Raw genomic sequence first — 60,948 nt, 5'->3', positions numbered from 1 at the left:
ATGATGCAAGACTGTCATTGCATTAGTCACTCTGTCCTCCAGGCTCTCAGACTTTTCACAGATGCCTCTGTTCCTGCTCTGCACAGCGCACTGTGACTGTGCACAGGACCTTCTCTACCCCTCCCACTCCTCAACTGGCCCTGGACTTGGAGGTCTAAAGGACACTGGCATTAACATCTGTCTTTCTGTTTTCAACCCAGTCTGGCATAGGGTAGACCCTCCAGGGTGCTTGTCATATTGAATTCCATGATGGAAGATAAATGGATAGTTTTCCAGATTCTATATATGAAATCACTATATACCACATGTCTTAATCAGTTTTTGTGCTTCTTAACAAACAACCCCTAAAACTCAATGGCTTAATCACAGCAAACACAGACTTCTTGCTCATGTTATATGTGGCTGCAGCTCCCTGTGTCTTCTCATTCACCAGGGCGCACGGGCTGAGGGGTGTGATCTGGAATGGGCCTTCCCGTGGCTGAGCAAGAGGCTCTGCTTGGATGAGGCAGATGTCACTTCTGCTCACATGCCAGCAGCAGAGCCAGTGGTGGAGGGCGTGGGGTGTGTGGCCTGCAGGGCACACTGCAAGTCACACCACAAGGGCAGGTGTGTAATCACACAGGGGAAGAAGTGGAAAGTTGTGACAAAACACAATCATCCACACCACAGTGTAAAAAAACAGCCAGTTGTTTTTAAATCTTTTATCAACATAGTTAGAGCATTGACTTATTTTCCAAATCATAGTTTTTAAAAACAGTATTTGCATTTCATCACCATCAAATTAAAATTTTATGCATTCATTAGGATAATACAAATATATGAAGGTGAAAGTTCTGCTCTGTTCCCACTTCTTTCTGAAACCTTCTTTAGCCGTGTGGCCTGAAAGTAGAGCCACAGTCCAGCTTGGGAGTCTAGTTCCCAAGTTGCCTGGTTCTAGAAGCCCAGTGTTTCTTGCTTGCATCAGATCAAAAACATACTGGGCAACATAAGAACACTCTTAACTTGGCTCGACTAAGAGGAAAGTCTTTGCTTACTTCAGGGAGCTTCTCCAACTTCTGTTCTTTACAAATAGGGTTTAAAAGCTTTGATTAGAAGCCAACTTGATTTAGGAGTTCCCGCTGGCTAAACAGGGAACAATGTGAGCATCAACAAGGACATCTGTGAAGCACTGAAACACTCGAATGTGATTAAACGCATGACTTCATAATGATACAAAACAAAACACAAAAGGCTTTTGGCAACAAGCCTGAGAGAATGGAGACCCAGCTGAGATGACAGCAATGGAGCGTGTACTGTGATTCGAATGACATCATTACTTAGATGCTGCATCCCCATAGGTTAATGTGCCCACAGATCACACACTTCCAACTCCTGCCAATCGACAACTATTGGGTTGACCCAGCCGTCTCCCAAACATACCACCTGCTCCAAATTCTTCAGCTCAAAGCTAGAATTATCTCTGTGACTAATACAGCATTTTCACGCTTGACATGACAGTAACTCAAACTAACACTTTACCACATTTACAAGTTGCAGTTTTCAGCTTTAATTTTATTTTTGCTGTTTAAAAAAGTCTGAACTCTATGCCTGTATCCAAAAATGAGGAACTAGAAGGTAGTTTGGAAAATACTGTTTTCCAACCCAGCTGGAGCCTCTCTCCTCTCAGCCTTCCTGCCTGGTAACGTAGACACCAAGATTCACATTGTGAATCACACATCTGTGAGGCCAGATGTGTGATTTCCAAAGCAGAGGTCTGTTATTTCTGTCTCTAGGCTCCTTCTCTGCCCTGAAGACTGGCTTCAGGGGCTCTGCCATTTGACTTTCCTTTTCCACGACCATCAAGGAGTCCTTGTGTAGTTTCTTTCACATTCTTTCCTGATCTCACTCCTGGACCTCCACACACTGGTTTTTGGAGTAGGGCAATCCTACAGCCAAGAGCTATGTGATAAAGGCTGTGGGGAAACAGACAGGGGCAAGGGGAGCAGCAAGGCAGGGCACAGCAACCACAAAACAAACCAGCTCAGATCCAGACAGGAAGCTTTACTGGGTTCTGATGCAGCCTTCCTGGCTCTCCACTTAGTTAATTCTGGAAATAGCTCTGCAGTGGTTCCACACGATCCCTGTGCTTTGCTCCTGGTGAAGGAACTCATCATTCTCCATCACCTTCTCATAATCACTACCTCCTGGAGAAATCAATCAAGAGTATATATATATATATATATATTCACACACACATACATCTATTAGCATATCATAGATGATGCATCTTATATAAACAAAAATTTTCTGAATTTTTAGACAGGGGGATGTGGCCTAAGAAGCATCTGAACAATGGAGCATGATATTTCATAGATTTCAAATGTAGGGTGAATTGTTGCCATAGATAAACTGTAATAAAGCAAAAATGTGTCATGCACTTATGCAAAAGAGAATCATCAGACTCCACCAAAACTCCCAGGTTATCGCAGTTCCCAAACTCTCCATGACCTGGTGAAACCTTCGAGGTTAAATATACGTGGCAGATGGGGCTAAGGACCAGTATCATCTCCTGGCTGAGTGAGTGAGCCTTTTGCTCACCTTTGTCTTTGTCCAGGCTCAGTGATGCTTATGTCTCCCTCCTTCTCCTATCAGCCCTGACCCCACTATCCCTCACTCCCATTCATCTGTGCCTGTCACATTCTCCTCCTCACCTCCAGCTGGCCCTTGATTTCAATACATTGATAGAATCAGAGAGTGAAGAAATGATGAAGCCTAGAAAAAGAGGATTAGCACAAGGTAATGAGGCATTTTCCGGGAGCTGAGGTGAGCTTTCTGGAGACTCAAAGTCTCTACCCACAGTTTTCTGGAGTATTCCCTGAGCACATGTTGGATACGCATTGAGTAACATAGTCTGTCTTAGTACACACAGCCCTGAGGTTCCTGGGCACCTGCTTTACAGGTTTCTACTGTTCAAAAACCCTTGAAGTTTGTTGTTATATACAGATTGTTATCTCTCTTCATAAACAACAATCAAATTGCTCCTCATTTTATAAACCAACCGAGACTTCCTGCTCCCCAGTGGAAGGTGTGTTTGTTGAAGTCACTCCATCCACCGTCTCTCTGTAGAAAACTGGACATTGTTTGCAGAAGCGCTTGGTGATGTACTTTCGGAAGAACACCGAGAGATACCTTCTGAACTTCTCGCCGACGAATGCGTAGATGATGGGGTTGATGCAGCAGTGCGTCATCCCAAGAGTCTCCGTCACCTGCGTGGCTTGGTCCAGTTGTCTGGTGCTTTCACAGTTACTCAGGCCGAAGAATTCCTGGAAGGTGCTCAGGAGAATGACAATATTATAGGGAGTCCAGAAGAGAAAGTAAACAATCATGATGGTGAAGATGAGCCTCACAGCTCTGTGCCTCTTCTTCTCGTTTCGACACCGAAGCAGGGTTTTCAGGATTCCCGAGTAGCAGATGACCATGACGAGCAGCGGCAGGACCAACCCCAAAATGTTCCTCATTATTGTGTGGAAATTATTCCATCCTCGTGGAAAATAAGGGCCACAGATATAAACAGAATCTTCTTCCTGGCATTTAGTAAAGATGATTCCTGGGATAGAAGCAAACACAGCCACCAACCAGGTGATCACACTTGTCACCACCCCAAAGGTGACCGTCCTGGCTTTTAAAGCAAACACAGCATGGACGATTGCCAGGTATCTATCGATTGTCAGGAGGATGATGAAGAAGATTCCGCCAAAATAACCAATGTGATACAGCCCTGTGAATAATTTGCACATTGCATTCCCAAAGACCCACTCATTTGCAGCAGAGTGAGCCCACAGGGGGAGAGTAATAAGAAAAAGCAGATCAGAGATGGCCAGGTTGAGCAGGTAGATGTCAGTCAAGCTCTTCAGCTTTTTGCAGTTTATTAAGATGAGGACGACCAGCATGTTGCCCACAAAACCAAAGGTGAACACCAGCGAGTAGAGCGGAGGCAGCAGTTGGGCCCCGATTTGCTTCACGTCAAATTTATGACAGGGAGCACCATAATCATAATCAAAAAAGGTGGTGACTTCTTCACCGCTCTCGTTGGTATTTCTGATAAATCGAGAATGAGATGTGGACAGCATGTTGTGGATGTACTGGGGAAATGTGTCCTTGTTCAATCCACTTTCTCTGTTATGTAAACAAAGAACAAAATGATGACCACACAACACAAACACCACAATCCATGATCTTCCAAATAGTCTGGCACCATGTAAGCAACTTCCCAGTCTTTGGCTTCTCCCTCGCAGCCATCTCCCTAAAAGCATGTGTGCTAGTTCCTTATTTGCCTTTCATTCCTAGTAGCAGACACCAATGATTTACCCAACAGCCATTTCCCAACACCCTTTGTCTTCCCCAGCAAGCCTGATTCTCATTTTCAGGCTAAAAGTGCTGGGCATTTGTTTTCTCTGGCTCCTTTGCAGGTGGTGCATAGGTCTGTGACTCATTTCTGGAACACAGTATGAAAAGCGAGTCTGCTGGGGGCTTCTGGGAAAGCTCTTCTTCCCTGATAAGACAGACACAAGAGAACCCTCCACCTGCCCCTCCTGCTCTGGCAGCATGTCTAGTGAAGGCGTGGTGCCATGAATGGAAGACCTAGAGAACCATGAGAAGCCAGGCAGAATCCTAAAATCACTGAGTCCCAAACCCACCCTTGAACTACTCATCTTCTTCCTTTTCTTTTCTTTCTTTTTTTTTGTTTTTTTTGTTTTTTGAGATGGAGTCTTGCTGTGTTACCAGGCTGTAGGGCAGTGGCCATGATCTCAGCTCACTGCAACCTCCACCTCCTGGGTTCAAGCGATTCTCCTGCCTCAGCCTCTGAGTAGCTGGGACTGTAAGCACACACCACCATGCCCGGCTAATTTTTGTATTTTTAATAGAGATGGCGTTTCGCCATGTTGGCCAGGATGGGCTCAATCTCTTGACCTCCTGATCCACCCGCCTTGGCCTCCCAAAGAGCTGGGAGAAAAACAAGCCCCTGTTTTAAAGCCATTATGAACTGCATTTTCTGTTCTCTGAAGTCGAAACTTTCTAACTGAGATTCAACTTTCTGCTTCCGTCATCTTGCCAAAATTTCTCTTGTTAAGATTGCAGTGACAACCCAATTTTCAAATGCCCTGGTTTTATTCCAGTTCCATCCTGATGGAGCATTTGATCCTTCTGCTAACTTCCTCCATTTACAATTGTTTTTGGCTTCCAGATGGGAGGGGCTGTGCAACCACTTTTTATTCATGTTCTTCGTTGGCATCTCCTCCCCGTGCCCACACCTTGAGATTCCTCAGGCACCACACTTAGCTCCCACCTGTTTAATTTTTTGCCTCTTTATCCTTGCTACAAGGTTCTTCCTGAATCATGTTGTCTGACCTCATGGTTCCTACTCCCCTCTGCCCTACTGTTTTCTAAAGCTCCGTCTTCAAGCTCCACCTTTCTCCTAAGCCTCAGAGTTGAATTTCCCATTGCCTGCTGCATATCTCTCCATGCAGGTATTCACTGCACCAACACTTATTAAACACCTACTATGAACCACACTCAGTTTTAGGCACTAAAGGTAAGGCATGAGCAAAGCGGGTATCATTCAGGGACCGCAAATTCAACCCACCCCAAAGGGGGCACCCCTGAAAACTCCTCCAGCTTGTGGATTCCTCCATTGCCTAAGAAGCAAAATTGGGCATTGCTCTGGGTCCCTTCCCCTTCTGAAAATTAGGAGCCGGCTTTTGGAGCCAAACAAACCTGGATTCGAATCCTTATAGGCAGTGTAATTTGGGGCCAATTACTCCTTCAAGTGTTAATTTCTTTATGTATAAAATATTAACTATGCTGAGTTGCTGTGAAGATCAATGGAATAAAGACTTAGGACAGCATCTGGTACAGAGAAATGCCCTGTATTATTATCATGTCATTTGAGTTCCACCTCATAGATGCCTCTCAGATTCATCCCCTCTGCACTGCTTTCAACTGTCACTTTCTTGCTTCATATACTCTTCACTCCTGCCTTTGTTGTAGTCTTTCCTTTGCTCATGGCTCATCTCAAGCCATGTTCTCTCTCAACCTGTCTTAAGTTGAAATTGAATAGACACTCTTAGCTTAAAACCTCCAGTAGCCCCGTGACTTATATGTGGTGGGCTTCAAAGATAATGTCCACACTGCCCAGCACAACGTCTTTTCTGAGTTTGCCTCTTCTCAGCCTCACCTCCAGCCCTTTCTCCAATCCCAAATCCTGGGCTTCAGTCACAGCCATCTTCTTTTCATTTCCCCTAAACTCACCACTTCCTTCATGCTTCAGTGGTTTTGCAGGTCCTTGCCCCTCTACCTAAAATGGTTGGTGAGCCCCTGTTCAACCTTCAATACCTCCTGCTCACATTCCCCTTCTCTGTGAAGCCTAATCTGTATCCTCTGTCAAATTACTCTTATCACATAACACTGCATGCATCTAGATAAGCACTTATCATGTTATCTGCTACACACAGCATGTTCCTTAAGATCAAGGACTGGATTATGCTTCTATTTCCAGCTCTTATAATAGTACCTGGCTAAAGGAGGCACCAATAAATGTTCACTGAATGAGTACATAAAACTCTTTATAATAAGAACTATAAGCCCTAACATCATCAGGACTTGATTCTCAAAAAAATTTTTTTTTCTGGTAGTGACTCTGAATTTCTTTTTCATCCACCTGTATACCTTATCCTTCCATTTCTCTTGCAGTTGACACTTTTCACAAGTCTTGTATTTCATATCACTGAGTCAGATTCTTGAAATCTGGAGAAGCTAAATAAGACCTCTGATCACGGTTGGAAAAAAATGCATCTGCCTAAAGAATCACAACTGTGGTCATTAATTGAATGCTCCTGAAGCTCAGGTGCTATGTTAAATGCTGTGCACACATTACTTAATTTCATTTTTACAACTGGCTAGCATGTAGCTTCTACTACAATGAACAACAAGCAAGATGCCTGAAATGTGCTGTCCTAGGTGTCATTTCAAGTGTCAGGACATGTCACCCAGGACTGATAGAAATCTATCTTTCAGAAAAATAAATTCCTTACTTCTGCCTCTCTGGATCTCCTGAGTTGAGGCAAGAGACACATTTTGGTTCAGAGCTTGGATGGTTCTATATTTAGACTAACAGTTCCAGCTCTTTAACATCCTTGGGTGCTCAGAGGGGCAGAGTGAGCCCCTGGGTGTGTGGAGAGGTGACTGAGCAGAGTGGCTGTCCTGGCCTTGCTTGCTGCCCACTCTCCCCCATCACCTGCTGCACCCTGTTCCTCCTCAGGGTTTCTCTGACATCTCCTGGTGCACATGCCACCCCCACCCTCTCACCTTGATCATTCCCCACAAGTGCATAGGCTTTGCAGTCCCCCAGGGTGTACCCAGTTCCAGCATTTCCAGCTATGAGATGCATTGAACCTATGAATCAGAAAGTAATGGAAAAAATGCCCATAACTCACCAGCTTGTGGCTTGTCTCAGGCGGACGTGGTATGTCAGGCTTCTCAGCAACTGAACCAAACAGATCTAGAGGTAGAAACTTGGTATGCAGAAGTAGGCTATAAAGTTTCCTGCAGAAAGAGAAGGCGGAGATACAGGGCAAGTAATGGTAAAGATTTGAAAAAAAAAGATCAGAAAAATATAGTTCTTCTTTTCCACCCAGGAACATTGTACATTGGGTTGAGGTCTCCAGAATAGGATTAATTTTGAAATCTTGCTTATGCAACCTTGAGTGTGAGTCAGGCAAACCCTGTACATCTGCTCCTGTTTCTAACGACTCTGAGAGTCTTTATCTTGTGGGTCTTTATATCTGGAACACTTCCACTCTCTGCTCTCCTACTAGTGATAATTTGCATGATATGAGCACAACAGAACTTTTCATTTTCCAGAGAATAAAGGGTGTTAGTGATAGTGGAGGAAATATAATGAGGTTTTACTGTGATCATGTGTGCTGGTTTCAGTGGTATCACGGATTTAGAATCTGGTTAGAAATTTCATTTAGATAACACTTTAAAATTTTTTAAAAATTTAATTCACATAATTATATATATTTATGGGACACAACATGATGTTTTGCTACATGTATACATTGTGTAATGATCAAATCAGAGTAATTACATATCCATCCTCTGAAACATTTATCATTTCTTTTGAAATAATTATATTGAAAATCCTCTCTTCTAGCTATTTAGATATATAGAATTCATTATTAACTACCATCATCCTACCATGGAGAAGTGCACTAGAACTTGTTTCTCCTATCTCATGGTCACTTTGTACCCGTTGATCAACCGCTGCCCATCCTCACCTCCTCTCTTTCCTCCCATCTCTGGTAACCAGTGTTCTATTGTCTGTTTCTAAGATAGCAACTTTTTTGTTGTTGTTGTTTTTTGAGATGGGGTTTCATTCTGTCACCCAGACTGGAGTGCAGTGGCACAGTCTCAGCTCATTGCAACCTCCACCTTCCGAGCTCAAGCCATCCTCCCACCTCAGCCTCCTGAGTAGCTGGGATTACAGGTGTGTGTCATCATGCCTGACTAAGCAACATATTTAAAAAAAATAAATTCCACGTAAGAGTGGGATCATGTGGTATTTGTCTATCTGTGTGTGGCTTGTTTCACTCAACATAATATCCTCCAGGTTCATCCACATTGTCACAAATGACAGGATTTGAAAAGGAAATACTAAATTATCTCTTGTGTCAGGAATGTCCTCAGCAAGAAGAACCTCAGTTATTTTAAGTCCCCCTCCTTGGAAAGATGCTTAGTTAAAAGAAAATGTAAATTCTGCAATGGGGACATCATACTAGGAACATTCCTAAGATTGTACAGAGAACATGGTGTCATCTAAGTTGGCCCCTGACACTTTCTGGAATCCAGCAGACACTGGAGGTAGGAGCTCATGCTGTGGACTTGGCAAGTTTCTAAGTTTCCATTTCCCAACTATGAAATATGAATAACAAGACTGGGGGTCTGTGAGGGTAAATGGATCTAAAGCAGCTAGTGCAGGGTCTGGCAGGCACTCCACAGGTAGCAAACAGAACAGAACAGTCTGAGCCCTGCAGAGTGCCAGAGGTTGAAGGATGCATCCACTGCTAGAGCAAACAATCAAATGCTAAGTGCAGTCCAGGGGTCCTTTACAGATGTCAAGAAGTTGGCTTTTTTGTTGTCATTGTTGTGTTGCGTTTTTGCTTTCTTTTGTGACAAGGTCTCGCTCTGTTGCCTAGGCTGGAGTGAGGCGTCATGATCATGGTTCACTGCAGTGTCAACCTCCCGGGCTCAAGCAATCTTCTAGTCTGAGCCTCCCAAGCAGCTGAGACTACAGGTGCATGCCACCATGCCCGACTAATTTTTGTATTTTTTGTAGAGACGGGGTTTTGCCATGTTGTCCAGGCTGGTCTCAAACTCCTGGGCTCAGGCAATCTGCCCACCTCAGCCTTCTGAAGGGCTGGGATTACAGGTGTGAGCTCCCACACCCAGGCCAGATTTCAGTCAGCTGTAACCATGTGTTCTGTGTAAGACCTGGTATTTCTGCTAAGTAAGACCTGAGACCTGAAGGGCCTCAGGTTTTTTCTTGGAAGACAGCTCATTGCCTGTTCAGGAACACAGTAAGTTCCCCAGTTGTCTCTCAATGTGTCTCTGGGCAGGAATTGGAGCATATCTCTGAGATTTCAATAATAAGACAGGTCATCTCTGCCCTGGTAACACTGAGCCTACTGCCCTGACCCTGGCATCTTGCCACCAGTTCCTATGATTCAACCTGGGATGGGGAAGGGCAAGAGCCAGAACTTTTGCTCTGGCTGATTTAGGACCGCTCTACAATTTTGTCTTCACATTGTGATCTTTGTCTCCAACCCTGTAATTTCATAAAAAAGGAGAGGCACAGAGGTAGATAGTTGCAGAGCCGGGATTCAAATCTTTGGCTTATCCTGACACAGGGAAGAGAGGGCACCCTTGGCAGAGATTTTGAAGAGACTGTATAGAATGAAATAATTTTTGGAGGGGTGAGCAGGCTTAAGAGAAGCAACAGGGATGGTGAGGTGGTCTGTCATCCCTATGCTTTGTGGGAGACCAGAATTTCCTACCCTAAAATGTACCTCTTTTGCCTAAGGATTGTTAGCTGAAATCAATTAAGAAGAAGCAGATGAAGGAAAGCTCTTTTCCCTCCCTTTACTTGTCTGAAAGCAGAATATAGACTTATAAAGACAAAAGGCATCTGCACCCACCTCACACCTTCTGCCAGGGCGAACAAAGGTTCACCACTGAAGACAATTTTAAATCCTTATGAACCTGGAGATGACACCAGAGGAATCTTCATTAACAAGCGTTACCAACCAGCCTTTATCTCCATTTATTCCTTTTGCCTTCCTACAAGTCGCTGACCCTAAAGGCTCAAAGTTCATTTTCTTTGTCTTGTTATATCTCTAAAATGTCACTAAACTTTGTCGAAGATGCTATATGAGCTAGAATTCAAAGTCGCCTCTTTGAGAATTATTCATTCCCTGGATATCTCCTATGTATGTATAAAGTATGCATGTTAATAAACTTTTCTTCTCTCTTGTTAATCTGTCGTTCGTTAGAGGGGTCCATTCCAAGAACTTATGAGCATTAGGGAAAAATTTATTTTTTCTTCCTTAACAGCTAGAAGGATAAAAAGAATAAACAATACCACTTGAGTGCTACTGCCAGCTGGAGTTGAGAACCGCAGGTTAATGGCTCAGCCACTACTAGAAGTTCAGCAAAGCAGTAGGACAGCCAGGGCAGAAAGTATCCTAACCTCCTTCTCCCACTCTGACTTCCTACCAGTGCTTCCCAGTGGCTGAACCAGATGGGAAGAGGGAACCATGGACAGTCTAGGCAATGTAGCCCCTAAAATCAGCTTCCTGGGACTCAGAGTGGATCTGGGGGACATGGCAAATAACCACATAACCGTCAAGTCAAACAGATTTTTTTCTTGCAACTTTCTTCTTACCTTGTCCATATGTTAATAGATAGTTAGAAAATTGGGAATCTTGATAAGTACATCTTAGAACTCTTTATGCATGTGGAGAGAGTTAAAAAGATACTTTTTCATGAGTTTGAGAATTCTGTATCTACCCATTGGCACTGGGTTCATGGTTTCTAAGGTTCCCAACCTCAATGATGAGTATGGCCCTTCGAGCAGGCTTGAGGGAAAGTACATCACAAGCCACTGAGCTCTGATGTGCCTGCTGACCAAGCAGGATTACACAGAAGGCAGGGCTGTGGTCACCTCAAGGTGACATGGGGCAAGGATGAGGAGAAACTCAATTCTTCTGCAAGCCAATGAAATGAAAATAGTTTATGCTCCCCAAATGACAAAAGAAGACCCAGAATGCTGGCCATAAGATGTTTAAGATCTTGCTTATTTTTACACTCAAGGTCAGCAGCTGAGTTGGGGATTAGGCCATTGAAACTGAAAGTTAGAGTTGTACTCAGAACCTCTCTGCCACTCCATGGATGGCAAGAACATGTGAGAGAAAACATAGCTAGAGATCATTGGTGGTGGGGCAGGGAGACAGAAAAGGTTTTTCAACAGTCCAAAGTACTTTAATGATGCCCTTAGCAATTTCCTAAGTAATGGGCAATGGATTTGTTCAGTTAGTGCCTTTAGAAGATAGAGAAATTCTTGCCTCTTGTCAACACAGATGCTTTTGGCTCATTGTGGTTTTTATGGTTTGCATGCTTCCTGTGACCTACTAAAACAGATTAGTGTGTTCTAGGATTTTACATCTTCAATTTTGGTTAAACATGATCTGGACCAATATCATGTCCACAGAAAAAGCAGTAATCATGTCCCTACCTATCCTGGTCAAGTCTTCATAATAAAAATGAAGCAAATTATTTCCACTGTCTTTGTCACAAATGAAAAAGTAACACAACAGGGCATAGAGTTACAGCAAGAAAGCCCAGCAACTGCAAATGATTCTTGGAAAGGAAGTGTCAACTAGCAGAGGGAAGACAAGAATTTCTCCTCCATCTTCTAAGTTCACCATTGTCTTCAGATGAACCAGGAATAGACAAGAATGTATCATTAGAAATAGAAATTAAAAAAACAAAATGGTAATTTTGACTTAGAGTGTAAATGTAGCAGATTAGATGTCATACCTTTAGGCCAAACAAACTGTAGGAGAAAAAAGGGGAAATCAGAATCTTTAATACATTTACTTGCTAAAAAGCTCTCTCAAGTGTCTGAAGGCAATTCATTTGAACCCTATAATAGGAATTCTTTTGTAGCCTAGATGTTTTAAATGCCTCTGTGATTAAGATCTCAGTATAGATGCCTCAGATGTAGCCTGCTCTAGGGAGGAATTCTTGGCTGTGGATAGGCCAAGATAGGTATTTAGAAGGCATTTATAGATGTCCCCAAGACTTGGCAACAGCAGATTGGGAGCTGAGTCTGGGAGAAAGAAGCTAAGATTCATACTCCCCACTGGCATCTTCCCTGACACTAAGCTTGGTGAGTAGAAGGAGCAATAGAGGGATTACTTGCAGGAAGAAGTTTAATGAATATCACTGTGGCTTCTGAGGTGTCCCAGGGAGGGGCACCATGCTATAGAAAACATCAGGAAACCCAGACTGTGCTCATTGTTGGTACAGATTGCATGAGAGAAAACCCACAGAGCTGATGTGGCAGAGGTTCTGATTGGTGAACATGGTTAGACTCACCCTGGGGGGGCATGAGTGACAGAGACAGTAAGATGGACCCTGACTTACCATGGCTGATTGGAGATGAGCCCAACTGATGGTGACTTTTGCAGGGACCATAAACATCTGATGGTGGGGAAACAATAAGTGTGTGGAGGACAACTTCTTTGTAATGCAACTTAGGTGTATATATTTCTATTTAAAAAGTAATGCATGCTGAAAGCAAAAGTTGACTCTTTAAAAAAAGATCAACAATGTTGACAAACCTTTAGCTATGCTAAGACAGAAAAAGAAGACACAAAGAATACGAAGAAGACACAAATAACTAAAATCAGGTAAGGTGGGGACATTGTCAACTTTACAAAAATTAAAAGATTGTAGGATAATACTATGAACAATTGTACACCAATAAATTAAATAACCTAGATTAAATGAACAAATTTCTAAAATACACAAATTGCTAAAAACTGACTCAAGAAGAAATAGAAAACCTGAAAAGATCTGTAAAAAATAAAGAGATTGAATTGGTAACCAGAAACCTCCCAACACAGAAAAATGTTAAGAACCAGATGGCTTCACTGGTAAGTTCTACCAAACACTTAAGGAAAAATTAATATCAATCCTTCTCAAACGTTTAAAAAATGAAAGAGGAGAAAACACTCCCCCATTCACTCTATGAAGACCGCATTACCATTATAGCAAAGCCAGACAAATAAACCACAAAAAACCTGTGGACTGATATTGCTTATGAATATAGATGCAAAAACTCTCAACAAAATACTAGTAAACTAAATTCAATAGCATATTAAAAGGGTTATACACCACGACCAAGTGAAATTTATCTAAAGAATGCAAATGTAGTACAACATAAAAAATCAACCAATGTAACATCAACATTAATAGAATGAAGGGAAAAAAATCCTACATGATCATCTTAACTGACACAGAAAAAGCATTTGACAAATTAATTACCCTTTATGACAAAAACACTCCAAGACGTATGAATAGGAAGGAACTGCCTCAACATGATAAAGGATATTTGTAAAAAACCCACAGTTAACATTATACTCAATGGTAAAAGACTGAAAAATTTCTCTCTAACATCAGGAAAAAGACAACAATGCCCATTTTCACCACTGTTATTCAACATCATACTGGAAGTTCTAACCAGGGAAATTAGGCAAGAAAAGGAAATAAAAGGCATCCAAATGAGGAAGAAAGAAGTAAAACTATCTTTATTCACAGATGACATGATATGTAGAAAGTCCCAAATAATCCACAAAAAAACCATCAAAGTTAATAAGCAAATTCAGCAAAATGGCAACGTATGATTATTGGGAACAGGCCCCCCAAAATCTGGCCATAAACTGGCCCCAAAACTGTCCATAAACAAAATCTCTGCAGCACTGTGACATGTTCATGATGGCCTTAACACTCACACTGGAAGGTTGTTGGTTTACCGGAATGAGGGCAAGGAACACCTGGCCCACACAGGGCAGAAAACTGCTTAAAGGAGTTCTTAAACCACAAACCATAGCATGAGTGATCTGTGACTTAAGGACATGCTCCTACTGCAGATAACTAACTGAACCCACCCCTTTATTTAGGCCCATCCCTTTGTTTCCCATAAGGGATACTTTTAGTTAATCTAATATCTATAGAAACAATGCTAATGACTGACTTGCTGTTAATAAATGCGTGGGTAAATCTCTGTTTGAGGCTCTCAGCTCTGAAGGCTGTGAGACCCCTGATTTCCCACTTCACACCTTTGTATTTCTGTGTGTGTGTCTTTAATTCCTCTAGTGCCACTGGGTTAGGGTCTCCCCAGCCGAGCTGGTCTCAGCAAGTGGCGTCCATTGTGGGGGCTCGAATCCAGGTCAAAGGGCTGCTGGAGTGACAGTTGGAGAACATGGAACTAGCTGGAGGACACCCGAGTACTCTTAAAGCAATCCCCATGGTGAGTAAGAAGGGAGCTTGGAAGTGTCAAGGTACCAGAGACAAGTATGGGTTCTGGTGTGTTCCACCTTGGAACTTTTTCACACTGATGATGAGGAGGAAGGAGAGTATAAGGAAGTAACAGAAAAGGTTACAGAGCAGGTTTATTTGCCAGCTAAAGCTAAAGCAGCAAAGGAGGGAGAGGTTCATCCCTACCCTTCTGCACCCCTTCATTATTATTTTGAAGAAAAAGAGTGGCCTGACCCTCCAGATCTTTCTTTTCTGGAGGACACTGGGCAAAAAGTAATTGCCCCAGTGACTGTTTGAGCAGCGCCTCGAGCGACCGCTCTTAGTTATATTCAGGCGGGAATTCAGCAAGCTAGATGAGAGGGTGATTTAGAGGCTTGGCAGTTCCCTGTTAGAATGCACCCCCCAGATCAACAGGGAAATATTATAGCTACATTTGAGCCTTTTCCTTTTAAATTACTCAAAGAATTTAAACAAGCTATTAATCAGTATGAACCAGGTTCTCCTTTTGTAATGGAACTGTTAATGAATGTTACTGTTTCCAATCTGATGATTCCTACTGACTGGGATGCTCTTACTTGAGCTTGTCTAACTCCTGCCCAGTTTTTACAATTTAAAACTTGGTGGGCAGATGAAGCTTCCATTCAGGCTGCTCGCAATGCTCAGGCCCAACCTCAAATTAATATAACTGCAGACCAACTTTCGGGGGTTGGCGGCTGGGCTGGTTTAGATGCACAACAGGTCATGCAGGATGATGCCATAGAACAGCTTAGAGGAGTGTGCATTAGAGCTTGGGAAAAAATCACTTCAAGTGGAGAACAATACCCTTCTTTTAGTGCTATAAAACAGGGACCAAAAGAACCATATATGGATTTTACAGCTCAGTTACAGGAGTCTCTTAAAAACGTGATTGCAGATTCAGCTGCTCAGAATATAGTGTTGCAGTTATTAGATTTTGATAATGCTAATCCTGATTGTCAGGCTGCTCTGTGACCTATCAGAGGGAAAGCACATTTAGTTGATTATATCAAGGCCTGTGATGGTATCAGAGGTAATCTGCATAAGGCTACTCTGCTAACACAGGCAGTGGCAGGACTGAGAGTGGATAAAGGAAATACTCCATTTCCTGGAGCTTGTTTTAACTGTGGGAAGCATGGTCATACTAAAAAAGAATGTAGAAAAAATCAGTGTGTCAGGCTGCCAGATAGGGGAAAAAAGAAAACTGCTGAGTCTGAAATATGTCCAAAATATAAAAAACGAAAACATTGGGCTAATCAGTGTCACTCTGAGTTTGATAAAGATGGGAACCCAATTTCGGGAAACGCTATGATGGGCCCGTCCCGGGCCCCATTCCAAATCAGGGCATTTCCAGCTCAGGCCATTCCCTCACCCCTGTACAATATCTGCCCCCGCCACAGCCAGTAGTGCTGCAGTAGATTTGTGCTGCATGAGATCCGTGAGACTTCTGCCTGGGGAACCCCCACAAAATGTCCCAACAGGAGTCTGTGAACCCTTGCCAGCGGGGATGATAGGATTACTTCTAGGAAGGTCTAGTTTAAATTTAAAAGAGGTACAAATACATACAGGAGTCATTGATTTCAGATTACAATGGGGAAATTGAAATTGTTATATCTACTTCTGTTCCCTGGAAAGCAGAGCCAGGAGAATGCATAGCATAGCTCCTGATTGTGCTGTATGTGGGAATGGGAAAAAGTGAAGTTAAACGAACAGGAGGATTTGGAAGCACAAATAAATAAGGCAAAGCAACTTACTGGGTAAATCAAATTACTGATAAACATCCTACCTGTTTAATAACTATTCAAGGAAAGAATTTTAAAAGTTTAGTAGATACAGGAGCGGACATTTCAGCCATTTCTCTATAGCACTGGTTGTCCACATGACCAATTCAACCCGCTCAATTTAACATAGTTGGAGTTGGTAAAGTCCCTGAAGTGTATCAAAGTAGCTATATTTTGCATTGTGAAGGGCTCGATGGACAACCTGGGACTATTCAACCAATTCTAACTTCTGTACCTATAAATTTACGAATTTACAGGGGAGAGATTTATTACAACAATGGGGAGCACAAGTTCTAATTCCAGAACAATTATATAGCCCTTAAAGTCAACATATAATGTGTGAAATGGGGTATGTCCCTGGTATGGGACTAGAAAAAAATTTGCAATGTTTGAAAGAACCACTTCAAGCAGAAAGACAAAGTTCCCGCCAAAGATTAGGATATCATTTTTGATGGCGGCCATTGATAAACCTCCAGAACCTATACCTTTAAAATGGTTAACAGATAAGCCAATTTGGACAGAACAATGGCCACTATGTAAAGAGAAACTGAAGACTTTAGAGAAATTAGTTACTGAACAATTAGAAAATGGGCACATAGCTCCAACATTTTCCCTTTGGAATTCTCCAGTTTTTGTAATTAAGAAAAAATCAGGCAAATGGAGAATGTTAACTGACTTAAGAACCATCAATTCAGTTATACAACCTATGGGAGCATTACAGCCAGGACTGTTTTCTCCTGTTATAATTCTAAAAAATTGGCCTTTAATAGTCATAGATTTAAAAGACTGTTTCTTTACTATCCCTTTAGCTGAGCAAGACTGTGAATGGTTTGCATTTACAATTCCTGCAGTAAACAACCTGCAGCCTGCTAAGCATTTTCATTGTTTTCCATATGGGTCTAGTAATGGTAAAGCTTCTTATTCTGGCTCAAAAAGTAAAGTTTTCCAGATGCCCTATACTTCAGCTCAAAAGTGGAGCTTATAGCTGTAATTGAGGTATTGACTGCTTTTGATATACCTGTTAAGTGACTTCTGATTCTTCATACGTGGTTCATTCCACACAGTTAGTTGAAAATGCTCAGTTACAATTTCATACAGATAAACAACTGATGACTTTATTTACCCAATTGCAACCAGCAGTTAGGAGTAGAATGCACCCTTTTTACATCACTCACATTAGGGCTCATACACCTCTTCCAGGACCTTTGACTGAAGGGATCAAATGACTGATCACCTAGTTGCTAATGCAATATCTAATGCTAGACACTTTCACAATTTAACCCATGTTAATGCCTCTGGTCTCAAACGCAGATACGGCATTACCTGGAAAGAAGCTAAAGCTATTATTCAGCGGTGCCCAACTCACCAAATGGTACATTCCTCATCTTTTACAGGATTAGTTAATCCTCGAGGATTGGAACCTAATTCTCTTTGGCAAATGGATGTCACATATATTCCCTCGTTTGAGAGACCAGCTTATGTACATGTATGTGTGGACACCTTTTCTTACTGTGTCTGAGTTACATGCCAATCAGAAGAGTCTTCTGCCTGTGTTAAACGTCACTTTTCCAGTGTTTTGTGGTGATGCGCATTCCAGCTTCTATTAAAACAGATAATGCCCAGGCTATACTAGCCAAGATCTAGCTACATTTTTCTCTATGTGGAATGTGAAACACATTACTGGTATCCCATACAATTATAAGGACAAGCCATAGTGGAAAGAATGAATCTCTCCCTAAAACAGCAGTTGCAAAAGCAGAGGGGGGCAAATAGAGAATATGGAACACCACAGATGCAACTGAATCTAGCATTATTAACTTTAAATTTTTTGAGCCTGCCCAAAGGCCAGATGTTATCAGCAGCTGAACAGCATCTACAGAAACCAGCTACAAAGACAGAAGCAGAACACCTGGTTTGGTGGAGAGATCCGATAACAGGAAGTTGGGAAATAGGTAAAATAATTACTTGGGGTAGAGGTTATGCTTGTGTTTAACCTCTTGGTGCTTGGTTCTCCAGGCCAAAATCTACAGCTGATTTAGATACCATCAAGACACCTGAAACCTTATCATGAGCCAGATGCTGAAGAAAAGATTCCAGGAGAATTCCAAGGACCCCCTGGTTGCAGCCATGTCAAGGTTCACACTGAGGAGGACACCACTGCCACAAGCAACACCTATTGAACACAGCCACCCACCTGGGGACAGATCTGGAAGCTGTCACAGATGGTGGAAGAAAACCTGAGGAAAGTGGGACAACCAGTCACAATGAGTAATTTAATGGTAGCTATGATAGTGATGATCACCCTTGCTGTAAGTATTCCTTCAAAAAGGGCTAACACAGAGAGCAATTATACCTATTGGGCATATTTATCAATCCTGGCTGATAATAATGCCTGGATAACTCTATGATGCAGTTACACATGCTTTCTGATCTCACTATTTACCATAATAAATCTGCTCCTATAATTGAGGCATACCACCCTCAAAAACCTATTTGTAAGCAAAATTCAACCTGGCCAGGAAAAAATGAATGTACTTATTTAGGAAGATTGCATTGCAGAACAGGCAGAGGTGCTGCACAACGATTCCTGTGGAATCATTATTAATTGGTCCCCTAAGGGTATGTTTAGCTTGAATTGCACCTCTCAGTCTGTGTGCCATGGCTACACTATGTTCAGTTGATCTGAACAAAATGGTCAGATAGTAGAAATGATAAGAAGTATGGCGAAAGTTCCTATTATCTGGAACGATGGTGGTATAGTGGCACCTCAACCTCAAATGATATGGCTTGTTGTAGGAGCTAAACATAAGGATTTGTGGAAACTATTAATGGCTCTTAATAAGATCAAAATTTAGGAAAGAATAAAAAAGCATCTAGAAGGACACTCTACAAACTTGTTTCTGGATACAGCAAAATTAAAAGAACAAATATTTAAAGCATCCCAGACACACCTGACCTTAATGCCAGGAACTGCAGTGCTTAAAGGAGCTGCAGACAGATTAGCAGCTAGTAACCCATTAAAATGGATAAAAACATTTGGAAATTCTGTGATTTCAATGATGATTGTGCTCTTAATCTGTGTTGTTTGTCTTTGTATAGTCTGCAGATGCTGATCCTGACTCCTGCGGAAAGTAGTTCACTGTGACAAAGCTGCTTTTGCTTTTATCACTTTGCAAATCAAAGAAGGGGGACATGTTGGGAACAGGCCCTCCAAAATTTGGCCATAAACTGGCCCCAAAACTGGCCATAAAAAAAATCTCTGCAGCACTCTGACATGTTCATGATGGCCATAACGCCCACCCTGGAAGGTTGTGGGTTTACCAGAATGAGGGCTAGGAACACCTGACCCACACAGGGTGGAAAACCGCTTAAAGGTGTTCTTAAACCACAGACAATAGCATGAGCAATCTGTGCTTTAAGGACATGCTACTGCTGCAGATACCTAGCCCAACCCACCCCTTTATTTCAGCCCATCCCTTTGTTTCCCATAAGGGATACTTTTAGTTAATCTATTATCTATAGAAACAATGCTAATGACTGGCTTGCTGTTAATAAATACATGGGTAAATCTCTGTTTGAGGCTCTCAACTCTGAAGGCTGTGAGACCCCTAATTTCTCAGTTCACACCTCTATATTTCTGTGTGTGTGTGTTTCATTCCTCTAGTGCTGCTGGGTTAGGGTCTTCCTGACCCAGCTGGTCTCAGCATAAATCAACATAAAAAATCAATTGAGTTTCTATACACCTGCAATGAACATCCAACAAGGAAAATGAGAAAATAATTTTATTTACAATAGTATAAAAATAATACAATACCTAGAAATAAATTTAACCAAAATTTAAAGGTGAAAGACTTGTACCCTAAAACTGGAAAACACTGCTGAAAGAAATTAAAGAAGACCTAAATAAAGAGAAAGAAAGCTCATATTCATGAATTAGAAGACTTAAAATTGTTGAGATGGCAATATTACTGAAAGCTACCTACAGTTTCAATGCAATCTCATTGAAATCAAAATTTCAATATTACTGAAAGCTACCTACAGTTTCAATGCAATCTCATTGAAATCAAAATTTCAATGGCCCTTTTTTAGAATAGAAAAGTCAATCTTCATATTCCTATGAAATTGCAAGAGGCCTGGCAATCTTTAAAAAAGAAAAAGAAGAATATTGGAGTACTCACACTTTCTAATTTCAAAACTTACTACAAATCTACAGTAATCAAGATAGTGTGATGCTGATACAAGGATAGACATGTAGATCAATGGAATAGAATTTAGAGTTCAGAAATAAACTCATACATTTATTATCAATTGATCTTCAACAAGGGTGTCAAGACCATTATTAAATGAGGAGAAGATAGTCTCTTCACAAATGGTGCTGGCACAGCTGGGTATCCACATGCAAATGAGTAAAGTTGGACCTCTTCTTCACATCATATGCAAAACTTAACCAAAAATGAATCAGTTACCTAAACAAATGAATCAAAACTATAAAACTCTTACACGAAAAAAGAGGGGTAAATCTTCATCACCTCTGATTTGGCTACAAATTCTTAAAGGTGACATCAAAAGCATGAGCAACAAAAGTAATAAATTGATAAATATGCTTCATCAAAATAAAAAACTTTTGGGCATCAAAGGACATTATCAAGAAAGTGAAAAGACAGCCAATAAAATGAGAAAAAAATTGTAAATCATATATCTGATAAGGGCCTAGTATCCAGAATATTTAAGGAATGCATGCATGTCAACATGCATGTCAACAACAAAGATAGACAATCTAGTTTAAAAATGGGCAGAACATACATGAAGAGACATTTCTCCAAAGATGATATATAAATGACCAAAAAGTACATGAAAAGGTACTCAACATCAACGGTCATCAGGAAAGTGCAAAGAAAACCACAATGAGATATCACTTTACACTCATTAGAATGGCTATAATAAAAATAGAAAATAACAAGTGGTGTTGAGGATGTGGAGAAATCAGAACTCGCTTACATTGCTAGTAGGACTATAAAATGGGGCAGCAGATTTGGAAAACAGTTTAAGGGTTCCTAAAAAAATGCTAAACATAGGATTAGCATATAACCCTGCAATTTGATCTTAGATATATAAACAAAATAATGTAAAACAGGTAATCAAATTCTTGTACAAATATACACATAGCAGCACTATTCACAATAGTTGAGAGATGAAAACAATCCAAATGTCCATAAACCAAAAAATGTATAACAAATTGTGGTCTGTATACAGTCATTCATGAAAAGAAATGAAGTACTGATACATGATGCAATGTGGATGAACCTCAAAAACATGCTTAGTGAAAGAAGACGGACGTAAAAGGCTACATATTGTGCCCCCATTTTTATGGAATATCCAGAATAGGTAAATCTCTACAGACAGAAAGCAGGTTGGTGGTTGCTAGGAGCTAAGAGAGGAAAGAATGGGGAGTAACTGCTTAATGGGTACAAGGTTTTATTTTAGAGTGATGAAAATGTTTTGGAAGTAGAGCTAGTGGTTGTACAATATTGTGAATATAATAAATGCCACTAAATTGTTCATTTCATGTTATGTGAATTCCACCTCAATAAAAATGCATTTACCATAGAAAAATCAAACATAGAAAGTAAAAATTAAGGGGTGCATAATCACCCATAATTTTATGACCCCAAAACAACATGTCAGTATTTTAGGTTACTTCTATCTGCCCCATCTTCCCCCAATTTACAGGTTTGTTTTGCTGTTAGTATTGTTTATATGGATTGTAGGCTTTTTATATATATCTTTTTGTACCTTTTTGTTTTTCTACTAGCAACCCCAAGTTTTTCCATGCTGTAAATTATTCATAAACATTTTAATATTTTTTATTAATAAAATTTTAAATAAAATTAAACAAAACTTTTAAATAAAATTTAAAAATAAAAAATAACATTTTATTAATAAAAATTTTAATGGCTGTTGCTGGTCAAACGGTTCATAAATGGATTTATCATTCAACAAGTGAGTACTCAAGAGTCTATACCATTTTACATCCATTGTTTTTCAGAAGACATGACAATGGGTATAAAAAGATGAATAAAACATAGACAGCTGATATGGTTTGACAGTGTCCCCACCCAAATCTCACCTTGAATTGTAGTTCCCATAATTACCATATGTCATGGGAGGAATCTGGTGGGAGATAATTGAATCATGGGGGCAGATTTTTCCCACGCTCTTCTTTTGATAGTGAATAAGTCTCATAAGATCTGATGGTTTTATAAAGGGCAGTTCTGCTGCACACTTTCTCTTACCTACCACCATGTAAGATGTGCTTTTGCTCCTCCTTCGCCTTCTGCCATGATTGTGAGGCCTCCAGCCATGTGGAACCATGAGTCCATTAAACCACTTTTCTCTTTATAAGTTACCCAGTCTCAGGTATGTCTTTACTAGCAACATGAAAACAGACTAATACACTGGCCTTGGCCCCAAAAAACTTTTGTGTTCCAATGTATTAGTCCAAACTGCACCAATTTGTAAGCCCCCTGCCATTTTGCAGACCCTGGTCAAAGTGAAACATTCCATGGGGGTTCAGGCTGTGAGAAACATCCTGTCTAACTACCTGATTCCAAGGCACAGGAACATCCTTATCATACCCTGCCAGGCAAAGGCCCAACTGAAGGAACATCCCCATCATATTCTTCTGGGAAAAAGTGCAACGAGCATCACACTCTATGGGAACAAGGACCAAACTGCCTCATCATGGGAACGTCTTATCAACATCTTCCTGGGGAGCAAGCCATACTGCCCAGACCCCACCCACCCAGGACTATAAGTACCCCCAGTCCTATAAGTACCCCAGCCTGTAAGCAGTGGTGGGCTCTGGCATTAAGCTGGTCCCCACCTCTGCAGGTTTTTCTAATATACCTGTGTTCCTGTAGAGCCTCTCTCCCTCTCTCTCTCTCTCTCTCTGTCGATCTCTCTCTATGTCTCTCTTTAACCCTCACCTTCCCTTTAAAAAACTTAACACAATGTAGGAGAGAGATGCTAAGCAAACAAAAACACATTAAATATAGAACTACAAATTTTTATAATTATATGGACAAAAAGATAGGATCTTATGAAATCAAGTTTGTACTGAAGAATCAGGGTAGACATCTTTGAAAAAATATTTTAACAGGTATCTAAAATATGAAGAACAAAAAAGAATTGAGTAGACAAAGGGAGTTAATGATGATGGTGGTGGTGATGATGATGATGGTGACAGTGATGGTAATGTAGTGGATGATGACATGACATGGCATGATAATGATGAAGCTAGTAATGGCAGATGCTTATAAATGCAATAGGCACTGTTATATTGCTTTACATATATAGGTCACATTTAATGCTTATAACAACTTTATGAACTCAAAACTATTATATCATATTTTCTCTTGGGATTAAGAGATTAAGTCACTCTCCCTAAATCAACCTAGTGCTGGGATCCAAGCTCAAGCAGTCTGGCTCTACACTTTTGCTCTTAATTATTGCATAAAGATTTCCGGGTAAAGTTAACAGTGCATATGAAGGCCAGAAAGTAGAAAAAAGTTAATCTTAAAAATGATATGTGTATTCTATTTTTAATGGACTATTTAAATCTACAGAAATATTCAAATAATAATGATAGAATATCTGTGTACCTGCTGCCCAACTTCAACAAATCCTATTTTGCCACATTAGCTTCATTGTTTAAAAAGTAAAAATTTGGAGCTGCAACTAAAATTTCCTTGTGTACCCTCCCCCAGTCCCCATTTCTCTTTCTCTCTCTCTTTCCCTCTCCACTGTCAACATTTGTTCTGAATTGGGTGTTTATTATTCGCATGTTTTATTTATTTATTTTTTTACTATATGTGTAATATTGTTAATGTGCTTTAATTAAAAATAAGACCTACTGCTTGTACCATTTACAGCTTGCTTTATGATTCAAAGATTTATCCAAGTAGTATAATTGTCCCTTTTGGGCAAATTACTAAAAGTAGGAGTGCTAGGTCAAAGAACATATTCATTTAAAATTTTTATGCATGATAGAGAAGCCCAGTGATCAAATTACTTTTGAAATAGTCCTAGCGCAAAATGTTTTCATCTGGTGAGATGGAGCATACTTTATGCAATATTCCATTTCATGAATAAACCACAGTTTTTAAAAAGCCGTCTTCTGCTGCTGGTAGACATAGTAATTGATTCCAATTTTCCACTATTTAACAATGTAACAATGACTCCTCTTTAGATATTTATGCAGAATTTATCTAGGGTATACTCCTAGGAGTAGAAATGTTGGGCTATAGGGTAGGTGCTACAGTCTGAAAATGTCTCCCAAAAAGTAAATATTAGAAACTTAATTACCATTCCAATAGTATTAAGAGGTGTGACCTTTTAGAGGTGATTAGGCCATAATGATTACTCTCATTAATAGATTAATGCTGATTATGAAAGGGATTGATGCTATGAATTTGCTTTTGCTCTTTCTTGCCCTCTCTTTGCCCTTCTGCCATGGCATGACACAGCAAGAAGGCTCTTTGCAGAGGCTGGCCCTTCAATCTTGGACTTCCCAGCCTCCAGAACCATTAGAAATACATTTATATTATTTATAAATTACCCAGTCTCAGTTATTCTGTCGTAGCAGTGCAGAACAGATGAAAATAGAAGGTGTATGTATCACGAACTTTTACTAGATACTGACAAATTTCTCTCCAAAGTGGTGACCAACTAACTGTCCCATTAGCAGTTTCTATTACTCCAACTCAGTACTAGGTATTACCAGACTTTAATGGATTTACCAATCTAATGAATGGAAAGTAGTATTTTCCTCTGACTTTAATTTGCAGTTCCCTGACTACTAATGAAATTTGTTGGAGAAGATTATTAATTCTGGATGCTACCTTTGAAAAAATATTCATGGCAGGCCAGGCACGGTGGCTCATGCCTGTAATCCCAGCACTTTGGGAGGCCAAGGTAGGTGGATCACGAGGTCTGGAGTTTGAGACCAGCCTGACCAACATGGTGAAACCCTGTCTCTACTAAAAATACAAAAATTAGCTGGGCATGGTGGCACACACTTGTAATCCCAGCTACTCAGGAGGCTGAGGCAGGAGAATTGCTTGAACCTGGGAGGTGAAGGTTGCAGTGAGCAGAGATTGCACCACTGCACTCCAGCCTGGGTGACAGAGCAAGACTCCATCTCAAAAAAAAAAAAAAGAAAAAGAAAAAATTCGTGGCAAATATATTCTCATTGTGTCCTATTTTAACTTTATTCATGGTGTCTTTGATGGATAGATTTTTATTTTAATGCAACTTATTAAAATCTCTCTTTTTATTTTTATTTATTTATTTTTTTGAGATGGAGTCTCTCTCTGTCACCCAGGCTGGAGTGCAGTGGCATAATCTCAGCTCACTGCAACCTCCACCTCCTGGGTTCAAGCGATTTCTAGCTAATTTTTGTATTTTTAGTAGAGATGGGGTTTCACCCTATTGGCCAGACTTGTCTTGAACTCCTGACCTCAAGTGATCCACCCACCTCAGCTTCCCAAAGTGCTAGGATTACAGGTGTGAGCCACCATGCATGGCCTAAAATATCTCTTTATGATTAGCGTTTTTGCCTCCTGTTTTAAAAAATCATTTTCTAACTTAAGGTCATAAAAATTGTCTTCTAAAATATTAAAATTTTGCTTTGCATATTTGGTCTATAATTCATCTAGAATTTATTGTTCTGTTATAGTGTGAGGTAAGGATCTAATTTTTAAAATATGATATTTAATTAACTATGCCATTATTGAATAGTCCATCTTTTCACTACTGATTTTAGCAGTTTTTAAAAAATAATTAATTAATTTCAATAGGTTTTTGGGGAACAGGTGGCATTTGGTTACATAAATAAGTTCTTTAGCAGTGATTTCTGAGATTTTTGTGCAGCCATCACTTGAACAGAGTACACTGTACCCAATGTGTAGTCTTTTATTCCTCATCCCCCTCTCACCCTTTCCCTGAGTTCCCAAAGTCCATTATATCATTCTTATGCCTTTGCATCCTCATATCTTAGCTCCTGCTTATGAGTGAGAACATATGATATTTGGTTTTCCATTACTGAGTTACTTCACTTAGAATAATGGTCTCCAATTCCATCCAGGTTGCTGAGAATGCCATTGTTTTATTCCTTTTTATGGCTGAGTAGTATTCCATGGTGTGTGTGTATATACATATATATACACCACAATTCCTTTATCCATTCATTGATGGGCATTTGGACTGATTCCATATTTTTGCAATTGCAAATTGTCTGATTTTTTGCAGTTTTACTGAGATATAATTCACACACCATAAGATTCATCCATTTAAAATGGAAAATTCAGTATATTTTAGTATATTCAAGAGTTATACAACTATAACCACAATCTAATTTTATAATATTTTTATCACCCCAAAAAGAAACTCTGTAGCCATCACTCCATTGCCTCTTTCACTCACACCCTCCTGTCATGTCCAGCATTAGGCAACCACCAATCTATTTTCTGTCTCTATAGATTTATCTATTCTGGACATTTCATATAAATGGGATTGATATGGTTTGGAGTTGTGTCCATACCCAAATCTCATGTCAAATCATAATCCCCAGTGTTGGAGGAGGAGCCTGGTAGGAGGTGATTGGATCATGGAGGCAGACCTCTCCCTTGCTGTTCTCATGATAGTGAGTGAGTTCTCACAAGATCTGGTTGTTTAAAAGTGTGTGGCACCTCCCCCTTCACTCTATTCCTCCTGCTCCAGCCATGTAAGATGTGCCTTCTTCCTCTTCGCCTTCCTCCATGATTGTAAGTTTCCTGTGGCCTTCTGAACCATGCTTCCTATACAGTTTGTGGAACTGTGACTCAATTAAACCTCTTTTATTTATAAATTACCCAGTCTCAGGTAGTTCTTTACAGCAGTGCAAGAACAGACTAATACAGAAAACTGGTATCAGGAATGGAGCATTGCTATAAAGATATCTGAAAATGTAGAAGCAGCTTTGGAACTGGGTAATGGGTAGAGGTTGGAGCAGTTTGGAGGGCTCAGAAGAAGATAGGAAGATAAGGGAAAGTTTGGAACTTCCTAGAGACTTGTTAAATTATTGTGACCAAAATGCTAATACTGATATGGACAATGAAGTCCAGGCTAAGGTGACCTCAGGTGAAGATGAGGAATTTATTGGGAACTGGAGCAAAAGGTACTTTTCTTATGCGTTAGCAAAGGTCTTGGTGGCATTGTGCCCTTGCCCTAGAGATCTGTAGAACTTTGAACTTGATAGCAATGACTTAGGGTATCTGGTAGAAGCAATTTCTAAGCAGCAAAACATTCAAGATGTGGCCTGGCTGATACTACAAATGTATGCTTATATTTGTGATCAAAGAAATGACCTGGAACTGGAAGGTTTCAAAGGGAAACATACTGTAAAAGTTTGGAAAATTTGTGACCTGACCATGTAGTAGAAAAGAAAATCCCACTTTCTGGAAAGGAATTAATCAGGCTGTAGAAATTTGCATAAGTAAAGAGGAGCCAAATATTAATAGCCAAGACAATGGCAAATATGCTTCAAACACATTCTAGAGACTGTCAAGGCAACTCCTCCCATCACAGGTCTGGAGGCCTAGGAGGAAAGGTTTCATGGGCCAGGCCCATGGCCCCACTGCCCTGTGCCACCTCAGGACACTGCTCCCTGCAACCCAGCCATGGCCAAAAGGGCCCAGATATGTATCAGACTGCTGCTTCATAGGGTGCAAGCCATAAGTGTTGGTGGCTTCTATGCAGTATTAAGCTTGCAGGTGTGCAGAGGGCAAGAGTTGAGGCTTGAGAGCCTCTACCTAGATTTTAGAGAATGTATGAAAACACCTGGATGTCCAGGCAGAAGTGTGCTACAGGAGTGGAGCCCTCATGGAGAACCTCTACTAGGGCAATGCAGAGGAGAAATGTGGGGTCGGAGCCCCCACACAGATTCCCCACTGTGGCACTGTCTACTGAAGCTGTGAGAAGAGTGCCACCATCTTCCAGACCCCAGAATGGTAGATCCACTGACAGCTTGCACTGTGTACCTGGAAAAGCTGGAGACACTCAATGCCAGCCTGTGAAAGCAGCCATGGGGGCTATACCCTGCAAAGCAACAGGGTAGAGCTGCCCAAGGCCTTGGGAGCACACTCCTTGCATCAGTGTGGCCTGGATGTGAGACATGGAGTCAAAGGAGATCATTTTGGAGCTTTAAGATTTAATGACTTCACTGATGGATTTTGGACTTGCGTGGGGCCTGTGGCCCCTTTGTTTTGGCTAATTTTCCCCTTTTGGAATGGATATATTTACCCAATGCCTGTATCTCCATTGTATGTTGGAAGTAACTAGCTTATTTTTGATCTTATAGGCTCATAGGTGGAAGGGACTTGTCTCAGATGAGACTTTGGATTTTTGAGTTAATGTTGAAATGAAACTGTTGAGAAGGGATGATTGTATCTTGCAATGTGAGAAGGACACAAGATTTGGGAGGGGCTGGGGCAGAATGATATTGTTTGGATTTGTGTCCCCACCCAAATCTCATGTGGAATTGTAATGCCCAATCTTGGAGTTGGGGCCTGGTTGGAGGTGACTGGATTATGGCGGTGGACTTCTCCCTTGCTGTCCTCGTGATAGTGAGTGAGTTCTCACAAGATCTGGTGGTTTAAAAGCATGTAGCACCTCCTCCTTCACTCTCTTCCTCGTGTTCTTGCCATGTAGGATATATCTCCTTCGTCTTCGTGTTCCACCATAACTAAGTTTCCTAAGGTCTCCTGGGCCACGATCCCTGTACAGCCTGTGGAATTGTGACTCAATTAAGTCTTTTTCTTTATAAGTTACCCAGTTTCAGGTAGTTCTTTATAGCAATACAAGAGCTGACTAATACAGAGACCATAGTGCTTCCAAGGTTCATTTGTGTTACGGCATGTATCAGTACTCCATTCCTTTTATGGCCAAATAATACATATAGATATACCATATTTTAATTAGTTGATGGGTATTTGGGTTGTTTCTACTTTTTGGCTATTACTATAAAGCTAATATGAACATTCATATGTAAGTTTTTGTGTCAGTATTTGTTTTCATCTTTCTTGGGTACCTATCTAGGAGATGGATTGCTGGCTTATCTGGTACCCTAAGTTTAACTTTCTTCTTTTTGGTAGAAACGAGGTCTCACTGTGTTACTCAGGCTGGTCTCCATCTCCTTGGCTCAAGCAATCCTCTCACCTCAGCTTCCGAAAGCATTGGGATTGTAGGCATGAGCCACCTTGCCCAGGCTGTTTTACTTTTTGAGAAACTGCTAAACTGTTTTCCAAACCTGTTGCAAATCTTATATTCCTACCAGCAATGTATGAAGGTTACAATTTCCCCAAGTCCTTGCCAATACTTGTTATCTGTCTTTTTTATAACAGCCATCCTGGTGAGTGTAAATTCATATCTTGTGTTTTAATTTGTATTTTCCTAATAGAATTGATACTGGGCATCTTTTCATGTGCATATTGACCATTTTTGTATCTTCTTTAGAGAAATGTTTATTCATATCCTTGGCCCATTTTTAAATTGGGCTGTCTTTTTGGTGTTGAGTTGTAGGTGTTCTTTACATATTCTGGATGTCAGCCTATTATTAAATATATTATGTGCAAAAATTTTCTCCCATCTTGTGACTTATCCTTTCACTTTCTTAATAGTATTACTTGCAGGACAAAAGTTCTCTTAATTTTGAGGAAGTCCAATTTATCTGTTTTTTTTTTTTTTGTCCTTGATACTTTTGTTGTCATATCTAAGAAACAATTGCCAATTCTCATGTCATGAAGATTGACTCCTATGCTTTCTTCTAAGAGTTTTGTAGTTTTAGCTCTTACATTTAGTTCTATTAGGGTGGTGCAAAAGTAACTGCATTTTTTCCATTAAAAGTAATGGTAGGCCAGGCGTGGTGGCTCATGCCTGTAATTCCAGCACTTTGGGAGGCTGAGGTGGGCAGATCACGAGGTCAAGAGATTGAGACCATCCTGGCTAACATGGTGAGACTCGTCTCTACTAAAAATACAAAAAAATTATCCAGACACAGTGGCAGGCACCTGTACTACCAGCTACTTGGGAGGCTGAGGAAGGAGAACGGCATGAACTCAGGAGGCAGAGCTTGCAGTGAGCTGAGATCGTGCCACTGCACCCTGGTCTGGGTGACAGAGCAAGATTCTGTCTCAAAAAAAAAAAAAAAAATACCAGTAATGGTAGTAAACTGCAATTACTTTTGCACCGACCTAATATAACCCATTTGAGTTAATTTTTGTGTATGGTAGGCATTCATACTCATTCTTTTTCATATGAATATCTAGTTGTCTAAGCAAAATTTCTTGAAAAGACTGTTATTTCCTCCATTGATTAGTCTTGGCACCCTTGTTGGTATTGTTGGTATTGAGTTGTAGGTGTTCTTTATGTATTCTGATGTCAGAACACATTAAGAAATAAATTGACCGTATATATAAGGTTTTATTTCTAGACTGTCAATCCTATTCCATTGATCCATTGTCTATATTGATCAATATGTCTATCATTATGTCAGTAATACATTGTCTTGATTATTGTAGCTTTGTAAAAAGCTTTAAAATCAACAAGTGTTAAGTCCTCCAACTTACTTCTTTTCAAAGTTTTGGCTATTCTGTGTCTCTTGCATTTTCATATACATTTTATGATCAGCACATCAAATTCTGCAAAAACATAAGCTGAAATTTAATGGAGATTAAGTTCAACCTATAGACCAATTGGGGGAATTTTTCCATCTTAATACTGAGTTTATTATTTTTTTCTTTATGAGTCCTTCTGTTTCTTCTTTCCCACCACCTCTAGTATCAGGCTTCTATCCTCAAGGTCACTAGGTGGTCTAAAATGACCCTTGCCATCATGCCCATATTCAGACAGCAGAAAAGAGCAAGTGAGGAAGAAAAAATGTCAAAGTGCCCCTTTATCTTTAACGATAATTTGCAGAAGTTCTACACAACACTTCTGTTTACTTCTCATTTTTCAGAACTTAGTGATATCTGGCAGCAAACCATGGTGGGAGAAGTTGATTTTTGATTTGCTGTAATTATCTTTCCTAGGATTTTGCTGTTAAGATGATGAGGCAAGAAGAGCTATTGAAAGGCAACCAAAGTCTCTGTTAGACTCAGACATTTAGCCATATTTTTATCCCCTCAGGTATATAGATACCTGACTTTCTTTAGCCTTCTTCCATCAGGAGTGGTAGACCTCCATCCTATCCTCTGACATTATGAACCTTGGCTGCCTTTATTACCATGATATAGTTTGGATGCCCCATCCAAATCTTATGTTGAATTGTAATCCTCAGTTTTAGAGGTGGGGCTTGGTGGGAGGAATTTGTGTCATGGGAGCAGATGGCTTAATGTAACTCGCATGGACCTAGGGGGACTGAACAAAGTGGGCAAACGCAAGAATAAAAGACAAGAGACAAAAGAGTATATTTGGAACTCTTGAGTTTGCCTATTTAAATCAAGAAATATTAGTGAATTACAAAACAAAATTCTTGATTTAAATAGGCAAACTCAAGAGTTTCAGCCTTCTTTAGAAGGCTGGACCAAATTCCAGCAAGGCCTGTAGAGCTTCAACCCTTGGACCTATCTAAAACACCACATTAACATCTTATATGTAGTTCTTGGAATAATGTTGTTTTGTCTCTGTCTTCTGTTTATATAGTCTGTAAAATTGGATGGACTGCCAATCGGAGAATGAGAGCTCCCCAGCCTGGTGTTATGTTCTTTCAGTTAATTCATAAACAGAAAGGGGGTATGTAGGGAGCCAAAGGCCCATCGGACGTTACCAACTCAGCATTCCACTGGAGGTTATATGATCAAACAGCAAACCGTTTATCATGAATACAGGATGTGAGCAAACTCAACACTGCTCCTGCCAACAGAAGGTTTGCTGGAGGCAATGACTCCCTGGAGCCCGAGGTTATCTACTGGGACATCTAGAGAATGAAGTCTTGCAACCCTACTCTGGACAGAGCAGCTGACCCCTTCTTTCACCTCGCTTCTCACTATCTTTTCTGTCTAATAAATATGGAGGGTTGTGTAAAGCTCAGGGCCCTTTTCCACTAGGATTATAAGGAATTCCTGTTTTATGGGTTATAGCCTCAAGCTGTAAGAAATTTTTTAAAGCATAACTAGTATATGAAAACTGTACAATTTTGTCTGAGGGATAGTGAAAGCAAAGGTTTTTTCAGCTGTAGCCAGGAGGCAGACCATTGCTGAACTCAGCTTCTGTTTTACAAATTGCAACTCCACTCCCACCTTTTTAGTTAATTGCTGCGGGGAATTTAAAGAATCTCCTTGCAGGGTTTAACCTGTCTTTCCAGTTATTGATAGCAGGTTAGGGTTTCCTTGTCAGAATTTTCCCTAAACCTTTTTCACTCTGATAACCTGTGTTCTTCAACATTTTAAATCCTGGGTTATCAAAGTTTTCATTTGTAAGTCTCATATCCCATGCGGTAAGTAAAAAGTCTCGACCCCATAAATTGATGGCTATATTTGCAACATAAAGCTGGAAAGTCCAGAGTGAGCTTAAGGTGGTAAAAGTTCTTTAATAAATAAACAGAGTAACCTTAGCTCTCTGAGTGCTAGTGAACTCAGATTGAGTGATTGAATTATGTGGTCTCTACTAGACGGCCGCTTTTCCATGTTTACCAGACCCATCAGTAAACAGTGTTAAAGCATTAGGTATGGGGGAGTGAAATACTGCTTTGAATTGCCTTTTACTTAAAGGAATCTTGATGATATCAGGGTCATAACTTAGCAATTGACTGCATTAATTATTAAGATGACAAGCTGAAATAAGTAACAAGAAGTTTAAAAAGAAAATCTGAAAGCATATCTAAAAGCAGAGACTTAAATAATGTATTTTAACCATGTACTTAAAGCCACAGGCAGAATAGCTTAGATCTTATAATTAAGTTTTCAGGCTGACCAAGTTTATGGACTTCAATCTGGCAAACAGTCTTGAAAACAGTGACTCACTAGCTGGGGAACTCTATTTAGGACTCTTTTAGCAAGCACAAATCAAAGACTATCTGTAATCAGTGGGTTAAGACAGTCATTCATGCTTATGTTTTCACTACACTTACATACAACTTTTCTTCACTTTCTGAGAAGGGCACTGCCAGAGACCAGCTCGGTTGTGGAGACCCTAACCCAGAGGCGCTAGAGGAATTCAAGACACACACACACAGAAATATAGGGTGTGGAGTGGGAAATCAGGGGCTTACAACTTTCTGAGCTGAGCCCTGAACAGAGTTTTACCCCCATATTTATTGACAACAAGCCAGTGATAAGCATCGTTTCTACAGATGATAGATTAACTAAAAGCATTCCTTATGGGAAACAAAGGGATGGGCCGAAACAAAGGGATGGGCTCTAGCTAGTTGTCTGCAGCAGAAGCATATCTTAAGGCACAGATCACTCATGCTATTATTTGTGGTTTAGGAATGCCTTTAAGCAGTTTTCCACCCTGGGTGGGCCAGGTGTTCCTTGCCCTCATTCTGGTAAACCAACAACCCTCAGTGTAGGCATCATGGCCATCACCAACACGTCACAGTACTGCAGAGATTTTGTTTATGGCCAGTTTTGGGGCCAGTTTATGCCCAGATTTGGGGGACTGCTCCCAACAGGGCACAACATTTTTACCTTCTAATTTAACAAATATCATTTAATTAGGTTTACATTTCTTCTTTAAAGGGTAATGTGTGGTTTTACATGCCTAGCTTTTAATTACTCTTCAACTAATTCATGGGTCATCTGTAATCTCTCTCCCTTCAAAGGTTACTGTTTTACTTAAATTGAATTTGGAAAGCTATGTCAGGGATAGGAGAGAGATGACAATAGTGGTCATTATTAGAAAAGATGTTTTTCAAATTCTTACATTTTACTTACATCTTAGCAGAGAATCATAGCCTGGGACATAACACATGAAATTTTGCAATGGGCTGTCCGCAGAGCCAGAGGGCAGCGGTGCAGGTCCTGGGCGGTGGCCGCATTGTACTTGCTTAGGCTTTGCCTGTGTCTGTGCCGCTCCCTTGCTCCTTTGCCAGAGGGATGCTGCTGGCCTGGGCGGACCTTGTTGGCTTGGTCGCGGCAAGCTTTTCTGCCTCTGAGCATTTTCTCCTGCCCACTGCCTGCTTGGCCATGCGGTTTTGGCATCTAATGCCTTTTTCTTATCTTTTTATAAGCATACACCTGATTGCCTTGCTGATTTTGCTTTATTGAGCAGGTTAAGAGCTCTCCTTCTTCTGCTTTTTTTTTAAAGATGAAGTCTCGTTCTGTCGCCCAGGCTGCAGTGCAGTGACACGATCTCAGGTCACTGCAAGCTTCAAGCTCCACCTCCTGGGTTCATGCCATTCTTCTGCTTCAGCCTCCGAAGTAGCTGGAACTACAGGCACCCACCAACACACCCAGCCAATTTTTGTACTTTTAGTGGAGACATGGTTTCACCGTATTAGCCAGGATGGTCTCAATCTCCTGACCTCATGATTTGCCTGCCTCGGCCTCTCAAAGTGCTGAGATTACAGGCGTGAGTCACTGCACCTGGCTAAGAGCTGTCTTTCTAATGCTGCCTGCTTAAGACAGGGACTGATACCTGTAGCGTATCCTCTGTCCTTCTTCCTATCTATTGGAAGAGGAGGCTTAGGTAAGACCTCCATTTCCTCTTTGTTATTTTGGCCCAGTGATATTGGCACTGAGGGAAGAGGAGGTGATAAGGCAGGTGACATTTTTTCCTCCTTCCCCTTTTTAGGCTCTTTTGTAACTGAGCCAGGGCTGCTCTACTTAAAGCCCAGAACTTAAAAGATTTTACAGGGACCTGCTGCCTTAGCGCCTGATGTTGTTTAAGATTTCTCCCCACTTGCTCCCAGAGTTCTACCTCTAGCATTCCTTCCTTCAGGAACCATGGGCTTTGTACTCCATTATTGACCACACCAGTTTTTAATTCCTTCAACAACTTAAATTCTAGTGGAGTGTGTTCATGAATAAACTGCTGTGGATTATTTGGATCAGGCCTTACAGAAATAGGAGAAGCACAAGGTCCTAAGGGCTCTCCAGTTATGACAGCAGAGCATAGAATTCTTTGTACTGGGATCTCTGTTTCTGCCACTGAAGGAGATAGTACAGATGTTTCTGCAATTGGAGGAGGTGGTATAGGCCAATTTTTATCCTCCCTCTTCTGTTTTTTATTTTCAATTAGAGCTGTGAGTAGGACAGCAAATTCTTTCCAATTTTTAGATTCAGCCTGCTATCCCACAGAATAATAAGGAGATAATGGCAGAAGTATAGTACGAACTAAACTCCAAGTGGAGAAAACTGGAAAATCAACTTTAAGACCTTTTTGATGAGTCTGTTTTAATACCTCTCCTGCTGTATCCCAATTTTCCATATCAAGAGTGCCTGCCTGTGGAAACCATAGGTTTTGTGTAATAACCTTTTGTGGCTTCTGCAGGAGGTTAGTGTCAGGCCTCTGAGCTCAAGCTAAGCCATCATATCGCCTGTGACCTGCACGTGTACATCAAGATGGCCTGATGCAACTGAAGAACCACAAAAGAAGTGAAATAGTCAGTTGCTGCCTTAACTGATGACATTCCACCATTGTGATTTGTTCCTACCCCACCCCAACTAATCAATCGACCTTGTGACACTCCTGCCCTGGACAATGAGTCTCAGTTATGATTTCCCCACCCAGCCCCTTGTGACCCCTCCCTCTGCCTGCAAGAGATAACCACCTCTAACTCTAACTTTCCACTACCTACCCAAATCTTACAAAATGACCCACCCCTATCTCCCTTTGCTGACTCCTTTTTCAGACTCAGCCTGCCTGCACCAAGGTGATTAAAAAGCTTTATTGATAACACAAAGCCTGTTGGTGAACTCTCTTCACATGGATGCATGTGACATTTGGTGCTGAAGACCCAGGACTGGGGGACTCCTTTGGGAGACCAGTCCCCTGTCCTCACCTTCACTCCATGAGGAGATCCACCTATGACCTTGGGTCCTCAGACTAGCCCAAGGAACATCTCACCAATTTTAAATTGAGTAATTGGCCTCTTTTTATTCTATTTTCCAACCTGTGTTGCTATCCCTCCACCCTTCAATCCCTCCCTTCCTTAATTTCAGTTCCTTTCCCTTTCTGGTAGAGATGGAGGAGACATGTTTTATCTGTGAACTCAAAACTCCGGTGCTGGTCATGGACTTGGGAAGACAGTCTTCCCTTGGTCTAATCACTTGGTCTAATCACTGTGGGGATGCCTGCCTGATTATTCACCCACATTTCAGAGGTGTCTGATCACTGTGGGGATGCCTGCCTGATTATTCACCCACATTTCAGAGGTGTCTGATCACTGTGGGGATGCCTGCCTTGATCCTTCACCTTGGTGGCAAGTACCACCTCCCCTGGTTGAAAAGTACCACTACCCCCTCTCTCTGTGTCTCTACCCTCTCTTTTCTCTAAACTTACCTTTTTATTATGGGCAGCCTTCCACCCTCCATTCCTCCTTCTTCTGCCTTAGCCTGTGTTCTAAAAAATTTAAAACCTCTTCAACTCTCGCCTGACTTGAAACCTAAGCATCTTATTTTCTTCTGCAACACCACTTGGCCCCAATACAAACTCGATAATGGTTCAAATGGCCAGAAAACAGCACTTTCAATTTCTCCATCCTACAAGATCTAGATAATTTTTGTCATAAAATGGGCAAATTGTCTCAGGTGCCTGATGTCCAGGCTTTCTTTTACATCAGTCCCTCCCTAGTCTCTACTCGCAATGCAACTCATCCCAAATCTTTCTTCTTTCTCTCCTGTCTGTTCCTTCAGTCTCCACCCCAAGCTCTGAGTCCTTTGAATCCTCCTTTTCTATGAACTATCTAACCTCTCCCCTCCTCCCCAGGCTGCTCCTTGCCACATCCCAATTCTTCCTTAGTCTCTGCTCCCCCATGCTATAATCCTTCTATCACCTCACTTCCTCACACCCAATCCAGCTTACAGTTTCATTTTGGGACTAACCCTCCTCCACCTGCCCAACAATTTCCTCTTAGAGAGATGGCTAGAGCTGAAGGCATAGTCAGGGTTAATGCTCCTTTTACTTTATCTGACCTCTCCCAAATTAGTTAGCATTTAGGCTCTTTTTTTTTCATCAAATATGAAAACTCAGTTTAGTTCATGGCCCATTTGGCAACAGCACTTAAACACTTTACCACCCTAGGCCCAGAGGGGCCAGAAGGCTGTCTTATTCTCAATATGCATTTTATTACCCAATCCACTCCTGACATTAAAAACAAAAGCTTCAAAAATTAGATTCCGGCCCTCAAACTCCACAACAGGACTTAATTAACCTCACTTTCAAGGTGTGCAATAACAGAGAAGAGGCAGCCAAGTGGCAATGTATTTCTGAGTTGCAATTACTTGCCTCTGCTGTGAGAGAAACCCCAGCCACATTTCCAGCACACAAGAACTTCAAAACACTTAAACTGCAGTGGCCAGACATTCCTCCAGGACCTCCTCCCCCAGGATCTTGCTTCAAGTGCCGGAAATCTGGCCACTGGGCCAAGGAATGCCCACAGCCTGGGATTCCTCCTAAACTGTTTCCCATCTGTGTGGGACCCCACTGGAAATTGGACTGTCCAACTCACCTGTCAACCACTCCCAGAGCTCCTGGAACTCTGGCCCAAGGGTCTCTGACTGACTCCTTTGTAGATATTCTCGGCTTAGCAGCTGAAGACTGATGCTGCCCAATTGCCTTGGAAGCCTCCTGGATCATCACAGACTCTTTGGGTAACTCTTACAGTGGAGGGTCCGTCCCCTTCTTAATCAATACGGATGCTACCCACTCCATATTACTCTCCTTTCAAGGGCCTGTTTCCCTTGCCCCCATAACTGTTGTGAGTATTGATGGCCAGGCTGCTAAACCTCTTAAAACTCACCAACTCTGGTGCCAACTTGGACAACATTCTTTTATGCACTCCTTTTTAGTTATCCCCACCTGCCCAGCTCCCTTATTAAATCGAAACATTTTAACTAAATTATCTGCTTCCCTGACTATTCCTGGGCTACAGCCACACCTCATTGTCACCCTTTTCACCAGTTCAAAGCCTTCCCAACCTCCCCTTGTGTCTCCCTATCTTAATCCACAAGTATGGGATACCTCTACTCCCTCCTTGGTGACTGATCACACACCCCTACCATCCCATTAAAACCTAATTACCCTTACCTCACTTAATGCCAATATCCCATCCCACAATAGGCTTTGAAGGGATAAAAGTGTGTCCAGGATCTTCAGCTTATCAATCAAATTGTCTTGCCTATCCACCCTGTGGTGGCAAATCCACATACTCTCCTATCCTCAATACCTCCCTCCACAACCCATTATTCTGTTATGGATCTCAAAGATGCTTTCTTTACTATTCCTTTGCACCCTTCACCCCAGCCTCTCTTCACTTACACTTGAACTGATCCTGACACCCATCAGTCTCAGCAACTTACCTGGGCTATACTGCCGCAAGTCTTCAGGGACAGCCCCCATTACTTCATTCAAGCCCTTTCTCATGATTTACTTTCTTTCCGTCCATCTGCTTGTCACTTATTCAATATTTTGTTGGCCTTCTACTTTATAGCCCCTCCTATGAATCTTCCCAACAAGACACCCTCCTGCTTCTCCAACATCTATTCTCAAAGAAATATCGCATATTCCCCTCCAAAGCCCACTTTTCTTCCTCATCTGTTACCTATCTCGGCATAATTCTTCATAAAAATACACATGTTCTCCCTGCTGATCTGTGCCCGGCTAATCTCCCAAACCCAAATCCCTTCTACAAAGCAACAACTCCTTTCCTTCCTAGGCATGGTTGGGTACTTTCACCTTTGGATACCTGGTTTTGCCATCCTGACTAAACCGTTACATAAACTCACAAAAGGAAACCTAGCTGACCCCATAGATCCTAAATCCTTTCCCCACTCCTATTTATGTTCCTTAAAAACAGCCCTAGAAGCTACTCCCACACTAGTTCCCCCTAACTCATCCCAACGCTTTTCATTAGACATAGCCAAAGTACAGGGCTGTGTGGCCAGAATTCTGACACAAGAGCTGAAACTGTGCCCTGTAGCCTTTCTGCCTAAATAGCTTGAACTTACTGTTTTAGGCTGGCCCGCATGTTGTCTGCGTATGGTGGCTGTCACTGCTTTAATACTTTTAAAGGCCCTCAAAATCACAAACTATGCTCAACTCCCTCTTTACAGTTCTCATAACTTCCAAAATCTTTTCTTCCTCACACCTGATGCATATATTTTCTGCCACTTTCCCCACCCACCCCAGCTCCTTCAGCTGAACTCACTCTTTGTTGAGTCTCCCACAATTACCTTTGTTCCTGGCCTGGACTTCAATCTGGCCTCCCATATTATTCCTGATACCACAGCTGATCCCCATGACTGTATCTCTCTGATCCACCTGACATTCACTCCATTTCCCCATATTTCCTTCTTTCCTGTTCCTCACTCTGATCACACTTGGTTTATTGATGGCAGTTCCACTAGGCCTAATCGCCACTCACCAGCAAAGGCAGGCTATGCTATAGTATCTTTAACTTCTATCACTGAGGCTACCACTCTGCCCCACTCCACTACCTTTCAGCAAGCCAAACTCATTGCCTTAACTCGAGCCTTCACTCTTGCAAAAGGATTGTGTGTCAATATTTATACTGACTCTAAATATGCCTTCCATATTCTCCACCTCCATTCTGTTATATGGCCTGAAAGAAGTTTCCTCACTACACAAGGGTCCTCCATCATTAATGCCTTCTTCATAAAAGCTCTTCTTAAAGTTGCTCTACTTCCAAGGAAGCTAGGGTCATTCACTGCAAGGGCCATCAAAAGGCATCAGATCCCATCACTCAGGGCAACACTTATGCTGATAAGGTAGCTAAAGGAGCAGCTAGCATTCCAACTTCTGTCCCTCATGGCCAGTTTTTCTCCTTCTTATCAGTCACTCCCACCTACTCTCCTACTGAAACTTCCACCTATCTATCAATGTCTTCCCACACAATGCAAATGGTTCTTGGACCAAGGAAAATTCCTCCTTCCAGCCTCACAGGCTCATTCCATTCTATTATCCTTTCGTAACCTCTTCCATGTGGGTTACAAGCCACTAGCCCTCTTCTTAGAACCTCTCATTTCCTTTAAGACATTTGCCCTACATTTCACTTCATCCTTGGCTACCTTCCCCTTGTTCTTTGGGCTCTCCTCCTAGCCCCCCTTCTTGATTACTTATACCTTACTCCATGAATAGCAATGAAAGGTTGTTGTAGACACTATGCGCTTTCTCATACACCATAAAAGTCGAACCTCCCCCTCTACCCAGTAGTCTCATTAATCCCCATTACAACCTCTAACAGCTGCTGCTCTTGCTAGATCCCTAAGAGTCTGGGTGCAAGACACCTCTTTTGGTGCTCCCTCTCATCTTTTCTCTTTACATTTCCAGTTTTGCCTTACAAAGATCTCTTCTTCCTCTGTGACTCCTTCATCTGTGCCCCTCATGATACCAACACTTCACCACTATTTTGTTTTATTTTTCTTATTAATATAAGAAGACAGGAATAGGCCTCAACTCACTCACTGCTAAAAAAGGAGAACTCTGTATATTTTAAATGAAGAGTGTTGTTTTTACCTAAATCAATCTGGCCTGGTATATAACAACATAAAAAAACTCAAAGATAGAGTCCCAAAACTTGTCATCCAGGCAAATAATTACGCTGAACTCCCTTGGGCACTCTCTAATTGGATGTTCTGGGTCCTCCCAATTCTTAGTCCTTTAATGCCTGTTTTTCTCCTTCTCTTATTCAGACCTTGTGTCTTTGTTTAGTTTCTCAATTCATACAAAACCGCACCCAGGCCATCACCAATCATTCCATACAACAAATGCTCCTTCTAATAACCCCACAATATCACCCCTTACCCCAAAATCTTTCTTCAGGTTAATCTCTCCCACTCTAGGTTCCCATACCACCCTAATCCTACTCGAAGCATACCACCCCCAAAATCTTCACCACCCCCAAAAATCTTCACTGTCCCAACACTTCACCACTATTTTGTTTTCGTTTTCTTATTAATATAAAGACAGGAATGTCAGGCCTCTGAACCCAAGCTAAGCCATCATATCCCCGTGACCTGCACATACTCATCCAGATGGCCTGAAGCAACTGAAGAACCACAAAAGAAGTGAAATAGTCAGTTCCTGCCTTAACTAATGACATTCCACCATTGTGATTTGTTCCTGCCCCACCCCAACTGATCAATCGACCTTGTGACACTCCTGCCCTGGACAATGGGTCTCATGAGTTTCCCACCCAGCACCTTGTGACCCCCACCTCTGCCCACAAGAGATAACCACCTTTAACTGTAACTTTCCACTACCTACCCAAATCCTATAAAACTGCCCCACCTCTATCTCCCTTTGCTGACTCATTTTTCAGACTCAGCCTGCCTGCACCCAGGTGATTAACAAGGTTTATTGCTCACACAAAGTCTGTTGGTGGACTCTTTTCACATGGACACGTGTGATAGTTAGTTAGTGTCTGCAAATTAACCTAAGCTCCAGACTGTTTCAATAGAACTTTAAGCAACTGCACATAATATTTTTCCTTAATAGACAAATTCTTCCCCTTGTTACCTTGATTCAGAAAACTTCCCGTTCCCAGTACTTCTTTAAAGCACTGCTCCCAGTATCTCTTTAGGGCACTGATTAGAAACTCTTTAGGGCACTGACCTTACATCTGCTGCCAGCAGACTCATCCCAGAGTCCCCGTTTGCCTTGTCAATTTCAGTTCCTCTGCTCCAGCAGACCTTCTTCATTCATGTCCTCAGATTCCCATGTTCAGATACCACTTGTTGAGAGCCTGATTCTGTTGCTTTTTTGGGCACCACTGTGCAACCTGCACAGACCTAGGGGAACTGAACAAAGGAGGCAAATGTGGGAATAAAAGACAAGAGACAAAAGAGTATGTTTGGAAGAAGGGGTCAGGGGCACCTTGCCTCTAGTGGACAAGGACCCTGAGCTTTACACAGCCCTCTGTATTTATTAGGTAAAAAGGATAGCGAGAAGGGGGGCGTGGAAGAAGGGGTCAACTGCTCAGCCCAGAGTAGGCTTGCAAGACTGCATTCTCTAGATGTTGCAGTAGATAACCTGGGCACTAGGGAGTGATTGCCTCCCGCAAACCTTCTGTTGGCAGGAGCAGTTGTGAGTTTGCTTACATCCCGTGTTCATGATAAACGGTTTGCTGTTTGATCATATAGCGTCCAGTGGAATGCTGAGTTGGTCACGTCCTATGGGACTTTGGCTCCCTACACATTATGGCTTGGTGCTGTCCTCATGAAAGTGAGTTCTCAAGAGATCTGCTTGTTGTAACTTGTGGCACCTCCCCCTGCACTCTCTTTAGCTTCCTTTCTCACCATGTGATGTGCCGGCTCTCCCTTCACCTTCTGCCTTGAGCAAATCTTCTTGGGGCCTCTCCAGAAGTTGAGCAGATGCCAGCACCATGCTTCCTGTGCAGCCTGCAGAACTGTGAGCCAATTAAACTTCTTTTCTTTATAAATTGCCCAATCTCAGGTATTTCTCTATAGCAATGCAAGAACCACCTAACACATACCATTTGATTTCTTCATGAATTATGGAATTTTGGATTGTATTTTCATTTTGAATAAAATAATACTTTTGGTCTTTCTCTCTCCACTTAGCTATTTTGTGGTTTCTTCATCTAGCCCACTTGCCCAGACTAGGCCTTGTGTGAGTGGTTCAAAACACTTGACCTGAGAAGATATTGGGGGTATAACAGCAGGTGGCCTGTTTTAGTGCTTGGTTTCCAAACATTGTCCGGGTCCTCCTGCCTCTTTAGGTCTGCTGCTCTGTAAAAGATATAGCCCCGGTAAAGAGATGGCAGCAACTCCTTCTTTCAGGAGTGTTAGAGCCTCGTATTTGTCTCCTCCAAATATTTGTCTCCTCCAAAACTCATGCTGAAATTTAATCCCGCATGTGGCCGTATTGAGAGGTGGAGTCTTTAAGAGGTGGTTGGGTCATGAAGGCTCTGCCCTCATGAATGAATTAATCCATTCATGGATTAATTGGCTAATGGGTTAATGGATTAATGGGTTATACTGAGAGTGGGACTGATGGCTTTATAAAAGGAGGAAGAAAGACCTGACCTAGCATGCTCAGTCCCCTCACAGAAGGTGGTATGCCCCATACCACCTCAAGACTCTGCAGAGTGTCCCCACCAGCAAGAAGGCACTTGTCAATTGCAGCCCTCAACTTTTGACTTCTCAGTTTCCCTAACTGCAAGACATGAATTCCTTTTCTTTATAGATGTTTCAGATATTCTGTTATAAATAACAGAGAATAAACTAAAACAGTACCTATTACCCATCAGAAACCACATTTCTACCTGCCTTTGCCTTCTTCCAAACCTGGGCTCAACAGGCATGTGGTTTAGCCCTGCTTACCACCTTAATTTTCTGTTCCACTTCTGGCTCCCAAAGGTACTTGTTTTAGAGCCTGAATTTGTCTTTTTGGAGAAAATTTGTCTTTTGGAGTTCAAAAGATGGCTCAATGACTTTATTCTTTGTTGTGCTGTTTCTGGTTTCTGGTGTGCAGTGGTTAATATATATCTATATCTTCACAGCAGGAAGTGCACAACAAAGGTTGAAGTTACTGAGCCATCTTGACCAGAAATCAACGTTTTCAAAGAACTAAAAGAATGTTCCCAGAGCAGAATTAGCCTGGAGGAATGTAGTGTGAAGGTTTGTGGAGTGGGAAAAGACCAGACCATATAAGGCCTTATTTAAAAGATTTTAAATGTAAGGTAGACTTGTAAAGGCTTTTGAGGAGGAGCATGCAGAAGGGAATCAAGAAACTCTGTTTCCCAGAATCCTTCTTCTTGTATAGATTTTATTTGACTTCCCCTCTCTGTATTCGGGATCTCCAAAGAGAAAAATTTGCCTATGATTCAGAAGGCAGATGGGAAGAAAAGCCATTATTCTCAGAAGATTGTGGCAGCTAGACACAAGGGAATTTAGCCTTCTCTCTCAGGTCTTGCTACACTGTCAATAGAACCAGGAGTTTTATTGTTCATAAAGTATTATCTCAGGGCCTCATTTAATTACCTGGGGCTCTGGGGGATGTGGGACCACCTAGCAGCTTTTTATTATATTTTTACCCTCTTTTCCTCTTTGATTCATTAACTTGGCCAATAAATATTTAGCTGGCTTCAAAATCAGGTGGATGAGTGTGCAATATGTAATGATTATCCCTTGGAATATTTCATTAAATTATCCTCTATAGCTTCACATTGACCATAATAAGATGTTTGTCCTTAAGAGGATGACAATGTGTGAAGCTGGAGAAATTTTAATACAAAACAACATAAGATAATAGCCACAAATGCAGACATCTGTGCTTTGGAGAGCCAAGAGGAGGGAAAACCTCTCGATGGGGATTTCATGAAAGGCTTCATGAAGGAAAGGGCATTTGAGGTGAGCCCTGTAGGATTTTTAAATCTACAGAGATGGTGAAGGAGGACATCACAGGTAGAAGAAGTGGAAATGCATGAACATGGAGAAAGAAAGTGGAAAGCATGAAGTATGTGGTGGAGGCATGTCACTGAGGATAGGCTAAAACGTTAGGCTGGTCCATGAAGGTCATGAAAGACCTTGAATGATAAGTTTAGGAGTTTTAGGCAATGGGGAGGAACAGAAGATTTTAAATTCTAAACCTGCCTTAAGAAATTGGTGCTTTGGTAAGGCAAAGCTGGTGGAGATGGGAAGTCTAGATTAAAGCCAAAGAAACCAACTGGGCAGATGAGTTAGGAGGCGGTTATGAGTTACCTGGTTAGAGCTAACTGGAGAGAAGTCAGTGGCAGAGGAAGAAAGGATAAATGTAGATTAAAAGCTAAAAGGGAAATGAATGGGACTGTGTGTATGCTATGGATTAGGAATATCAGTGAAGATATTGGAGTCAGAATTTCAATTCTTATCCATTTGCCACATATGCTTGATTAGTCTGCAAATTAGGGTGTCCAGAGCTTCATCACTCAAAGTGTAGTCCGCACACTGGTGGCATCAGCATCACCTGTTAGAAATGCACATTCATGGGTCCCCACCCCAGTCTACAGATTCAGAAACTCTTGAGATGGAACAATCTGTGTTTTAACAAGCTTTCCAGGTGATTCTAATGCACACTAAGATTTGAAAACCACTGGTCTAAAGAGAAGGGGTTTTCTTAGTAGAAACTATTAGATGTACAGTCGAGAGCAATGGGTAGGGGTCAGTGGGGCCCCTCAGTGATCTGGATGACTAAGTAGAACCCACAAAGCCTCCTCAGGCAGGCAAGCCCAGAAGCCAGACAGCCTGCATTCTAAGCACAGCTACGCTGAGCTTGCCTGGTTGTCCTGGGAGGGCAACTTTTTCCCTCTGAGACTCAGCTTCCTACCTGACAGGATTGTATATAAGAATGTAGAAGATGGGAGCTCTTAGTATTATTATTTCTTCATCTGTACAATTACACAATTGACCTAGCACTCCATGCTTCTAAGAATGATCTGAAAGGACACTCTAGTTGTCACCATTTTATATAGAAGTGATGTGCCTTGGGGTAGCTATGCTGGTTTACAAGGCAGAAGACTCAATTGCAGTTTTGATCCTGCCCTCTCTGGACCTGCCACCCCAACAATCATTTACTCTCTTTTGAACCCAACTTTGAACCCAAAAAACAGGTATTTCAATATCTGACTTTCTAGCCCCACAGAGATTTTGAGAAGACTGTCCTCAAATTTAACAACAGCATAAAGCTCTTTTGTAAATTGTGAAATACATGTTAGTTATTATTCATGCTATTATAATGAAGAAAAGAAATATTATTTCTTTGACAGTGGATTTCAAACCTTAGTGCACCAGAATTCCCTGGTGGGCTTGTTAGGACTGGCCTGCATTTCCAGAGTTTCTGATTGCATAGCTCTGGGTTGGGGCTGAGAAGGTGCACTTCTGATGTGTTTCCAGATAATATTGTAGTTGATTGGGTACTTACTCTGAAACCCACAGACTGAGATGTAAACCTGGTACTGAGGAAAGTTCAAGGGAGAGTTGCCAATCCAATGTAATAAATACATCATGTTGATATGGGGGTCCGGAAAAAAAGAGCCTGGGAGAGATGTCAGAAAATGACGTTTCCATCTTTGTCTCTGATCCTGTTAGCTCTGTGACCCTGGGGGAGCTCCAGAGGCCTTTTATCCTGTATTCCTCTCTGAGATGGGAGGGATGAACACGGATAATTTTAAGAAAAACCCTTTCAGTTCTAACATACCTTTAGTCAAGAAATTATCCAGCTCTCCAGTTCAAATTGTTTGAATTCTCAACCAGAGAGATCTATTTTTCTCAAAACTGTTTCCCATTGACTGTTTTTCCCCTTTTTTGATGGAGTAGTAAGGGAAGAGGGGGCAGTTCTGGATTTTCTTTGTAAGACAATTTAATTTCCATTCCTCTTTTTTTTGTAACTAGAATTTTACCTTCCTCTTTTGGTTTCTTACTTCTGAGCCCTGCCTTCTCTGAAATGTTTCAGTTCCCTCTCACGTATTTTTAGACCAACTTTCTATCTTTCAACAGATGTGGCAAGCATATTTTTGCCTAGCTCTTTAGGGGACAGGACCCCAGAAGAAGACCCCCTTCCGGGAATAGACATGAGAAGGGTCCCCAGACTCCATCCTTTCAAGGCTTCTGGTTTTAAGTGCTGGTTTTTGGTTTATGTTATAAACAAAGATGGAATCTTCTTGCGAAGTCGTTGATTGGAGTAAAGGAAAAATCATTTCATTCAGTAATGTTCAGTCAATTTTGATTAAGATTTTTGGCTTCTGGGACCTTGCTTTAGTTTTCATTCTTTCCTTTGTCATTTTTTTTTCCTTTTGAGATGGAGTCTTGCTGTGTCGCCCAGGCTGGAGTGCAGTGACGTGATCTCAACTCACTGCAAGCTCCACCTCCCGGGTTCACGCCATTCTCCTGCCTCAGCCTCCTGAGTAGCTGGGACTACAGGTGCCCGCCACTGAGCCCGGCAAATTTTTTGTATTTTTAGTACAGATGGAGTTTCACTGTGTTAGCCAGGATGGTCTCGATCTCCTGACCTCACGATCTGCCCGCCTCGGCCTCCCAAAGTGCTGGAATTACAGGCGTGAGCCACCATGTCCAGCCTCCTTTGCCATTTTTAACACCTATACAAAACTAAAAGTATATTCAGTACACTCAATATATTGTACCTGCCAGATACTTCTTATCCTCTATCTTTTCATTCTAATGGCTCAGCATTGCTGCCAATTAAGTTAATAAAATGGTCTCTTGCTTAGAAAACTTCTGAAGTTCTTTAACCTTGAGAACATATTACAAAGTCTTTTAGGCTATGAAAGACTGAAAGCTTTGGGTCTAAGACCAGAACAAGACAAGGATGTCTACTTTCACCACTTCTATTCAACACGGTAGTGGAAGTCTTAGAGCAATTAGGCAAGAAAAAGACATAAAAGGCATTGCAACGGGAAGGGGAGGAGTAAAATTATCTCTGTTTGTAGGTGACATGATCTTTTATGTAGAAAATCCTAAAGATTCATAGAATAAATCTGTTAGAACTAACATGAATTTGTTAAAGCTGCAGGATACAAAATCAACACACAAAAAATGAGTTGTATTTTTATATATTAACAATGAACAATCCCCCCCACTGCCACATTAAGAAGATGGTTCAATTTGCAATAGCATCAAAAAGTAGAAAATGCTTAGAAGTATACTTAACCAGGTAGCAAAAGACCTATACACTGAAAACTACAAAAGTAGCTGATAGAAACAGAAAAAATAAATAAAAATAGCTTAGTTCATTGATTGGAAGATTTAGTGTTGTTAAATGTCAATACTACCCCCAAAAATCTACAGATTTAATGCAATCTGTTTAAAAATTTCAATGATTTTTTTTGTAGAAATAGAAAAATCCATCCTAAAATTCATGTGGACTATCAAGGCACCTTGAATAACCAAACTAACCTTGAAAATGAACAAAGCTGGAGGTCTTACAATTCCTGACTTCAAAAGTTACTACAAAGTTATGATGAGCAAAATGGTGGTACTAGAATAAAGAAAGACACAGGGACCAATAGAATAGAATAGAATAGAATAGAGGGCCCAGAAATAAACCCTCATATACATGGTCAAATTATGTTTTACAATGGTACCAAGACCATTCAATAGGAAAAGGACAGTATTTTCAATGAATGGTGGTGGGGAAATTGGATATCCACATACAAAAAGCAAAATAAAACGAAAATTGGATTCTTATTTTATGTCATGTACAAAAATTAACTCAGAATGGTCAAATACCTAAACACAAGAGCTGTAGCTACAAAACTCTTAGAAGGAAGCATGGGAAAAAGCTTTATGATACTGGATTTGGCAACAGTTTCTTGGATAGGACACCAAAAGCACAGGCAACAACAACAAAAAACAGATAAATTGGGCTTCACCCAAATTAAAAATTCTTTTGCATCAAAGAACGCTATCAACAGAGTAAAAAGGGCAACCCAGGGAAAGGAAGAAAATATTTATGAATCATATCTAATAAGGGATTAGTATACAAAATGTATAAAGAACACTTTCAAATCAAAAAGAAAGCCAAAAGCAAATGGATTAAAAGATGAACAAAGGACTTGCATAGACATTTCTCCAAAGAAGAAAATGGCCAATAAGCACTTGAAAGATGCTTAATATCACTGATCATTAGGGAAATATAAATCAAAACCACAATGAAATACCACTTCATACCCACTAGGATGACTATTATCTAAAAAGCAAAAAAATAGGCTGGTCATAGTGGCTCATGCCTGTAATCCCAGCACTTTGGGAGGCTGAGGCGGGTGGATCACTTGAGGTCAGGAGTTCAAGACCAGCCTGACCGACACGGTGAAACCTTGTCACTACTAAAAAAATACAAAAATTACCTGGGCATGTTGGTGGGCACCTGCAATCCCATTTACTTGGGAGGCTGAGGCAGGAGACTCACTTGAACCTGGGAGGCAGAGGTTGCAGTGAGCTGAGAGCACCTTGCTGCACTCCAGCTTAGGCAACAGAGTGAGACTCTGTCTCTAAATAAGTAAATAAATAAATAAATAACAGAAAATAAAAAAATGTTGATAAGAATGTAGAGAAATTGGAACCTTTGTGCATTGCTGATGGAAATGTAAAATGATGTATGGTATGGAAAACAGTGTAGCAGTTCCAAAAAAAATTAAACATAAAATTACCATATGATCCACATAAACAATGAATTTAAAGCAGTACTCAACCAGATGTTTGTACTCTCAGATTCATAGCAGCATTTTTCACAATAGTCAAAAGATGGAAGGAACTCAACTGTCTGTTGATGGACAAATGAATAAAGACATTATTTACAGATACAACAGAATATTATTCAGCCTTAAAAATAAAGAAAATTCTGACACATGCTACAATGTGGGTGTGGGTGAGCCTTAGGATGTTGTGCTAAGTGAACTAAGCCAGTCATAATAGTGCAAATGCTGTGATTCCACTTATATAAGGTACCGAGAGTAGTCAAATTCACAGCAACAGAAAGTAGAATGGTGATTGCCAGGGGGAGATGAATAGTTAGTGTTTAATGCAACAGAGGATCAGTTTTGCAAGATGAAGAGTTCTGGAAGTAGATGGTAGTGATGGTTGCACAACAATGTGAATGTAGTTAATGCCACAGAATTGTACACTTAGAGTGGCTAAAATGGTAAATTTTATATCATATATATTGTACTACAATTTAAAAAATCAGACCAAATTTGACATGTTGTAAGTGGATGGAGCTGGAAGGGATCTTTCTGGTTATGTGGTACAACCCACCCATAATACAGCTGAAGAGACTGAATGAGGTCCTAAAACTGGTGTGACTTGATCAAGATGGTGTAGTCACTAGTGACAGGGCCAAACCAGTCTTCTAATACACTGCACTAAACTCTCATGTGGTTTCTTCAACTAGCCTTCTTGCATCTGACTCCACCACACCTCCTTGGTAAAAATACAAAGGCCTAGACCCTATCTTATTTCAGAGAACCTGGGCATCCACATGATTCTGATCAACACCAGCGTTTGAGAACCATTGCACTAATGGGTAACTTCAGATGCCTTAGGGGATGAGCTCTAGGTTGTAGGAACACGGCGAAGCAATTCATCCACTGGTCAGAAACAAGGAGGTTCATTTTCACTCATTCCTCCAGTCATTCAACAAACATTGAGTGCTTACTATGTGCTAGGTGTGATTTTGAATACTGGTGGCATGAGTTTACAGAGCTAAATCAGTCATGGGTTCTTCCTTCAAGAATTTCACAGTTTAATGGTGAAGAAAGACACTAAATTGATAACTTGAATAATGTGATCAGTACCTGAAGCTCACACTTTCAAAGAAATAAGACATCCACATTTATAATCCACCGAATTTTCAGAGAACAGCTATTCTGGGTCAGGTGGTAAGGTTACAGAAATGAATAGGACAGATCCCTGTCCCCTGGAAACTTCTAGGCTAATGAAGGAAAAGGAAATGTGAACAGGCTGGCTAGTTAGGGTTCCTTGGAGTCCTGGATGATAACTAAGAGAAGACAGGACTTTTCAAATTCATGGATGCTTGGAATTGATGCTGGTGAATCACCATGGAAACAGTATTGATTCTCATTCAAAAAGATAGTTCTAACAAATATTTTTAAGCACCTAATTAACATTTTCTCCAGGTCCATCCCAGTTATGCTCTGTCCATGGTCATAATCCACATCTCACAGAAAATCAGATGTATTAGTCTGTTTTCACATTGCTGATAAAGACATACTTGAGACTGAGCAATTTACGAAACAAAGAGGTTTAATGAACTTACAGTTCCACATGGTTGGGGAGGCCTCACAATCATGGCAGAAGGTGAAAGGCATGTCTCACATGGTGGCAGACAAGAGAAGAGAGATTGTGCAGGGAAACTCCCCTCTATAAAACAATTAGATCTCGTGAGACTTATTCACTATCACGAGAACAGCATGGGAAAGACCTGTCTCCATGATTCAATTACCTCCCACTGGATCCCTCCCACAACACATGGGAATTCAAGATGAGATTTGGGTGGGGACACAGCCAAACCATATCACCACAGGAGGGGAGTGTTTTGATGTTTAATGATTTCAACAGGGTTCCATCTTCTTTTGACATTCCACGGCCTATAACACTACTGGTGTTGTCCCCAACCACTCCAGCTCCAATGTCATGATATTTCAAATCCATATGGGTCCTAAGTCCTGAATTACAAAGGCGTTATGCTCCACAGGAGGGAAATGTGCATCTTGCCTTTCTTCATTAGAAGCCTGCAGCTCACTTCAAGTGGAAAGGAGTCATTCCTCTGACCTCCTTCTGCTTTAATGGTAAGGCCCAGAACTACGTGGCCAAACTCTGGGTTGTGAGAAAAGTTAGGTAGGACTCTGGGGTCTTCAGCTGTAAGTGCTCTTGTGATGAGTTTAGTAGTAAGATCATCCACCTGAAGTAGAATGTGTTTCAATCTCAGCCTTTGATTTGTTTCAGCAAACATAAATCAAATGAAAAGAGGAAGGTATTATTTCTAACTTCAGGAATGAGGAACCAGTGTATAACACACATTCAATAAAGCATTACCACCAAGCATTAGACATTTGTCATTTTTTATTTTTAAAAACAATGAAATCATTGTATTTGTGAGCACTAAGGATACTATGTCACACACTTTTCTTTTTACATCTGTAATTTTCCCTTGGTCCTATTCTGTACAAAACCCACAAGAATTTCCTCCTTCTTCTCCCATATAAAAATCCATTTCTTCTCTTGCATTTGCTCTAAAGTAATTAATGAAATTATCCAATGTGGTATCGGTTGTGGTGATGAGCTGGCAAGTGCTGAAGACTTAGGGAGGTGCTGTGAGGACTGACATATTGCGGCTCCCTGTCCTTAAGAAGGATGCTGTCTAGTGAAGGAGGTGAATTTAACAGACTTGGAGGGGCAACCAACAATCCTACATCACCTTATCTATAGAACAATGAAGCTCTGATTTATGCATAAGACTGCATTGTACTTCATTTATGTTCATGAAGGATATTGATCTGTTGTTTTCCTACACTGTCTCTGTATGATTTTGGTATCAGGGTAATGCTAGTTTCATAGAATGAGTTGGAGAGTATCTCCTCTGCATCAATTTTATGAAAGACATTGTGGAGAATTATTATTGTTTCCTGTATGACTGTCCAGTAGAATTTACCATTGAAGCCATCTGGGTCTAGAGTTTGCTGTGTGGGAGGACTTTTAACTATAATTTCAATTATTATTATTATTTTTTGAGAGAGTCTCATTCTGTTGCCCAGGCTGGAGTGCAGTGGTGTGACCTCGGCTCACTGCAACGTTTGCCTCCCGGGTTCAAGTGATTCTCCTGCCTCAGCCTCATGAGTAGCTGGGATTACAGGCATGCACCACCACGCCTGGCTAATTTTTGTATTTTTAGTAGAGACAGGGTTTCACCATGTTGGTCAGACTGGTCTCAAACTTCTGACCTCGTGATCTGCCCTCCTAGGCCTCCCAAAGTGCTGGGATTACAGGATTGAGCCACTGTGCCTGGCCTCAATTTTGTAATAGCTGTAAGACTATTCAATTTATGAGTGTTTTAGGTGAGCTTTGGTTGTTTGTGTCTTTCAAGAAATGTGTTTTATCTAAGTTGCCTAATTTATAATCATAACATTATTCAAAGTATGCCCTTATACTTTTTATATCTGTAGGATCTATAGTGATATTGCCTCTCTCATTCTTAATACTGGTAATTTGTGTCTTTTCTCTTTTTTACTTGATCAGTCTGGCTAGAGTTTTATCAATTTTATAGATCTGCTTAAAAAATCAGCTGTTGGGTTTAATTTTTTTCTTTTGTTTTCTATTCATTGATTTCTGCTCTTATCTTTATTATTTCCTTTCTTCTGTTTACTTTGGCTTTAGTTTATCCTGCATTTTCTAGTTTCTTAAAGTAAAAGCTGAGGTCATTGATTTGAAACCTTTTTCATTTTTTAACATAGGAATTTGGTGCTGTCAGTTTTCCTATAAGCATTACTTCAGTCTTATCCCACAAATAGATTTCAATTTGGAGTGAAGTAAAAGCAAAACAAATGCAAAAATATATTATCTTAGAAAATCCTTAGGACAAAAATGGGAGATAGATCATCTGTCAGTAAGTACAACACAGTCATTCAGGACCTTTGAAGATGGTTATGTGGCTGGGGTGCTACTAGAGACTAGGGTACAGCCAAACCTCTGGTCACAAAGCTGAATGGTAGCTGTGGTTTCTGAGAAAAAGCACCTTTTTCATAATTTGCCTGAAAGGATCCTATAGCTGCTCTATCAATGTTTGTCTTCATTATTGGAAAAGATCACTTTTGTTTTGTTTTTTGTTCAGCTTAAGAAGTGATTGGCTCACTCTGAGGAGCCTTATAAGATGAAAAAGAGGTATCTTTATGTCAAAGTTTTCTTATTAGATGAGGCTGGATAATAATCCGTGGCCTGTTAAATGTAAATATTTTCTTGTAATCTATCTTGCTTAACAAGTTGCCTATATATTTTTTTCTAGGATTAAGGTGAGAAAAAAAAAAAAAAGAAAAGAAAGGTTGCCTATATTTTTAACTTGTTTTTATCATATTTGTCTTCATTTATTCATTTATTACTTCTGTGTTTTGCTTAGTAAGACCTTTTCTATTTCAAAGGAATAAAAATATTCTTCTGTTTTATTCTAGTAGTTTTAGAATTTTACTTTTTACATTTAAATATTTCATCTGTCTGAAATCTATTTTTTGCATATGATACAAAGTAGGAGTTTCACTTTATTTCTTACCAATGTATTACCAATTTTACCCAACACCATTTATCGAATAACTCATCTTTTCCCAACTGATTTGAAGGACCGTCTTTATTATATACTAAGCCCCTATAAACATATGAGTTTCCTGTGACTATCTGTCTTATTTTGTTCACTTGCTTGCTCATTTCTGTCCTCACTTTAATTACTATTGCTTTATAATACATTTTGGTATCTGGAAGGATGAGATTTTATTCTCCTTCTTTTTCAAATATTGTTTGGTACCTCACATTTTATTTTCCATTTAAACTTGAAATCACTTTGTCTAGTTTTTAAAAATCCTGTTGAATTGTACTGAATTTATAATCTAACTTGAGGAGAATGAATATCTTTATAATAGCAGTCTTTCTATCCAGGAACATGGTAGGATGCTACATTTATTCAAGTCCTTTTTTATGTGATTCTGTTATTTAACTAATTAGATCTCATTCCCAACTTTGTGCTAATTGCCATTTCAATAAGGCACATCTTTAGTATCCTTATTCAAGTAACTGATAAATCATTGACTGGAAAATAATTTTATATAATGCATTACAGCTTACTACTAAAGACTGTCTTTGAGAGTAAAATTAACTCATTAGTCAACTATCCTTGAATACTGCTGTTAAACTAGTCTTCATTTCTAATTTAGCCTAGCCACCCCACAGGATTCAATCCAATCCAATCCAATCCATCCAATCCAATCCAATTCAATCCAATTAAATGGATCTCTCATTACTTGAGTTCCACATGCTAAGGTATGTATAGGCAGCAGAGAGTCTGCCAAATATCTTGTTGTCAATCAGCTTCATCAGGCATTCCTGGAATTATCTATCAAGTAATTTTATTGACAAAGGGAAATGTGGTTGGTGTGGCATGAATTGTTTTTAGTGGATACGTGCCGTCCTGTAATGTAAGAATTGGTTGTTCTGCTGGAGGAGTGTGGTGGCACTAGGCCAAGGGATTAAGCAACAACAAAACTAGAGATGGGCAAGTGTAGTAAAACTGGGAAGTTGTTGCCTAAGCATGCATGAGAAGAGGTTAACCAGAAGCTCGTTGGCATTGTAGAAGGACAGCAGGGAGATTCAGTCAGTGACTAGGGGTGGAAATGAACAAGTGATATTTAAGAAGTTCACAAACTTCGGACACTGAGTTTATTATAATGTGTAAGTGTTTGTTTCGTAAGCCTCTTACGGTCTAGCCAGAGGAAAAGGACATAAAAAATAAACAGGAACTTCCAGGAAGATAGAGTAGAAATATTTTCCCATATTACTCCTATTAAATATGACTAAAACCCCGATCTAAAACAAACAAGAAAACTCCAAAAGGTGGAGCAGATTAGCTAGAGACATTGGGACCCAAGAAACCACATGGTAGTGACATCACTGAATTTTCTCTGTGTCTCACACAACCCAGACTGTGTGCTGGAAAAGCTAGGAACCTGGAAATACAACAGGTAAAGACAAAAAAAAAAAAAACTTCCAACAAAAGTCTGCTCTTTCTAACCAAAGGGCTAGAAAGACAGAAAACTTTTAGACCTCAAATGCTCCACTCTAGCCAAACAGTGCAGAGAGAGCTATGGCCCCACACCCACCCATGCTGCCAAAGGCCCACTGGGAGCAAGACTTCCACCCTCAACAGGCTATATTGAGGCCTTCAAATCTCTCCTCACTCCTTTAGCAGATGGTATCAGCAAAGGCCAGGTAGGGAGCTGGGGCTTTCATCCCTACCAGGCAGTAATGTGGCCCACTTCCTCCTCCCTGTAGCATCAGTGGGACAATGTGGCAAGTCTGGACTTCAGCTCCCACCCAGCAGTAACAAAGCTTCCCTCCCACTCCCTACTGGGGTTGTTTTTTTTTTTTTTTTTTGAGACGGAGTCTCGCTCTGTCGCCCAGGCTGGAGTGCAGTGGCCGGATCTCAGCTCACTGCAAGCTCCGCCTCCCGGGTTTACGCCATTCTCCTGCCTCAGCCTCCCGAGTAGCTGGGACTACAGGCGCCCGCCACCTCGCCCGGCTAGTTTTTTGTATTTTTTTAGTAGAGACGGGGTTTCACCGTGTTTGCCAGGATGGTCTCAATCTCCTGACCTTGTGATCCGCCCGTCTCGGCCTCCCAAAGTGCTGGGATTACAGGCTTGAGCCACCGCGCCCGGCTGGGGTTGTTTTAGAGCAGGAGGGCTAATGGAGAGGCTGAACTTTTGCCACAACTCAACAGTAATGTAGTATCAGTGGAGGCTCCCTGGGCATAGTAGCAAGCCATCAGGACGGTGTTAGCAGAAACCTAGTGGGGACTCCCGCCCTTACCAGCAGTAACAGGAGCCTCTCCCCACTTTGGGTGTCAATGCAGACCAAGTGGATAATCGACTTCTCCCCCTACCTGGCATTAATGAGGCAGTGCCACCCCTTTCCCTGCCAGAGCAGTGTCAAAGGAAACCAGCTAAAATAAAGGTTTTAAATAAGAAATAGAAAATATAAAGAACTACATGGACATTACAGAAAATACATTTAAAAACTTGCTGAATGGTCCTTTAAGCTAGCAGTTACCATGGGTCACGAGCAATCTTGAGCCATGAAGCTACTGACCAGAGCTGGATTCTTTTTGAGACTTTATTCCCTCAAAGTTGCCCCCAAAGTTAAAGCCCGAGCTACCCCCACAGGAGTGGCTCCACATCTTCAGGACCTTGAGATCTTCAAGTTTCCAAATGGTTTTGTGATTTCTCCTTTGGAAAACTATGCCTTGCATCAAGAATAGGTTTGTTCATTAAAGCAGGCAGTAGATATGAGGACTCCAACAATTTAGTAACTTCTCATTTGCTGTGTCTTGCGAATTTGACTACGAAAGGAGCTTCATTACATTGAAGCAGCTGGTGATAAATTAAGTGTAATTGCAACAAGAGAAAGCGTAGCTTACATCATGGAATGTCTGCTGAGTGATATTGGTATTCTAATGGAGTTCCTGCTCAGTGTCACCACAGCACCAGAATTTTGTCATTGGGAAGTAGTTGCCTTCAGTCTCAGCTAAGGATAGACAAAGCTGTGAATTTTCAGAATCCACAGGCACATGTCATTGAAAATTTGCATACTGAAGCTTATTGGGATGCCTTGGCTAATTCCTTGTATTGTCCTGGCTATAGGATTGGAAAAGTGACATGGGAGGAGTTACATTACTATGTTTAAAACCACTTCACATGTGCAAGAATGGCTTGGTTGGACTTGGTGTGAGTCACCCTGTTCTAAAGCAAGTTGCTGAATAGTTTCTCAACAGGAGGGGTGGGTTTTTTTGGTGTGGTGCAAAAGCCAAATACTGTGAAGGTGAAATTCAGGAACAAAATGGAGACTGTCTTGTTTCTGCTTGCTCTTGTAGCAGAAAGTGCTGCCGCAAGAAGTACACAGCAAATGCATTTAGTGTTTTTCAGCACATCAAGAGGGACACCACATGTCAAGGGGGACAGTGATACCACCAGCTATCTATAGCAGGCTATTGCCAAGGCAATTCACCAGCCACTTGGTATTTCTGTTTTTAATGCTAGTTACTCCAATTTTTTACTCTTCAGGATGTACATTGTCTTCCAGGCTGCAGCTGCTGGAGATGTTATCAAGGCTGCCTATAGCCAAGTGGAAATAATTGCTCAAGAAAAACTTTTCAATGTCCAGGCTGCCAAGAACAAACTGAAAGCTGGATACCAAATGTAAGTGAAGTCTTCTGAGGGTTTCATAGAAGAAGTCAGGCCCCAGGCTCTAGTTACGGGTTCTTAAGAGCCAACATCACCAGTCTTTCAGTAGATTGGTTGGTTGGCTAGTGCTGTCATCATCAATACTGCAAAGAAGTTTGTTTCTAGACAGAAACAATGGCAACAAGTGGAAATTTGGAATATACACCTTTGGTTGATGAATTGTAATACAGAAGCACATATTATAGGAAAGGGCCTGAACATTCTCTCAGCCCAGAGCCTCAAACACATGAAAGCCAGAGGTATCTAATATAACATTTATCTTTTTATTTTTTTACAATGAGGTAAAATGCCTTAAAGCATAAATGTGGTCAGTTATTCCCAGCTGACCTAAAGGCAATAAAACATTTTGCTTAAATGTTAGAAAAAACCTGACTGGATGCGTTCAAGAGCAGAATGCAGAAGACAGAGCAGTGAACTGGAAGAATGAACAATAGAAATGACCTAATCTGAACAACAAACAGAAAATTAAAAAAAAAAAAATTATGGCCAGGCATGGTGGCCCGCACCTGTAATCCCAGCACTTTGGAAGGCCAAGGTGGGCAGATGACTCAAGGCCAGGAGTTTGAGACCGGCCTGACCAACATGGTGAAACCCATCTCTACCAAAAACACAAAAATTAGCCAGGCATCGTGACGTGTGCCTGTATTCCCAGCTACTGGGGAGGCTGAGGCAGGAGAATTGCTTGAACCCAGGAAGTAGAGGTTGCAGTGAGCCTAGATCGTGCCACTGCACTCCAGCCTGGGTGACAGAGCAAGATTCTGTCTCAAAAATAAATAAATAAATAATTTAAAAAATGAACAGAGCCTCAGGAGCCTGTGGAATTATAACAAAAGATCTAAAATTTATGTTATGAGTCCCACAAGGAGAAAAAATAGAAAATGAGGCTAAAAGATGTTTAGAGAAATAATGAGTAAAAACTGTATAAATTTGGCAAAAGGCATAAGTCTACAAATTAAAGAAGCTGGGTGTATCCCAAACAAGATAAACCCAAAGAAATCCACACCAAGACACATTATAATCAAACCTCTGAAAACTAAAGATAGAGAACAAAAAAATCTTGAAAGCCAGAGAGAAACACAGTAGAGGACGAGCAGCTTAAATGACAGTGAATTTTTCATCGGAAATCGTAAGGCCCAAAGTTAGTGGCACGACATTTTTTAATTGCTGCCAGAAAAGAACCATCAATCTGGAATCCTATATCCAGTGAAAATATCCTTCAAGAATGCAAGGAAAATCAAGACATTATCAGATGAAGAGAAAGAAAGGATTTGTCACTAACAAATAAGACTATCGTAAGAGAATGTCTAAAGGGAGTTCTCTGAACAGAGGGAGGCGACGAAACATGAGGAAGGAGGCAAGAACAGCAAAAAGACTAAAATTATAGGTAAGCGCAGTACATTTTCTTCCAGCTCATGAGCTTTCTAAATTGTGTTTGTTGGTTGAAACAAAAATTGTAACACTGGTAGTCTAAAATGTGTGTAGAGGAAATATTTAAGACAGTATATATGCTAGAAGGATAGGGAGATAAAGCTTCTATACACCATTTAAATGGGTGAAGTTGATACCAGTAGACTGTGATAATTAATGTATTTGTCATATAATACCCAGAGTAACAACTTAAAAGGTACAAAAAAAGGTACACTCAAAAACATGGATCAATCAAAATGGAATTCTAAAAAAATGCTCTAATATCTGACAGAAAGACAGAAGAAAGACAGAAATGAAAAACAGAGAGAAAAAAACAGGAACTAAAAATAAATAAATAGCAGACATAAGCCCTAATATGTCAATAATTACATTAAATGTAAATGATCTAAGTGCACCTATTTAAAAACAAAGATTGGTAGTATGGATTTTAAAATGTGACTCAACTATATGCTGTCTATAAGAATCTCACTTCAAAATAATGATATATGTAGATCAAAAATAAAAGGATGGAAAAGATATATCATGCAAATATTACTCAAAAAATAGGTGTGGGGGCATTAAAGAAAAAAAACAAAATAAATAGTGGTGCCTGTCTTAATATCACATAAAGTATGCTTCAGAGCAAAGAAAAGTAACAGGGACAGAGAGGAACATTGCAAATGGACAAAAATGTCACTCTCCCAAGAAGACATACAAATCCTAAATGTGTATGCACCAAACATTAAAGTTGTGAAATATGTGAAGAAAACATGGAAAAAAATAAAAGGAGGAAGAGATAAATCAACAACTATAGTTGGAGACTTCAAAATCCTTCTCTCAACAATTGATAAAACAATTAGACAAAAAATTATAAGATCATAGAACTTAATAACATCATCAACCAACAGGACCTTATTGACATTTAAAGAACATTTCAGCAAAAGACAGTAGAATACATCTTCTTTATAAGCATCCATAGGGTATTTACCCAGGTTGACTATGTTCTAGGCAATAAAACAAGCCTCAACTCTTTGAAAGAGTTAAAATAATACAGGTGTGTTCTCAGATAACAATGGAATCAAAATAAAAATCAATAATAAAAAGATAACAGACTGGGCACAGTGGCTCACGCCTGTAATCCCAGCACTTTGGGAGGCCAAGATAGGTAGATCACTTGAGGTCAGGAGTTCAAGCCCAGCCTGACCAACATGGTGAAAACCCCATCTCTGCCAAAAAACACAAAAATTAGTTGGGCATGGTGGTGTGTGCCTATAGTCCCAGCTATTCAGGAGGCTGAGGCAGGAGAATTGCTTGAATTCGGGAGGTGGAGGTTGCAGTGAGCCAAGATTGTGCCACTGCACT

At 40.8% G+C, this 60,948-nt stretch overlaps 1 protein-coding gene and 1 pseudogene across 1 annotated transcript; one reads left to right on the top strand and one right to left on the bottom strand.

Annotated features, from left to right (window-relative positions):
• Window positions 1-704: 704 nt before the first annotated feature.
• Window positions 705-7,818, bottom strand: CCR2 (C-C motif chemokine receptor 2). The gene is made up of 3 exons (XM_033204905.1): window positions 7,473-7,818; window positions 3,169-4,155; window positions 705-1,952 (listed from the first exon to the last, which is right to left on the bottom strand). The coding sequence occupies exons 2-3, from the start codon at window positions 4,107-4,109 to the stop codon at window positions 1,769-1,771; spliced, it is 1,125 nt and encodes a 374-aa protein (XP_033060796.1). The 5' UTR covers window positions 4,110-4,155; window positions 7,473-7,818; the 3' UTR covers window positions 705-1,768.
• Window positions 7,819-57,014: 49,196 nt separating this feature from the next.
• LOC117076359 lies at window positions 57,015-58,638 on the top strand (annotated as a pseudogene).
• Window positions 58,639-60,948: the final 2,310 nt, after the last annotated feature.

The sequence above is a fragment of the Trachypithecus francoisi genome, unplaced genomic scaffold, assembly GCF_009764315.1.
Source record: "Trachypithecus francoisi isolate TF-2019V2 unplaced genomic scaffold, Tfra_2.0 Lachesis_group0, whole genome shotgun sequence".
Taxonomy (NCBI): Eukaryota; Metazoa; Chordata; class Mammalia; order Primates; family Cercopithecidae; genus Trachypithecus; species Trachypithecus francoisi.
The sequence above is the reverse complement of the archived record's forward strand: the minus strand, read 5'-3'. Positions and strand labels throughout refer to the sequence as shown.

What these genes read in the sequence shown, in the direction of transcription:
- CCR2 (XM_033204905.1), bottom strand. Translation starts at nt 4,109, where the DNA reads ATGCTGTCCACATCTCATTCTCGATTTATCAGAAATACCAACGAGAGC. An exon ending in GTCGGCGAGAAGTTCAGAAG is followed by an intron (nt 1,953 to 3,168) that starts GTATCTCTCGGT and finishes GTTTCCCCACAG; the next exon opens with CCTTTATCACATAGCTCTTG.